Below are 70,480 nucleotides of genomic sequence, written 5' to 3' on the forward strand. Positions count from 1 at the left end.
TCCTTCATTGTCGGAGTCGGACGAGGAGCAATCCGAGTCCCACTCCTTGCCTAGATGCGCCTCGCCCTTTGCCTTCTTGTAATGCTTCTTCTTTTCCCTCTTGTTCCCCTTTTCCTGGTCACTATCATTATCAGGACAGTTAGCAATAAAATGACCAAGCTTACCGCATTTGAAGCATGATCGCTTCCCCTTGGTCTTAGTCTTGCTCGGCTGTCCATTGCGACCCTTTAGCACCGTCTTGAATCTCTTGATAATGAGGGCCATTTCTTCTTCATTAAGACCGGCCGCCTCAATTTGCGCCACCTTGCTGGGTAGCGCCTCCTTGTTCCCTGTGGCTTTGAGAGCAAAAGGTTGCGGCTCGTTGATCGGTCCATTCAAGGCGTCGTCCACATACCTTGCCTCCTTGATCATCATTCGCCCGCTGACGAATTTTCCTAGTACTTCTTCGGGCGACATTTTGGTGTACCTGGGATTCTCACGAATATTATTCACCAAATGAGGATCAAGAACGGTAAAGGACCTGAGCATTAGTCGGACGACGTCGTGGTCCGTCCATCGCGTGCTTCCGTAGCTCCTTATTTTGTTGACAAGGGTCTTGAGCCGGTTGTATGTTTGAGTTGGCTCCTCGCCCCTTATCATCGCGAACCGTCCAAGCTCGCCCTCCACCAACTCCATTTTGGTGAGCAAGGTAGCGTCATTTCCCTCATGAGAGATCTTGAGGGTATCCCAGATTTGCTTGGCGTTATCCAAGCCACTCACTTTATTATATTCATCCCTGCACAATGAGGCTAGAAGAACAGTAGTAGCTTGTGCATTCTTATGGATTTGCTCATTAATGAATATAGGACTATCCGAACTATTAAAGTGCATTCCACTATCTACAATCTCCCATATGCTAGGATGGAGAGAGAATAGGTGACTACGCATTTTGTGGCTCCAAAATCCGTAGTCCTCCCCATCAAAGTGTGGGGGCTTGCCGAGTGGAATGGAAAGCAAATGTGAATTTGAACTATGCGGAATACGAGAGTAGTCAAAAGAAAAGTTAGAATTAACCGGTTTCCTTTGTTTGTCGTAGTCGTCGTCCTTTTGGGAAGAAGAGGACTCATCGCTGTCGTAGTAGACGATCTCCTTGATGCGTCTTGTCTTCTTCTTCTTCCCATCTCTTCGCTTGTGGCCCGAGCCCGAGTCATTGGACTTGTCATCCCTTGGCTCGTTGACGAAGGACTCCTTCTCCTTGTCGTTGATCACAATTCCCTTCCCCTTAGGATCCATCTCTTCGGGCGGTTAGTCCCTTTCTTGAAGAGAACGGCTTTGATACCAATTGAGAGCACCTAGAGGGGGGGGTGAATAGGTGATCCTGTAAAAACTTAAACTTATAGCCACAAAACTTGATTAGGTGTTAGCACAGTTTATGCCAAGTGGCTAGATAGGAGTCAAAACACAATAACCACAAGAATCCAATCACAGAGATGACACAGTGGTTATCCCGTGGTTCGGCCAAGTACAAAACTTGCCTACTCCACGTTGTGGCGTCCCAACGGACGAGAGTTGCACTCAACTCCTCTCAAGTGATCCAATGATCAACTTGAATACCACGGTGTTCTTGCTTTTCTTTTCTCAATCCCGTTTGCGAGGAATCTCCACAACTTGGAGCCTCTCGCCCTTACAAAAGATGTTCACAGAGAATCACAGAGCAAAGGAGGGATTAGCAACTCACACACGACACAAAGATCACAGCGAATACGCACACACAAGACCCAGACTTGAGCTCAAAAGACTAGCACACTAGAACGGAGCTCAAATCACTAGAATGTCGAACAAGTGCGCGAGATTGATGTGTGAGTGATCAAGAGTGCTCAAGGAATGCTTGGTGTACTCCTCCATGCGCCAAGGGGTCCCTTTTATAGCCCCAAGGCAGCTAGGAGCCGTTGGGAACAAATCTGGAAGGCCATCTTTGCCTTCTGTCTCGTGGCGCACCGGACAGTCCGGTGCACACCGGACACTGTCCGGTGCCCGATTTGTTTCCATAGAAAGCGAAGCCGACCGTTGCCGACCGTTGCAGATCTGGCGCACCGGACAGTCCGGTGCACACCGGACAGTCCGGTGCTCCCTTCCGACCGTTGGCTCGGCCACGTGTCGCGCGCCGATCGCGCGGCCGACCGTTGGCCCGGCCGACCGTTGGCTCACCGGACAGTCCGGTGCACACCGGACAGTCCGGTGAATTTTAGCCGAAGTCGCCGGAGAAAAACCCGAGAACGGCTGGTTTGCGCTGCGCTGATCTGGCGCACCGGACACTGTCCGGTGCACACCGGACAGTCCGGTGCCCCAGCCCGAAGCAGCCTTTGGCTGTACACAGCCACTCTCCACTTCTTTTCTTTTCTTCTTTCTCCTGTTTCTAACACTTAGACAAGATGTTAGTACACAAAACTAATGTACTAAGGCTTAGAAACATACCTTTACTTGTGATTTACACTTTGTTCATCCATGAGCATATTTTCACATTTAGGCCCTTGTGTTTGCACTCAATCACCAAAATACTTAGAAATGGCCCAAGGGCACATTTCCCTTTCAGAGCTTCTTCGCCTTTTGCTTAGGTGGCATTTAAGCTCTGCATCCCCATAGGAACGACTTTGGAGCTTTTTTACCTTTGTTGTTACACTCGATGGTGTAATCACCGATTTATTACAACGTATCGAAGGTTGCACCTTATCAAATTGTTTCTGAGGCAAGAACATGAAGCGAAAGAAATGAAAATTACAATATATGTATATCAAGTTCTTAGTCCATCCCTTCTGTAGGTTCAGTAAATGTGCCTAAACTCTGTAACAGTATTGTTGACTATTCGAGCTTTGTACTCTTTCCTTGCATCGCGTTGCTGCTGGACTTGACTGTCCTTCAGGCTGCTGGTTGTGGGATGAAGTTGGAGCCAGCGCAGGTGATTGTGGTAAGGCCCAGGCGGCTGGAGAGTGAGTTACCGAAGCCACTGAAATTGTAGGTTGTGAAAGTGGTTGTTGGTTGCCCACATACTCTGGAATGTATGGGGAATAACACGAATCAGTATGAAGAACTTGCTTCGGTTGACTCTGTCGTGCTTCGGCCTCAGCTATCTCCTTCTGTTTCTGTATGGTGACTTGGCAGTTTCTTGTTGTGTGCCACTTATCCTCTCCACAGAATAAGCAAAATAGTCTTCTTGGTTGAGAGTTGAACCTTCCTCCGAAGCTACGTCGCCCTCTGCCTCTTGGGGCTGCTTGTTTAAAGGAGCTCTGTTGCGCCCCTGTTGATTGGGAACTGTGCTGGTACCCTTGGTTGTGGTTGCCCCTGTCCTCACTTTGACTGGGATTGTGTATTGTTCTAACATGCCTTGGGTGGAGCCTTCCTCGAAGCCCCTGATCATCTCAAGCTTCGTCCTTTCTTTGCCGAAAATCATTGTCGGCTCTAATGTACTCATCCATCTTCTGGAGAAGCTTCTCTAGGGTTTAGGGGGCTTTCTGGCGAAATATTATGATGTTGGGGCTGGACGAAGTCCCTTGATCATGGCTTCAATGACAATCTCATTTGGCACTGTTGGTGCCTGAGCTCTGAGACGCAGAAACCTTCAGACATATGCCTGCAGATACTTCTTGTGGTCCTGTGTGCACTGTAATAGGGCTTGAGCGGTCATTGGCTTCGTCTGAAACCCCTGAAAGCTAGTGACCAACATATTCTTCAACTTCTACCATGATGTAATTGTTCCTAGCCTAAGAGAAGAATACCAAGTTTGAGCAACACTTCTGACTGCCATGACGAAGGATTTTGCCGTGACAGTGGTGTTGCCACTATATGATGATATGGTTGTTTCGTAGCTCATGAGAAACTACTTCGGGTCCAAGTGACAGTCATACATGGGAAGCTGGGGTGGCCTATACGAAGGTGACCATGGGGTAGCCTGCAACTCTGTAGCTAGAGGGAAGCATCATCAAAGGCAATGCTATCATGATGAAAGTCGTCATACCATATGTCATCATGGCTATGGCTTTCTTGACGAATGTCTCTCTGTTGTGGCTTATGTCCTTGTTCATTGTCTTGTGTGATGTGTCGCATTTCTTCAGCTGCTTCGTCAATCTTTTTCTGGAGCTCAGCCAGCCAAAGCATCTTCTCCCTTCTTCTCTCCACTTGTTGATGAATAGCTTCTAAATACTCGATTTCTTGATCCAACTCTTCGTCCTGTGGTGTTGGGCTAACAACTTTCCTCTTCTGGCTTCGAGCCTCCCTTAGGAGCCCATCTTGACTGGTGTCCAGAGGAGCAAGGGTAGCCCGTAGTGTCGTTGTCTTCTTCGGCGGCATGACAAAGGCGATCGTTTGAGTTCTCTTGACGAAGGTGGTCGTTTGAGTTCATCAGAGGTGGACACCAATGTTAGTCACTTGTTTTTTATTACTGAATCATAAAACTAGGGATGTTCCTAAAACATCCGAATTGTATCATAAATCTAATATTTTAGCATAGATATATATAAAATTTAAAGCTAATTTTTAGCAATGTTATTAAGAATATTATGAAGTATTTAAATAAATTTTTATATAATTTTTTATATATATTATTTTCTTCCTACAACAAAAAAGGTGAAAAAACATCCGAATCCGTATTCGAATAGACATTCGAAGTTTATATCAATTATTTAAAAATATATAGAATGAATTTAATGTTTATTTTTTGTGAAGATTAATGAATTCAATGCTAAAAACAAGAATATAAATTTACATAGCAAATTCTATATGTTATTCGTTCATAATCGAAGAAAGAAGACCAAAAATTTGACATCCGAATAAATATCCGGATCCATCCCTACATAAAACAAGTCAATACAATTGTTAAACGTTAAAAACATTCGTCCTTCGAATCATTATCTCCTTTCGAGTATAATGGATCTTGGACAAAGATCATAAAGAACAAGTCTTCATCATTTATAAATATAAAAATATAGTTACAAATGTAACATTATGCTGATTATTTATTTCATATCAAATGTCAAACAACATCAAGATACATCTCATATATTAACAAAGAGATACATGATGTACATTACATTTGTATATTCGGCTTGCTTGAAAGCGAAAGCGTGAATGCAATCTCAATTCAGTGTGAACAGTATTGTTCATCTATTTATAAGCAATCGTACAATTCGTACGATATTACATTCATACCCTCAAAGATTACATACAAGATTTACAAATGTCACAGGGACAATATTATCATTTGCACTCAGCAGCTTGAACAACACATTCTCCCTACATCGACTTACTGTGACAACGTAACAAAGCTTGCTTCGTCGTGCTTTCATTGATCTATGTCGAAGTTTTTCTAGTAACGAAGCTCCTGTAATACTTAATAACATACTGAAAATAAATGGTTAACCGTGTTTTTAAGACCTTCAGAAGAAGGAGGCCCCCAAGACCACTGAACCTGATGTACACAACAATTATGAAGACATCTCATGCTACTGCATCTGCCATAAGCCCATAACTGTTACCTTTTCTGCACAAGCTCTCTGATATTTCCCGAGTGCAGATCAGCTGATATTCGCAAGCCAAGTCGTTACCTTCAACTTCTCTGAGTTCACCCCAAAACTACAAACACTAGATATATCTCAGTATTCCTGTGCTAATGGCCCAACAATGTCCCTGACCAGCCAATGGTACATGGTGAACCATGTCAAGGGCACGTATAAAAGATGGGGCCGGAGCAGTGAACAAATCCAATCTACACTGAAACGAACACATGATATCCAAATGATAGATCACAATGGGATAAGAGACCGAACATACTGCCGGGATGCACTGTTTCGCCCAAGGCCCAAACCTAGGCCCAACAGTGTCCTATCAGTCCTCTTACTGTGATCACAACACTGAGGCGAACCCACTTGGCTATGAGGTTTTGGGCTTGCCTGTGAATCAGCGCAACTATGTTCCGTGCCATTACCATGATGTAAATGATTGTCACCATTCTGCGAAACCGCTCTTGTCATCTGTATCATTCCCATCTCCTCATCAGTGTGCAATGTCTGGTCTAGCCGTTCAGTGTCCTCATTGTATCCATTTAACAAGAAGTCAGAGCAGTTCTTGCGAATCCCATGATCATACGGGTTCCTGAATCTGCCACCTGGGCCTCTGAGATATGCATATCTCATGGAATTTGCCATCTCATTTGTTGTAATGTTCCTTGCTATCTGCAAGTTAAATGTAAGAAAGGCATGACTGCATGAGCACAGTACAAAGAGTAGGTAGATGCAGGTATGCCTTTTATGTATAATGAATTGATGGAATGAATAGCTATAGAATGAAAGGCAACATCCTACACAGAAATCTCACAGAATGCAAACTGGGTAACCTTCATTACTTCATAATGAATTCGAAATAATATAGCAGTTTTTTTTCTTGATATCATAGAGTTCGAAACCACGACCAGTACTCCCTCCATTCCAAATTACAAGACGTATTAGCTTTTCTAGATACCTAACTTTTGATGTGCATTTAGATATACACCGTGTAGATACATATTAAAAGCAATGTATCTAGAAAATCCAAAATGTCTTATAATTTGGAGCGTGAAAGTAGATGTTAGTGTATACTATCAGAAGCCATACACTTATGAATCATGAAAAGGCTGAAAATGGCATAAATGATACAACAAACCCAATAATGCTTCAAAGATTTCAATGGTAAACACAAATGGCTGCAGTGCCAGTTTCCTTACAGGTTCATGGTGCCTAATCAAAGTTGATGTTCCAGTTAACAATCAAACAATATTTACAGTTTTACAAACAATATAAAATAACTCCATAAAAGCTAACTAAGTTTCTCTGGTAAAAGAATTATGAACTAAAAAAACTTTACCTGTGATGCTTGAGAAACTGTAAGAACTGCAACTCCAAAGAAAAGGAAACAATCCAATGCGAGAAATGAAACAACCCCAGGATGCTGAAACGCAGAATAATGAATCCAAGCACCAAAAGATGATGGAGAATCTGGATCCCTTACAAGTCCTGCAACAAAAACAACAATGAAGCAACAAGAACTTCCATTGTAATAATTAGGATAAAGGACTCAAGGCATTACTTATAATGGCAGCAGAGCCAGTAATGATCATTGCAAAAACTTCTAAGGTGAGGAACATGAAGAATTCCCATTTGTTCTTCTGCAGTTACAGTTCAAAAATAGATCGGATGAAAGAACACACTGGCATCGAAGAAACAATGATTTAAAAAACATAATTCTCTTTCTAATGTTACAGAGAGTAACACAGAGATAACCATGATTTTTATGTCAACTTTTATCAAATTTCATCGTTGATTATATGTTGATGTCAAGCTTTCAGGCATTGTTGCTTGAGTATCTTAAGTTTTTAACTCAAATACAATAGAGAAGGCAGGTACATTAAACCACAACTATGAAAGTATGAAATCACATTGGAAACATGTACCGATGTACCTTTCCTATGCAATTAGATACCCAAGGGCAATGGTGATCAAACTGCTCCACGCAACGATCACATGTAGAACAATGTTTCGAACGAACAGGTCTGACTATCTGTAATGAAGATGATAGGAAATCTGATCTATGAAAATAACAATCAAAGAAAGAGAATTAAATTGCTCAATCGAGTGACTTACTTTGCAGGTTATACAAAGTTGTGACCAGTTGCCAAAAAGAAGCGCAGGATTTTCTAACTCCATCTTCAGCAGTGGTTCCTGAAGGAACAAGTGCTCATATTTAGACAGCAAAATTTGGGATTATGTTTTGACTTTTGAAGTCTGGAAATGCATCAAGGTAAAAGAACCAAAGTTCAAACAGAAGATAAAATTACATGCAGGAAACTACATTGATCAATGGTACTTATATTTTAAACTTACATCGTCCCTTTGATTTTGCGAGCCCCTTGTATTTATGCTGATGTAACCCGGATCTTTCCTGCATAAAAAAGAGTCGATGTCATGATGGTCTTAAATGATAAACACTGCTTATATATTAAGTACTTCCTCCAATCGGAAATATAAATTCCATCTAGGTTTGTCCTAAGTAAAAAAGAAATGAGCAGAAATATCTACAGAAAATGTACTACATTAAATGAAAATAAGTATATTTTATCCAAGTATTTTTTTAATTAATCAAGAATTATCAATGTACATAAGATTTTAATATTGGTTGTCAAAGTTAAAATTAGTTGACTTACGACAAACCTAGATCAACTTACATTTCTAATGGAGGAAGTAGTAACTGGTGATGAATGCCCTCAGGTCTGGTTTGACCTTTTTAAAACCATCAACAAAATGCATTTTTTTTACAATTACCTGCTACATTTATAGAACATGACCAACCCAGCAGTTGCAAGAAAAACTCCTGACCATGCGAACATCCCAAATGGTGCTGTCATAGTCATGACATATTGTCCTGAGGGGACCAGCAATAGCATGTTACAGAAGATCAAGAAATTAAAAAAAAAACATATCCGGTGCACATGAGCCTTTGGTGCACATAGGTTGTACATGAACTAACAAAGTTCACAAAAAATCTAAAAAAATGCATACATATTCTTTCCATCCTACTCCAATTATATACAAAATTTCAAGATTTAAATTCGTTATACTTTAGATGTAATAAAAAAGAGAACATTTTAGCCAATTTTCTAATTTAAACTTGTCAGAAATTTTACTTTTATTACTCTTTATGTAATACGAATTTGAACTTGAAATTTTGTATATAATTGGAGTAGGGTGGAAAGAATACATATGATTTCTTTGAGAATTTTTTGTGAACTTTGTTAGTTCATGTGCAACCTAAATGCACCAAAGGCTCATGTGTATCAGATATGTTTCCCCAAAACAAAACATTAAGATGCTACACAAATTTACCTAATATAACAGAGTGTACGTATGTAATAAGCATGCCAATAATGGTGCACCAAAGAAAAGGTGCAAGGCCTAATTTTGACAATTTCCCAAATCTGGTGTTCGCACCACATCCTCTGTCATGTACCCTTCTAGCGTTGTCCTGAAAATATTAGTAATACAAATAAGCAAATGGAAGGACGTTTCAGCTCATGGTCAATATGATCACTCTTATCCAGCTTAAGTAAACCGTTTACAAGAGCAATCACAAGCCATTAACTGATCATTAAGAAGTTCATATGGAATCATGAAACCTATATCAGATAGCATTTAAGCATTAGAAAGATGTCAGGTCAAACTAAACCAAATCATTTTTTCTCCTCGGTTACCTCTGTTTCAGTATTTTTACATCTAGTTCTAATTCAGAGGAAAAATACACTAAACAGATTAGACAGAATGCTATCATACTCCTAATTGGTTAACAATAATTTACAGGGCAACAGACATACAAAACACAAAACGATTCAATCAATTAATCATTAACAGGAATATGTATGTACATTAGCATTAGCAATCCATGTGCCACAATAAAATCTTAAAAATAGAGCATCCTTTACAACAATCATTAGCAGCTAGCAGTCTAGTGTTATATTACCAATTTATTTCATTACTTTCTTGTTCTTTTAGTACATTTGTCTCATGTCAGGTTTCATTTAAAGCCTACCCCAACTTGCTTAAGACTAAATGTTTTGTGGTTATAACATGTCTGCATGCAAAACTATAGTAAGAAACTTGCTGCCATAATCCTATCAGATGGTAATTCTAGGATTGGGACTCTTGACTCTAAAGATGCTGGAAAAACAGGACTTCAAGTAGATCACAAAATATAAATGTCATGGTAATTTTACTTACGAGGAAAAACGCAATTTGCCGATGATTCTTATCGGCAGCAAGCTGTGCTGGAGTTAAGCCAGTTTTGTCTTTCACCATCAAATCATCCTTTTTGCCAACCTGAACTAGCACAGTGCATGCCTCAAGGTTCCCCCGAATAGCAGCCCAGTGTAAAGGAGTACAACCTAAGAGTAGCATGCGCAGTTAAAAGAAATATCATCCAAATAAGCTGATATAATTACCAAAGGAATTATTATAAATAATATAGGCATGGAATAAATTTACACATGCCTTCTTTGTCTTGCCGTCCCCTATAAGCATCCAAAAACAAAAGAAGCCGTATGGAGTCCGCAAATCCCTTATAAGCAGCCCTAGAAAGAAATATGCAAAAAACAGAGAGAAATAAGCAGAAAAATGTTAAAATTCAGAAGGGCAGTATGTTACAAAGTGCACAAGCAGAAATTACAAAGAGGCAAATGAGAAATATACAACACAAGCACAAACCAGTGTAAAGGGCTCCTCCCATCATTATCAGGGATATCTGGATCAGCATTCCATTTCGCAACAATGCGGTAAATGAATGCAGTCTGACCATACTGTGCTGCAACATGTGTGGCCTGAACACAGAAATATATTTACTTAAAGAGCTGTGAAAAATTCTCTGCATAACAACTTCACTGGTTCTTTTTTCCCTAACATGGAACAATCACATGACAAAAGTATGTTTTAGTCTACTATTAACCTCTGACCTGGTAAAGTGGATATAATTGGTCAGCTGGCAGATACACATCCAAAAATGCTTTAGTTGGCTACCAGTTGAATGAACAATAGGCAGCTAAAAGTGGAGACAGGCACAACAAGGACCGGAGAGGCAAAGAAACAGCAGGGAAGAGAATACAGACCTGATACCCATATAAATCAGCAGCATCCATCTTAGCTCCTTCTTTCAGAAGTAGTTCGGCAACTTGAATATGACCACGTACAGCACTCCAGTGAAGTGCTGTTTGTCCAGTGTGATCCACAGCATTTGTGTCTGCTCCATGCTATTCAAATACAAGCACAAAATCATCACCAAAGAGAACCAAGGAAATTCAATCAACAACAGTCATCAACCAAAAGTAGCTAATATGCCTTTCAACAGCAACCACCCGATCAGAATAACAAAGCTATGTCTACTGTGACATCAAGATACAATACAAGATACACCCCATCATCACAACATGTGTATTGCGTGAGGTCATGCATTCATGCAATAAAAGCCATATCATGAGCAGTACTTATCTTGGTCTAGACAATATCCTAAGCATACCACATACACATTTTGGTCTAAACTGAAAAGGTTGAAGGCATAAATACAAGTAACTAGTTGACACTTGACACAGCAAAGCCATGTACATTCTTCCTGAACTGTCCTGTTGCAACTGTCAGCAAGTAAATTTTCCCAAATTTGATCCAGATGTACTAACAACCTACATCCGTCCAGATCCCTCCTCATAAACCAGCTCCGAAATCCCAAACCCACCACCACGGCAAAGCATTCAGCACGCAGCTGCACGCTTGTTCACAAACAATGATGCCTGAGCCATAGAAACTGACCGGAATAATGACATCCCAAGGTGCGTAGCTCCTTCACGCAATTACGCAAGCAGCCCACGGTTCTGATACACAAAATTCCAGCTCAGGAAGTGCATTGCATCACAGCCTACTGGAACGTACCCCAAATCCCCCAATAGCAACGCAAAACGAACGTCTACAAATAGAAGGCCAAATTGCGAGGCGTTGGAGGGGGCACGGGAGCGGGGGGAGAGGGCAACCTCGAGGATGTACTGCGCGGCGGCGACGCGGTTGTTGAGCGCGGCCCACTGGAGCGCGTAATAGCCCCCGCCGTCGGGCTCGGTGACCGGGCGGCCCTCCCCCTCCACCAGCCGCTGCAGCTTCTCCAGATCTCCGTACGCCGCTGCGGTGTACACGTCGTTCTTCAGCGACTCGTTCTCCGCCGGCGCCCCTGCGCCCTCCGCGGCGGAAGGGGCCGTGGACGCGGCCGCGACGAGGGAGGTCGAGGAGGTGGTGGTGTCCTCGAGCACCTCGATCTCCGACGCCATGGGTTCGGTGGGATCGGCGCGGGGTCCGGGGAAGCGGCTAGGGGTGAGGGAGGAAGGGGTCGTCGGAGTGTTTGACTGTGCGTTGGTCGTTCGTTGATTTTGCCAAGCGCTAGTCCCCGCCTCCCCGGTGACTCGTGAGGAGCGTGGCCGGGGGGCAGAGGCGGAGAATGAGAGGGAAGGTTGGGGCGAAATGGTATGTCGGATTTTGCATGCCAGAACCCCGGACTTTTCTTCTTTCAAAATTTGGCATGTCAGATCTTAGGGACATTTGGAAGCAAGAAACGATTTTGATTCTTCATGGCGATACCTGTTCAAATATCAGGTTTTTGTCCTGCATCTGCTTCAGGAATGGATCAAACTAGGTTGTCGGCGGAAATAGTGGTAGTGGCAAGGTATCCATGGTTTTCGGTGGAAGTAGAGTATCCACTTAGGGGGTGTTTGTTTGGGATTATAATCCACCTAGATTATATAATCCAACAATTTTTGAACTAACTCTTAGTTCAAAAATTGTTAGATTATATAATCTGGATAGATTATAATCTCAAACAAACACCCCCTTAATCGTCTCTTGTATTATTTCTTTAGCTTGCGGAGGCCAGGTTGTAAAAACCAATTAATTGCTTTAGCAAAGAGTCTGGCTCGACTTTTTACCTTGAAATCTGGAAACTTCCATCTAGATCGTCGTGGCAACTCTACTTCCCCACTCTTTCCGCTTTGAAGCGTTTCTCTTAAAGACAAATGGGTTATCTTTCTGTCTTCGTATCCAGAAGCTAGAGATAGGTTCGGTAGTAGGGCATGGTTAAGTCCGTGTCAGAATGAAGTCAGGGTTTTCGGGTGCCTTGTTGGAATCTTACTCGTAAAAACTAGTGCCTTGTTGGAATCTTGCTCGTCAAACTAGTAATATATCATATTTAAACGTATGCGAGGATTGCTTTCTTCTTTCGTTCTCAAACTAATCGAATCAATGGCCAGGATAGGAATGTTCCCTGAGAAGAGGGCAGGGCAGAGAAGAAGGCCGAATAGAAATACCTCCGATCTCGATTCCTTTCATGTTTTGGTAAGGTTGGATCTGTTTGACCACTCATATTCGACTCGGACTAGTGCGAGGTTGTTTTTTTTAAGGTTTTCAGTTGAGTCAAGTTTTGGGTCAAAAACTATACCTTTAAGATTATCCGGCTGTTAAAACTGATGTAGTTGTAATTTATAGAGACAATAGAAACACTAGAAACCGTTTAGAATTTAAACCAAGTGAACATTGGATATAGCTTGTATCTCCACTGTATTAGTCACGTCAAAGTTTTTTCTTTTCGATAGGCCGGGTTGATCGAGTTGGATGGCCCATGCTCAAATATATCAGTGGTATCATTAGAAACTATTCCAAACACTTTTACAGTGAAATGATTCTGTCAAAAATATCTTATGAGACACAGGGAACACCGTTGAAGAGAAGTAAGACACAAAGGAGAAATTTTTTGCTGAAGAAAAGATACAAAGGAGGAAACTGTTGTTAAAGAGAAGATACAAAGGAGAAAATCTTTTATAAAAGTCTACATCACCAAGAGTCCAAGACACTATCGCAACTCAACAGTTAGTTGAGAGGCAGAGGGTATTTATACCCTTTCTTCCTCCTCCCAATGGCTAGCTCCACCGTTATCTCTCAACAACCAACATACAAGGGGCCTGTTTGGTTCAGCTTTTTTTTGACCAGCTTTTCTAAAAATCTGGCTGTGAGGAGAATTTGGCTGTGAGGAGAATCTGAGTATTATTACGATTACATGTAGAGGAAGATAAAGTTGTTCATAGGGCTCAGGATATAGAAAGTGACATATTCCTACTATTACAACGACTCAACAGATTATGTGTTTATGTTGATTTTGGATGGTTTTTGCCCCAACGAATTTTATAGAAGCTGGCTGAAAAGCTGAGAGTTTGGCAGTCCGCAGCAGCTTTTGGTGGCCAGAAGCTGCCAGAAGCCGAAACAAACACGCCCAAGGTCTTCTCTAGCCATTGAAGGCTTTAAACATCTCCTTGTTCATCCCTACTGATTCTTTGATATTGGACTCCCGAAGCTACAGGAGAGCTTGCCTATCAGAGCTCCAATTCATAGAGCACTTGATTCGCATCCAAGTCAATGCATTGCATTGTTATTCTTGAGCAAGAGCTCCAAGACGACTAGACTTTGCTCGTTGAACCACTACAACCATGTGTATGCTCCAAAAAAATCTTTACTACATATTAAGGCTGTAAGGGGTAGGCTGCCTCCCCTGGTTCTGCCTTCGGTGAATCTGCACCGTCCGCTCGCTTCGGTAAATCTAGACCGTCCATCCGCGCACGCCCACGTTCGTTCCCCACCTCCCCCACCCCCACCCCGCGTGAGCCGCCGCCGCCCCGCCTCCCACCTCCAGTCCGCCGCTCTCCCGCGGATCGTGCTCCGCCCCGTCCACCTGCCGCTTCTGGTAAACGCCTCCGGCCTCCCCGGCACAAACCCTAGCCCTCAATCACGCCGAGCTCGACGGAACCAGCCCAATCCGAGCCCATTTCTGCTCGGGTCCCGGCCGATCCGATGGCTCCTCATCAGCACAACCCGGGGCCGGGGCAACGTCCCCCAGTGGATGCTAGCCTGATCGGGTCCCCACGGTCGATGGGTTCGCCTTGGTCCGCCAATGGCAGACGCGACGAGTACGTGAGGATCCCTGAGGAGGTGGAGGTGGCGTCCAAGGGGGAGGGAGATGCTGCGGCGGCCATCAAGGCGGCCGTGGCAGCGGAGTGCCCGAGGGTGCTGCGGTGCCGCGCGATCCGGTGGTGGGCCAAGGTCGCCGTGCTTGGGATCTTCCTTGCAGGGGCCGGAGCTGCTGCCGTGGTCTTCCTCGGCCCGCTCGTTATTAAGAAGGTGTGTGTTCTCGCCTCGCCCCTCCTGCTCCCCCTCCGGCGGCGCCTCCTTTGAGGGGATTGCTTGCATCACGAATCGTGCGGAAATTCCTCGCGAACGCGAGATCCTTCCAATCTCTTGTAAATTCTGCTCCTGCTGTGTCCGTCGAATCGTCGGTTGTGATGCCGTTTCGATTTGTGCAGGAATGCAGGATAAATGGTGGGCGTGCGGAGTCGCACGCACGATCTACACTACACCACGCGGCGAGGACGGATGGAAGAGGATAAAGCGGACGTGCAGCAACGGAAACCACCTCGGAGAGAGCGATTCAGTCCACAGAGAGGAGGGAGAATACTACAACGGGTTTCTCCACCGCGGCGCCGGAGTCGACGCCCACGCCGACGAGGACGCACAGTTCATCGCGAGCACGCGGTGGCGGAGTCGACGCCCACGCCAACGAGGCCGCACAGTTCATCGTGAGCGCGGGGAGGTGTTCCCGTTGAGAATTTGTTGCGACTGAAGAGGGAGGAAAAGGAGAACCTCGCCGCCTATCCACTCGAACCGGCGTGCCGCTTCCCCAACACGCGACACTTCCTCCTCTATCAGCGCGACAACATCAGCTTCACATTCGGTACAGCCGTACAATCCAACTCCACTTCCACTGCTATGGTCTAGGTAGTCTCTCTTACTGTCCTGTGCTTGAAGCCGAGGAATCAAATATTGGGTAAGGACGAGTTTCACCAAAATGTAGATTTTGTTGTCCAATGGCTGAAGAAAAACAATATCCTCGCTATTTTCATGTGTCTATGCGTAGAAGAAAAATGCACAATTCAGTTAGCATTAAACCACTTAGCTTGCTTGTTCAACGATTTGTTGAAGATTTGTCCCATTTCTTTTCTGGATCGTCTTTGGTTCATCTATTGGCATCTCTGATTCAATTAATTCAGTGCACTCATCACTCAGTGAGTCATAGGCAGAGCATCCTGGTGAGTTCTATAGTTCTATTCAGTTCTAGCATTTGAGAATTTAGCCTCTTGCTCCTAGGCCTTCACAATACTAGGTCTGTTCTGCTCCTACCCCCAATTTTCAGACTTTTAGTGCTATAGAACAATGAAGATATTCAATTAGTATTCACTATGAATTTTAGTGCTACAGGCTTTTAGTGTTTGAGACGTGCTGCCAGGCCTCGTAATCACTATGAATTTCAGAGTTTCATACTTTTTATAGGTTGTCAAAGTTACATTTTCTCTAAAACAAAATACAGTCTGCCAACAAATTCATGCCCTGTCACCTATTTAGAGCCACAGAACCATGAAGTGATCAGAGTTTCAGACTTTTTAGTAACTTGATTTTTTTGTTCAGTTAGTTGCAGTCTGTTTCAAACTTTTAGGGTTCAGTTAGCTGCAGTCTATTTGAAATTTTCATAGTTTTTAGTTACTGAAAATCCAATTGTGGCACATCCTTTATGTTGATTGTCTAGAATTCAGTTAGCTGCACAGTTGATATTAATAAAGTTCAGTTAGCTGCAGTCTGTTTCAGACTTTTAGTGTTCAGTTAGCTGCACAGTTGATATTAATAAATTTCAGTTAGCTGTAGTTTGTTTCATACTTTTAGTGTTCAGTTAGCTGCACAATTGACGGTGTTTTCCCATTGTTGTATCTTTATTTTTTTCCTAAATACATAACCATTTCTTTACAATCTAGCAAGTAAGGCATGACAGATGTTGCTGTTCCAAGTCAACAATAGAACTGAAACTAATTGGATTATATACCCATCAAGCAACAAACTAGATAAGCAACAATGGTCCAAATAGACAACATGTAATTTTCTAGATATCAAATACAGTCAGGATCCAGATGACTCCAAAAAAATGTTACAAATGTACCAAATGTGTCAACAAAATAAGTATCATTCCAAGATTCTAACATTGGAAGGCATTACCAACTAGAAATACTATGAACCCAAATTGATAAATACATAGCAAATAAGATTAATAGATTATCCAGAAATCCATATCAATAACTCCAAGCACTATGTGCTATAACAGGAAATGTACAAATTGACATTCCAAACTCAATGTTACAATCAACAAGGATGGATTATCAAATGTGACATAGTCAAGAAGCACAGAAAAAAAGAAATGCAAAAACCAAATGGTGAAGTATTGTATTGGGTACATGACACACATGGACTTAACCAATAAAGCAAAACAAAGAAATGAGAATAGCACAAAGCAAATAAAGATAAGTTTGGCATTGAGCACAACTGGCATCAGAAACTCGAATCTGCATCATCCAATTGATGTCTTGAATGGGAATCCAAGTATGATCATAATTTGTTAAGCTCAATATTGCCAGATCAAAATCAAAAGAGTATAAAGGCAGAGAACGAGGGTAAACAACACTCAATCCAACAATGTGGCAGCCCAGTGATTCAGACACCAGGCTCGAAGGAAATGGTACCTGGTTTGGCTGTGCAACATCAGAGAAGATAACATCAACCATGCCAACCAACATCTGGTACCTTGCCGGATGCCTGACATCCTCAATAATGGGGATCACATTGGTCCTCTTCTTTGCCATGTTGACAAGGTCTCTTCCACTCCTGTGAGAGAACTCAACAATGTGGCAGCTGTTTCGCTCACATTTCTGAATAAATGTCCAGTGGTTTCTGTGAGCGCTGAACGCCGAAATGTTCAGACAACAAACACGAGTTGTCCATCGATCATTTATGGAGCACGCATTTGACGACTGGAGATCATGAGGACATCTGGATTCAGTCTTATACCAGTTACAAGGGCAAACGAAAGCCTGAACGGTCGGTGAAAGCATGATTTCTTTTTAATCCTGACGATCCAAGCAGCAACTTTGATTGCAGGCACAACTCTGGGTCTGGGGCCAAGACTGGGGACGCTCAAAAATGCCAAATTCACAGAGTGGCAGACAAATGCAGCTCGCTTTCCGGGCGTTGGCTCAGAGCCCACGGTATGCAACTTCTTCGAGGCCTCTTTGCCGCACTGCACACACTGGCTGGCTGCATCAGGTATGGCCACTCCACCGCTGCTAGACTGCCTGCCACTTTGCTCCGGCCGCAGTCTCCTTCCTCCTTTTCAGATGATCACTGATCAGTCCATCGGGGACGGGCTGGGCCTGGGCGTCGCCACCACCGCTCCGTGCGTGTGGTGTTTGGGCTCCTGGTCCATTTCAGTCGCTCAGTGGGTACTCTGGGCCAGTGACAAAAGAAAGGCTACAACAGTACAACGCCAAAGCTGGTGACTGATAAGGTTCCCAGTGTATCGGGTGCACCTCTAAGATCTGGTCAAATGATTGTTGTTGTACAACAGCAAACACCAGATTACGTGGCTTTTTTTCTTATTTTTGTTGATTAAACTACATGGCTTCTTATTTTTGTTGCTAAAGAAAAGTAAAAGAGAAGGTTACTTTGCACAGGGACATGTTCCAAGTTTTTCTATGTCTTGGGTAAGCAAGTGATTTGGAAATGTTTATACATGACAGGTGTTGCATGTCTGTAATAGCAAACTCTGGTTATTGTTCTATTGTTTTCTGTCAGAAATTTTGTTTTCAAATTGAACTTCGTTAAGTGGAAGTATAATTTACTCATCTCGAGGGAATGAAACATGTTTGGTTGATTGTCGTTATAGCTAGCCACTTAGCCTCTCTGATAATATTCTTAGATGTACTTCTATATATGTTGCAGGACATTGAGAGTGATGATGAGGACCTTGATGATGAGGTTGATGATGGAGCTGAGGATGAGGACCTTTGCTTATATTATACCGAATCCTTCTACAAGGAATGGGAATTCATGTAGGCAAACTTGCTCTATACACTGCTCTTGGAGGATTTGATCCATCGGTTGTAAGCGTTCATCATCCTTTACTTTATTGCCTTCAGAATTGTACTGATTTGAAAATATGAATGTTTGCAGGGCCAACATCAGTGGTCCTTGCAGGTTTATTAGCAACACTCAAGATGGTTCGTGGTACCCTGACAGAGCAGACTTATTTGTTCCTTAGTGCTGGGGAGGTTAGTTAAAACATCTTTCCTGCTGAAAAAGAAGTGTGTTCAGTGTCCATGCATTGATTTGAAGATGTTTCTGTTCAACGGAAATAATTATGTCTGTATTTTCTTTTAGAGATTTCAAAATTAATTTTGTATGCATTGATCAGATAAAATGCTTCTGTAATTTGGCTCAGTCGTATCTGATGTACTTATGTATAAACAGTGACACAAGGCATACAGAAATACAGTACCTAACCCTAGGCACTGGTCTCAAAAGTGGAAGTTCTTGCAGGTTTGTGTCTTTCAACTCATCAATTTAATTTAATTATGGGCGCTTTATATTTGCTGGAAGCAGTTAGTAACTTAGTAGACATTACATATTGTGTTTGCATTCTCTTCTCGGAGAGTCATTGAGGGTGTGGGGGTGTGGGAGTAATCCAAATTCACTAAAGAACAGTTGACGCGCCTTCAAGGACGCACAACGATATTTTTCGTGCTTTTGTTCGTGCTTTTGCATGCTATCTGTGTTATGGTTACTGGTATTTTTTCATTGTGTTAAAGACTTCGACAGATACATGTTTACGTGCTTTTGTTCCTTCCACAGCGTGGTCCGGCCCGAGGAGATTCCGAAGGTCTTGGAAATCAGCGGCAAGAGCAGCCTCATCGACAACTTCTTCTTCTCCTACCACGTGTAATAATCACGGTACACCTGTTTACGTGCTTTTGCATATCTTTACTACTATTAAGGCTGTAAGGGGTAGGCTGCCTCCCCTGGTTCTGCCTTCGGTAAATCTGCACCGTCCGCTCGCTTCCGTAAATCTACACCGTCTGCCCGCTCACGCCCACGTTTGTCCCCCCGCCTCCCCCTCCCCCACCCCGCGTGAGCCGCCGCCGCCCCGCCTCCCCCTCCACGGGTCGAGATCGATCCTCCTCCCAAATCAAATCTCCAAACCCCGGGCCACTGCTCCGCTCCTCCTCCTTGCCGCCGTGCGGTTGAGCGCCGACGAGCAAGCCCGACGCACCCTATGGCTATGGAGGTCCGTCGCAGGGTTCCGCCGCCGCACGGGAGCTCCCTACGGCGCCAGCAGGCGACCGACGGCGAGGGGCAGCAGGTGCGTGTGCAGGCGGGGGACGCGCTGCCGATCCGGCACACGAACCTCATCTTCTCGGCGCTGGGGACGCGCTGCCGCTGCCGATCCGGCACACGAACCTCATCTTCTCGGTGATGTTCGCCGCGTCGCTGGTGTACCTGATGCGGCGGTGGCGGGAGAAGATCCGCGCCTCCACGCCGCTCCACGTGGTCTCCCTCGCCGAGATCTTCGCCATCTGCGGCGTCGTGGCATGTCTCATCTACCTCCTCAGCTTCTTCGGGATCGCCTTCGTGCAGTCCGTCGTCTCCAACAGTGACGACGAGGAGGACTTCATCATCGACTCCCGCCACGGACAGGCTAGCTGGCTAGGCGGCCGAGTCCGTTCGGTGCTGCCGTGCGGGAGCGCTTGCTGTCTCCGATTCCGTCCCGTTTGCTTTCGTGGACTGGTTCGGAAATCGGAAGGCGTTGCGATGAGATGCTGCGGAGGCGGCGAGAAGCTCACTCCTCGGCGATGAGCAGAATCACAACAGTATCTTAATCTCCCTTGCCTCCTCGTTCCCTGTCTCCCCGGCAAGCCTTCGGTCGCATCGGGGTGGCGAGCTTGCGCTGTCAGCGGCGAACCCCTCCCCTGCCCCTGCAGTGCTTCCGCCTGCTGGCTGGACTCAGGTGAGCAGTGTGGATTTTCGGGTTCGTGCGATGCGGTCGTGGGATTGACGGATGAATTTTCCCATTTATTTATTCAATTTTGAACTGCCAATTAAAGTTCTACTCTTGATTTTTTGTTCTTCAGTTCGGCCCTTAACAAGAGAACGAAGACCATGCCGATGTGTGGCGTCGATTTCAAGTGGTGCGTCTGCACCCTCTCGTCTCGTTGTTTCTTCCCTAACTCGCCCCCCTTTTAATTTGAAGATCCATTCTTCTATAATGACTCAAAGGTTGACTGATTGAGAGGCTGGGTTTGAGATTCATTGCAGGTATGACGGGTTCTTCCTCTCCATGCTGGCCACTAGCGTGTATCCTACTCCACCCGATAATCCCTTACCAACTTCATCTATACACGTGGAACTCAAATTACATTTTTTTCTAAGTGTATGTTGATATGTTCTTCTAATTATTAGTCGGCTAATAAGTTATTAGCTAGGTTAAAATTATATTATTTGTGCTCAAGTTTTTAAGCTTTCATTATACAACCTATCGTTACTGAAGAGAGCGTTATGCTATTAGTATTTTACTGTATCTAAAATTATTGTACCACCACTCACAGAGAAGGCCAATATTCATGGCCTCCAGATTTTTAATACCAAGGCCAGCAGCTCACAAGTCACAAGATGGTATTTCTTTTTGTCCACCCCTCCTCGCCAAAAAAAATCTCCTCCTTTTTGCCTCTGAACTTTTAATGGTTGTTTTTGGGAGAAGATACATAGACATAAAGTGATCTGTGTTGAGCGTAAGGTGGGAATTTTTGGCCATTTTAGGGCTAATTTGGGAACTCCATTTCTTTTAAGGAAATTTTCTATTTTCCCGAGAAAAATGAACTAATTTTCTTTGGAAAAATAAAAAAATCTTAAGAAAATGGGGTTTCTAAACTAGCCCCTAAACATTTTTTGCAAAGTAGAATTGTGTAAGATACTATCTTCAAGCGTGTGAACCAGGCATTGAGAATTGAGTTCAACACGAACTCGGAAAAAGGGCCAAACTGGATCTAATTGTGGTTTCTTTACAGGGAAGTTCGGATGATGAACATGAATTTGAAAGATCTGATAATATCATGCAAGAACTTTTTATGTTTAGTCAACTAAACATGAAATTTTCTTATTTTCAACAAAGGCATATTTTATTGTGTGTCACCACTGGTTAGTGGTTACTGAAACATGAATGTTTGTTTTCTGTTGTACCTTGTAGGTGAGTCGCGTTGTGCTATTAGGATTTTATTGTATCTAAAATTATATTGTCTGAAACATGACGTCTGTCAGGCGCGCAAAGACATTATTTGAAGTTTTCACTTTTCTTGGGCTGATTACTATCACAGGACAGGCAGATGGTTGACAAAGCCATCCAGGTATGTTAAAACCTAGCTGACAATTACTGAACTCTGCAACAGGTTGCTCGTAGTTTCATTGATATGTTGCCTATGTGTTATATAGGCAAACTCTGGCGATAGTGATGATGAAAAGGTATGCATGTTGAATCAAGTGACAGGATGTGTAGGCTCATATTCTTGTGGCATGCAACTTCCATCTGACCTGATATCAAACTGCCCCACAACGGTTCATCCAATGAAGGTAAAATACATACATGTCATGATATCGAGACTAGAGAAAAAGATGTGGTCACATGCTATTTTCATCTCTTATGTTCCTGCTCCAGTTTTGTGCTTCGCCTTAGCAACTCACAAGGACTGTCACGTATTAAATGGTTATTATCATGTTGCTTGAGGCAATTTCTTCCGTGCTATTGATGCTTATACATTGGTCTTCTCTGTGTTGTGTCTTACCTGGAGGTAGGCATCTTATATTTGTAGTGAACGGGCATAAGCCAAGCTAGGAACAAACAAAAAGGTGAATAGATTTTTGTAGTGCTAGCAAATGAAAAATGTTACGCTTCTAGAAAATTATAGCAGATCCTCTTCTAAGGGATTGTTATGAGTTGCATGCATGATTGCATCCACATGTTCTGTCAGAGACCTACGAAATGAACAAATCTCCATTTTTCTTATCTGGTCATGCATAATTCCTTAGTTTCGCAATGCTAATTGTCAACAAAGCCATCTTTTGTTTGTGAGTTGAACAAAATAATGAACATGGTTTAATGTTTCCCCCTCGTTCACTATATTTCTATGTGGTGTTTATTCTTGATTAAATTGGTGTGGTGAATCTACAGGGCTGAACCATCATTGTCGGAGAAAGATCAGAAGGAAAGGGTTCAAATGAGCAAATTCGTCCGAGGGCTTGTGCTCTCGACAATATTTGATGATGATAACTTGTAAAGGGGGTCATCAAACTTGATAACAGCATCACAGTAGTTAAGGAACACGAAGAGAATCATCAGACTTGTGCTGCTGCTGTTGTCGTGATCACACAAGAGGTCCATCTAAGTTCGTATACATACGGATGGAATATTTATGCATGTATGTATTTATGTTTATCTCCCTGCATTTACCCTTAGTGCAACAGGGTGGTAGGGGACTGTTGTAGTATTCCAAATTTCTGTATCCAATAAATGAGGACACTGTCCTTGGGGTGCAATTGTGTATATGTTATAATAATAGGGAGCTACTCGCCATGATTTAGGATATTTTATTTAACTGTTGTAATAATATGCAGTGTTTTGTATGATGACATCACCCCATTTTTTTTATATATAAATGTTCATTTTAGTCCTTTAATGATTTTGATGTCCTCTCTTATCCGTGGTAAATGCCCGTGCGTTGCTACAGAATGAACATATTCTGATAAGATGCACTGAAATTCAAAGATACTAATTGCCATTTTATGCTCTTGTTAACATCTTTTAAAAATTAATTCATTCAGTTGGTCTTCTAGGTTGATAAGCATGCACTTGGTGGGGTACAAATATCTTGTTAATTCATTCAGTTGCCACTGTTTATAACTGTAGAAGGATATAAGTTTTTTATATGAATTCACAACTCATGTTTGAATCGTGGCACTCAGTTCATGTTGACAAATTGTTATAACACAAACCCTGGCCTGCTTATACTAACAAACTTGACCACTTTGGATCTCATCTCACTCGGTCGCGGTTATAGCGACCTGATCTGTGCCACACATTCTTGATGAAGATATGGAGATCCAATAAGGAGGCTCATGTGTCTGCTTCCTGCGGATTCATGAGTTTGAGTTGAACCAAAGTCAGTTTGACGAGAGGACAAAGAGTGGCCTACACTCCGATTTCTACTTGGTAATTTTTTTGTTTGAAGGAAAACAGGAGGGTTCTATCTTCTGTCGTGCCTTGTTAAAAGATGTAAATGAAACATGGTACAAAACTTCAAGAAACAAAAAACAAAGAAAATGAGAAAGATTGTGGGTAAGCTTCTAACCATGGATCAATTTGGGGTTGATATTTTCCTTTTGCCCTTAGAATATCAATCACAGTTTTTGAGCTCAAATTTGGCTTGCGGAGTAACTAAGCTGGTGGTTTTTATGCATATGTGCTAATGAATATATAATATATACTGTTTCTAAAGTGATACAATATGACGAATTAAGATCACACTTTTTTATGCATTATGTCATATGTGAATTACTAAACCTTTAATTTTTCTTGAATCTCAAATTTATCAACACTTGGCTTACCGCAGCTGGCGACACGGGTAAGTGCTGCTGCTGAGTTCAATTCTTTTGTTCTTTCTATTTCACTGTTTTACTGGGAGAATTTTCTTACCCTGGTAAACAGCACTCATGTCGTGCCTTGTGTACTACGCAATTCACAGATCCAGAAAAGGGTGCGCAAGAAAGACACGACTCAATTTAATAAATCCAAGATATGCTCCATTGTTGCTTTTAAAATCAGCTTTCGAGAGTGAGATTCTCATCGACTGTTGTCACGTTTGTGTTTCTATGTTATCCATTTTGAAGGATCAGAAAAGGAGTATGCTAATAGTTCCTACAACACACATGATATTGTGATAGGATCAGCTTGGTTGGACTACCTGAACTGCTAAACCTGATCAGCTTGGATGTTTGAGCTCCTAATCCACAATCTTGATCCTTTTCGCTATTCATATATATACTAGATCAGTAGTTTATATTTTCTGCTCATATAATATGAGGAAATTGCTTTCTTTTTACTTTATTCTGCTTACATTATAGAACAGGGAAATGTGGAGTGTTGTTTACAAGTTCACCTTTGTCGTAATTTGACTGCTTATGTACGACAACAAATAGTCATGTTCCAAAATCATGCATTTCTGGTCATGATATGTGTTTTTCCAAATCTATCTGACTCCATTCAAGATTTTTTGAGTGCTTTGGTGTTTATTGTTTCATACTCTTTTTATCTAGCTCATTATGAGACTTCCCTTTGTGGGTTGTCATGATAAATGTTTTTCTTTATATCTGAGCTCATTCAAGATTTTTTTAGTGCTTTAGTGTTTTCTATTTTCTTAACAAGATGTGTGATTTTACCTATCTATTTAGTCATTTGTACAACGGGCGTAGTCTGATTTGTTCTGCATTAGTACATTGTTCCCAAGCACACAATAAGGTGTACTTAGACAAATCTAGCAAGCAAGGTATCACCATTTACCAATTAGACTCAAAATAGTAAACAAAGAGAATAAAAATTGGGGATTTAGGACTGTGCGGGAGTCATCTTTTGAGGGACACGGAGAGAAGATTTACTGGACAAATATGAGTAAATTGGGGAAAATTAGGTGTTTCTCAGTCTATATTTTTTATTGCGCCTAATATTTAGTTATATACCTTCAACACGTTTCATCAGGATTGGAATTAGATATATTGCGGCGATGTGTGATAGATCATCGGCGAGGCAAGATACTCGGTGGAGGACATTTCAGGAGCTGTTTATGTTAGTTGGTCCAACAACATCGCTCGGACCAGAGAAAAAATGTATGTGTTTTTATGGACGCCCTTTCAGGTTTATGCATGCCTAATTCATATGAGAATGTTGGGGCATTACACTTGTGATGTAAACAATCTGTGACTTTTGTTTGGTTTTCAGGTAATCAACCAATTATAGTATGTGGTCCTGGAGTTCATAGTTTTGCTACTTTTCTGGCGCGACGATGTGGCAGAGGCGATGACAGGGCCTAGAACGGATTGGTCGTCCTGCCCTGTGTCGGAAGTTATGTGAATTTTCTGCCTCCTAGCGCTAGACAGATGATTTTCTTCATTTTGCCAACTCCTTGCCATTGCTTTCTACTGTTGTTTGTTTATTTTAGTGCAGCAACGGAGCCTATGAAGAAGCCCTATTTTCTGCTGCTGTTTGCCAACTCCAAGCAGATCGCCCACTAAAGAAGCCCACCCTCCTCGCTATAGAAGGTATGTGTTTAGCATATATGAAATGTTGTTCTGTTGTCTGTGTCTGCACCGCATAGCAAGTTCAGAAGGTTTAATTTTCATTTTTAGTGTTGGTATGGACTATTGGCATGAGGTACATGGGACAGAGAATTAGCAACTCATCAACACAAGTTGTCATCCTTTTGGCTCCCCTCTTAAGCAGCAAGATAGCAGTAGCTCGTTTATCTGATGAAGCTGTGATGCTCTAGCCCACTCTAAATTCCTTTTTTCTTTTATCTACTTCTCCAGAACCGTGAAATTTTGTTTCATTGCCATAGTGGAAATTGCAGCTGCAATGCGTGAGGGATGGCTGTCGGGTGTGTTTCCCTGCCTATATATGCCTTGAGATATTTCCATGAGGAGGCAATCAATCCCTGACATCATGCCTCATCATTGGGTAAGAATAGTACTTGTTTTCTTATATTTATCTTTCATACTCTAGAACTGTTGAGCTCAGGTATGAGTACTCCTTTTTTGGACAGGAGAGAGGATACTACTCTACAACTTTCACATTTAGGAAGCATAAAAGAAAACAAGCAGAGATCGATTATATGCGTATCTAATCATTATGTAGTTGATAATAACCTGCCTTTGAGTGATGATTTGTGATGTAATAACCTCCCATTTTTATAAATAACAACCAATAAGTGTTTACTTCCCTTCCATTTTTTAGATATGTGTGGTGCACACATATTAATAATATATAGATATAGTTGCAGACCCTTTTGTCCAGTTGAGCATCAAAAACTGTAATGCTTGGCCTCGATTTAACCTAGCTTCTTGAATTTGAGGGCAATGATCCAACCATTTTAACTTCATTTATTTGAATATATTATCCTTTTGTTGATTTCTTTAATGCAAGTTAGTTCTAAGTTTTATTCTTTAAATTTAGTGAAGAATTGGAGCGAAGAGGTTTCACTAATATGCTTGTCTCTCTGTTTCACAGATCTTACTAGCCAATTTCAACTATTCTACTATGTGTTTGCTTTTAATATAACAGTGAAAATTGACAGGAGAACAAAGGATCAAGTTTGAACAAGTTAGACATTAAAAATACTATTTTCTTTAATAAGCACATAAGGTAAGGCTAAAAATGATGCCCATAAATTGATTCTATCCACATATTTGAGAAGCCTGTCTTGCCTGCATACCTTGTAGGTTCTATATGTCAACATATAGAATGCTCTGTTTCAATGGTTTAACTTGCATGGCTTTATAAGACTTGTAAATGACATGTTCCAATAGTTGTGTTTTATGCATCTTTCCTCTTAATTTAAAGTATTCAACATTTGGTTCAGGATTGCTGTGATTTTAATAGTGGAATTTGTTGTATGTAATGACAGGCTCTTTGTATTGTGGAGGAGGCTAATATGATGTATGAAGCGCCTACTACCTGGACATATGCTGCTTCTGCCACAATGATGTATTTGCATTCTACCAAATCAAATTGTAACCTACTTAATCTATAGTGTTAACTCTTTTATATGTATTAGCTTTTTTGTGCTGCTTTCAAACTAATTTCTATGCTACAACAAAAGGTTACCACATCCATCATTTATTCATCATTTAGAAATGAGGGGCATTACAAGGTCGGGTCCCTGTTGCCCGCTGTGGAGTCGATTCCCGCGTGCTGCTTCTACTACCCCGGGTATGCTACGATGTTGCCGCCCTCTGGCTGATGTAGCGTGAACAAGGTGACTGTGATTGTTGTTTTGATGCCCGTAACAAGCTAATTCTGATTTTGGCTCTATCATTGTACTGACCGCTCACCTTATAAACTGAGAGTTATGAGTATGGTTTCAGGTCAGGTTATGTACCTATGTTCCACTCTTTCATCATATCATATTTTCTTTAGATAGAAAGGTTTACGTGCAATGGAATCCATATTTCCATATTGCAAAGTACTTAGTTTATTTTGGGTGCTATTGGTAGTTTTTATTTGTTTTTCTTTTTCTTTCCTTCTTTGGCTATTTTTTGTGTTATTTTTCTGCTATATTAATAAATGTGTACTCGCTTGTGCCATTTGTTTGAGAAATTACAATGGAACTACAAGTATATATCTCTGCCAATTTTGTCTCCTTTGCTTTTCATCTATGCATACAAGGTTCGCTAGATGTATGGGAGAAGATTAAATCACAAGGAATACTAAAATAGTGACAATTGATGGTTTTCATTACATAGGACATGTGAAATACTATTATAAGAACATCTGCGTATAAATAATTATCTTTTAGATTTTTTGTCTTGTTAGCATGACCTCTCTCAAACATTGTCTCTGCAGAGGACTACAATGTTGATTATAAATTATGTGTTGTTTTTCTTACTGTAATCATTGTAGGCTAACATTTTAACGAATAATTTATGTTCCGTTGCAACGCACGGGCACTCACCTAGTTACCTCAAAATTCTAGTAAAACCCCTCAAACTAGAAACTTGTTCGTTTGTCCTGAAAACAAAAGAGGATAGGGTTCGATGTCCAAGCTTTGGGTGGCTTTCTCAACAATTTTGACTTATACAAACTTAGGTGGTGAGCTAAATCATATGATAAAAGGCAATTCTATGTATGCCACTATAATTTTGTCTAGTACCTTATTTGTCATTATAAATCTCATATAGAATGTATTTTATCATCCTACCATGTCATCGCCAGTGTCATGTCATAGAAGGGATTATGACATGCAATTTTCTTATCCTCTTAGTCTATCTCCAGCAGTTTACTCATTCACATCCTCATATCCAAACTATACTATGCGAACAATGTAATCTACAGTGTAAAACATTTTTTTGGGTGACCATACGAGTGAACTGTTGAAACGGTTTTACGCCACTTGCGATGGAATGGAAGGGTAAGAAATTGTATATGAATGGTATAGAAGAGATTAGAACATTTATGCTGACAAATAAGGCACTAGATAAAATTGCAAGGATATGCAAAAAATCTCTATGATAAATATCTTATTCTTATCTTGTGCTCTGTTTTGTATATTATCTTAAGCTCTATTTCGTGTTTGTTGTTCATTTGGATGTAATCCCGATCTACTTGCACGAGAGCACCACCCAAAATACTCTTTTACACTGTTTGCAGAATAAAAAAGTTTATTCAAATCCTCTTCTAGGCCTTCTAATCCTTTTCAGGCTAAACTACAAGTCAAATATTTAGCCAAGTCAAATAAACAAGTATGCCTGCTGGGTGCAGCCGCGGTCCGATGACTAATCAATGTGTTAGATTCAGCTGATTCATACAATACAAATTGAACAAGAATATCTCAATGTGTGGTTATATGATGTGCCAAATGACTAGCTCAGCTAGAGGTTTCAGAAGGTTCTACATAAGGCCATGTTCGGTTCTGCCCCAATCCATATGGATTGAGGGGGATTCAAAGTCAAAATCCCCTCCAATCCGTATCAATCCCCTCCAATACATATGGATTGAAAATAACCGAACAAGCCCTAACAGAAAAACTGCAAGTTAAAATACAGTAAAAACAGGGGAAAGAGTTTCCACCTTGTCCCCAGGAAATTACTCCGAGTGACATGGCATGTCAAGCACTTCAGTACTGCCCTTAAACACATTATAGAATCTAGACCCTTGCAGCATCCTCATGTGCTACTTCTAGCCCTGCGCTCTGGCTAGCAAGCCAGACAATGATACGGGGTTGTTCCTCATTTGTTCTTGAGCTTGCTTCATCTCCTCAGGATCTTCATCACAAGAGTAAATTCAGTTAGGCATATATAGAAACGAAATCAGTATTAGCATTTCAAAAGCTGAAGAAAAACTACGTAATTGAAGTGCAACTGTAATTTCAGCATTTAACGATAACTAAAACATCCCACAATCAATAAATGAAAAGGGTTATCTGCGTAGAACCATTTTATAAGCTCTAGGAGGAACATAAGATCAATAATGACAAAATACATCACGAGGCCTACAACTGATATGATCATAGGGAAAAAAACAGCTCTCCAAGGTTTCTCTCAAGTGAATCTGGGAGGTTCTAACATTGTTAACTTACTGTATTGAAATTTTAAGATGAAACGTTGAAGTATATAGGTTACAGGTAAAAATGAACTAAATATAAATAATGTGTTTAGCAAGTATAAGACAAACAACACAAACATGAGAAGTTTTAGATAATGAAAATCATCACGGCCCATGTCATTAGTAATATAATTACAGAAAGGACAGATTATAACCAAGAAATCCAGAAGCACAACAGTTTAAACTAATAAACTTGATGCCCTGCTTACTCTATAAAATTGCATAAAGCTCAAACAACACTGTTATTAGAAAGCTGATGTTTGCTAATTGCAAGCTTTTAGTGCAACATACTAACTGAAAGCTTGTATCCATCTGATGTAAAAGAGGTCAAATATAGTAATATACCTATGTTCTCCATCATCTTGGGCATCACAAAGACCATTAAGACCATAAAACCAACCATCAACCCCATGGGGCTCTTCAAAAGTGACATGACGGAGAAAGGCTCCCTAACCTTGAAAGATTGAAAAATGAAACATTTAAAGAGGTTGTTTTCATAATACTTGACAAAAGTAGGAAGTGAAGAACACAGTAGTAACAACAATGAAGCCTTTTAGCCCAAAGCAAAAGCAAGTTGGGATAGGCCAGATCAAACCCAACATGAGTCAGCAGTGAGAAGTGAGGACTCCGAGGAAACAAGTATACAAAAAAATATTTAGCAATACCTACCTCATAGTACTGCTCTTCTTTCAGAGGTTCCAGGACAAGCTCATTTAGAACTCTTCTAGTTTCAGTCAATGCTGCTTGAATATAACCAGGATTCCTTGCACTGATATCTACGCGAACCTATCATTTACAAGAAATATGGAGTAAATTACCTGTATTCATTTCCCTTCACCATACTAACAAAATCAAGGAATAAATACTTACTGGGGAAAAGAAGTAACCAATTGAGGAGACCTCAATCAGATGAGTTCCAGCTGGCACGTTGTGGCTAAAGTATATCAGGTCAAGGAGCCAACAATAAAGCAAATATAGTGATCTCCTAACACTGATCTATAATTGTATACAATGAAAGATATACCCAAGAGCGGGCAAGAATTAATGGTATGCGCATGATGAGAGCTACAGTTTCTTTGCTTAGTACATACCCATCCCTCGGCATCAATTTTACCAACAACAAACAGATAAATGTATGATAGTACGAGCTATATCATTTTAATAGATGAAGTTTCCAGGAAAAATCAGAATAAAATTGAACTTATGGCAATGCATCTTTTGTAGGATACAATGCAAAGTAGCCGTCTGGCCTGGCAAATGTAACCCTCTGGCCGCCATTAAGTATCACTTTTGTGTTTGATGTCTTTGTTGCAAGACCAAAGCCCTTCACGCTCGTGCCTATATCCATAACACAAAGATCACATCAGACAGACAGCATGGGTTAGTAGCTTTTAGGTTCCAAGCATGCTTCAAGGTGCAATAAACATCTAAATGAACAAATCCTACACTGAAAAATCCCATAACTAGTATCCATAAGCTAAAAGTACTCTCAGGGAAGAAGACACATACACACATTCATTCATTGTTTAATTTGTATCAATTTTGGCTTACTTCCGACAAACCTTATCAGAAGCATTGGTCAAAACATCATAGTAAGATAGCAATGCATCCACACATCAAGAAAACTAGTTTAGTAGTGGAGAGAGAGAGAGAGAGATGCCGAACAAAAAACATATCAGAGCCCCTCCAATTGCAGGCACCTTATCAAAAATCACGCTGACATGTCATCATTCTATCATAGAAGCAAGATCTTATTGCAAATCCATTAGGTTTCTACAATGATATTAGCATAAATCAACATGTCAGCTTCAGAATTTGTACATCTGTATACTTCCCTTTTTGAACAGAACTTAGCTGATAATTCATTTCAGTTGCAGTAAGCACCAGACAACAGGAACAGAACACAGGCATACACACGCTTGCACAATTCAGGGCCGTACTTTAAGTTTGCAAGCTATAAATTTAGCTAAAACTTCACAAAATCATTTACCACGGAAGATCCCAAAACCAACGAGCAACAGGGCATCGTCAATTTGCATCAGTTCAACAGTCAGTGGATGGTCGCATACTACTAATTTCCTACCAATCGAAATTGCTTCAGTTCGCAGCTTTAGACACATGAATTGTTTGACATCTACACAAAATACAGGCACATCCAGCAATAGAAGAAGAAAAAAAAGATCGACCCCAGCACAATATAAGGCGCAACTAATTTATAACTTAATTACACTTACACAATCCCTAAACGCCGCAAACCTAGCACCTGCAAGAACCTAAATACGAATACGGCCGAATTCAGTGGGAGCCGAATCACTTACCATCGATCTTGACGCGGCCAGCGATCGTGTAGCCCTCTCCAGATCTAGAGCCACCAAGCACATGAGCCAAATCGGGAGAGCCGTCAGCAAAGCATCCGGCCGATCAGATCACGGAACGAGGGGAGGTTTAGGACAGGTACACCTACCCGGCTTGATGCGCTGCCGCGGAGCCGAGGCAGGCCGACGCGACGGCCACGAGGAGAAACAGGAGAAGTTGCCCGTGGCAGGAAGAAGCGGCCATCGTCGCCATGGTCGTCGTTGCTCGTCGGCTCGTCGCGGCCTTTTTTTTTTCTTTTGTGATAGCTGAATGAATAGCTGATGGATGGCTGCGCTTCTGTTCGATCTGTTTCTCAGAGTGGGCTTCGGTCAAGGAGACGGCGGGCTCATTATATTTGGGCCCAAACTCAATGTGTACTATTTGGGTCTGTTGGGCTAGGCTAGTGATCCGGCCCGGCAAACCGTGGGATCTGTGTAGCTTTTCATTTTTTTTATGTTTAAAATGTTCGAAAATTTTATAAATGATAAAAGAAACAGAAATAGGTGTCTATCGCCTTTGGTGGGGTGGCAGGTATACCCATGACCATTTTGCAGGTTTTATGACCCCCAGCCAGACTACTCAGCGTTCAGAGAAGGCAGGTACAGTCGTTCACAGTTTTACAACAGAAAAACATGACTCATGCTGTCTTACCACCAGTGGAATAGAAATGACGATGGCAATCCTGTTCCAGCAGACCACCGTAATGTTTCATAACCAATATACTTTCGTTTTTTTTTTGGTCTAGGTATTGTTTTCAAATGTCCAATTCCATCTCATTGCCGAGCTATTTATGAGCTAATGTGGACGCATGCTGGTGATATGAATTCTCCCACTGAGAAACGGACAAGTGTGCATGCAGTAGGTCGGCTAGACCAGTCTCTAGTCTAAACCGAGACCCGGCCGGCCCAATCCCATGGAGCCAGGCTATCCCGGAATCGGTAGCGTGATGATCGCATTCGCATGAATGAATCCTACTACAGGTATTTGACGTGCACGTACTATTTATCATTCCGTTGAATACAATGTCCTGCTCCGACAACCTTTTTAGAATTTAGATTGCTATAAAATCTTTCGCGCGTCAGCTACTAAAATATCCAAACAAAAGCCTGAAAAGTTGTTCTTGGCCGTACCGTCTCGTTGAATCGTCCACAGCACGGTCACAATCTACTCATTCTTGCTTTACTTTATGATCTAGATATTTCAGTGGATGATCGGATAATGGCAACTAGAATACTCACTTCTTTGAAGTTATACGACGTTTTAGAGCTCGAAACATTCACCAATAGCTTCCGACCTTTTTTTTGTATTTGGAAAAGTAATACTGATAAATAACATAGAGGGCAAATTAACCCCCCACACGTGACACTTGACACAAGTTGATCTTATTTAATTCCTTCTTGTACCACAAGTAAGTAGGTCGTCCAAATTAAAATATTTATCCTAGTACTTTGGTCCTTTTAAAAATACACGTAGAAGCATGAAGCCTTCCCCGAGAATCCAAGTGCCACGGCCCACAGGCCACAGGCATAGTCGTAGACCAGATTATACGCCCAATCAGAGCCGTGCTAGATCACCATGCGTCCACACCAAACCGTGGTTTGGCAATAAACAACCCCTGGTAATATTCGCTGAGGATAATTAATTGATTTAACAGCCTACAGGTGCCAGAGATCTAGGGTTGGGCATTCGGTTTTTTTTTTAAATTTCGGTTCGGTTTTTCGGTTTTAAAAAACTTTGGTTTTCTAGACATTAGAAACCAGTCAGTTTTCTAGAAAATAAAAAACCAAGAAGTTTGGTTTCGGTTTTTTACTTCGGTTTTTCGGTAAAAACCGAATACCAAACTTATACTAAGACAACATATACAACAAGTTTACATGATAGATTACACATAATTTTAAAAAGTAAAAATTATACAGGTACAAATATTTAGAGATACATCATACATCACATATAAATAAGTGAACAACAATTTAATTGCTTCACACATTTAGTTCACATAATCGAAAGTCAAATTTTAGAATTGATAAAGTTTGGTATTTGGTTTTTTATTACGGTTCGGTATACGGTGAAAACCGATTACGATACCGAAAACCGAACTTCTGAGATACAAAAACCGAAACCGAACCGAATTACCGAAAAACCGAAATTTCGGTTCGGTTCGGTTTATGGTAAAAAAGTGCCCACCCCTATAGAGATCCGCCAAGGAGCTAGCTATCGGCCCCGACAAGAGCTTCCATTGCCGTGACTCGGGTCCAACGGTGAAAACGAAATGAACCGCGCTCGGTTTGCTTTTCTATCCAGCTTAAAAAATTGGCTTCATTCGGCAACAGGTTTGCTATCGGTTCGTCGAGCCAATGAGTTTGGTCACAAGTATAAACTCACCCTCTAAATTATAATATAAAATCTTAAAATTAATTTAAGCAACATACTTTAAATTAGTAAAATAAATATGTTACTAATTTTCTATAATATAGAAAATATATTAGTTTCGTAAATAACATAAACTAATCGCCTACTAAGTACTAACTCTATATGTTAATTAGATTTTTCTAACAAAATATTGTTTAGTCGAGTCACGAGCCAACTCATGAAAGGCACCAAGCTCGCTCGCTCTTTTCTCGAGCCATAAAAACAAGTTCGACCTAGAATTGTTCTAGACTTCGAGCCGCTGCGAGCACCAGGCGGCTCATCGAGCTTAGCTCTTTTTTTTCCAGTCCTACTCGGATCTGATGACACAAATCACATGAATGGAATGGAAGGGGAAATAACCGGGGTGACCTCGCCGGCAGAGCATCGCGTCATCAGCGAGGTGGACGGACAGCGCCGCCGCTTGGCGCACGGTAAGGCCGCCGTCGCCGCGGGGCAGCTGGATGGAGACCCGCCGCCGCCAGCCTGTGATGTGAGCATTCGAGAAGGCCAAGTGGGCGCAATATCTATATCTATATTTATCTGACGGACGACATGGGCACGGCGACCGATATGGTACGTGGATTTTAGTATCTTTTTTGACAGTTGGAAAACATGTTTCGTAGTATGTAGATTGACGCTGAAAAAAAAGGCAATCTGTCAAGTAAAACGGAGGTTGAAAAAATGGACTTCATCTAGAATAGCACGTACTACCTCTTCAACCAAACGAAAGAACACCGTGGCCTTGTCAAACAGCCTTGACAACTGAACGCATGACGCGCATACGAAACAGTCACGTTGCATGTATTGCATCAGTTGCTCGTGATTGACCGATCGGTATTCGGTATGAGAGGGAAACCTGGGAAGCGGTTATACATCAGTGGGCGGTGCAGGACTGCAGAACGAGAACGAGCAGTCAATCAGAACCGCCTTTCCTGTCTCCTGTCCGTGGCATGGCATCACGGTCAAATCCAATTGCCTTGGCAGGCGGGGAAGGTAAAAAAAGAAGCCGCGGTCGTCACACCACCTGGCCGCTGGACCCCGGAAACTCTCCGAATCAGCTCAGCAGCACGGTGGAAGCAGCTTGCAGGATCATTCGGTCAGATGACTCGGATTCATCGAATCGAAGTTCCCTCTTCGGAAGATACCCAGGTCACGTTTATTTATGCAGGAGTTAAACCTCCTTCGCCAAGAACGCCTTTTTCCTACGGAGCAGGGCATAGACTCTCTAGACAAAAAATTAAATGAACGAATGGTTATCTGGCATACTCCAGTAGACCAGTACCACTACAAGAAATCTCTTCTCCTGGACAAGGTCATCCGGAATTAATATATCACAAATACATTATATGTACGTGTGTGCACTGTGGAGTGCCGCTAACAGCTGGGGCTGGCCTTTCAGCCGAGGAACAGAAGTGATCACCAGACGGACGAATCTCCTGCGAATTCTTTTTGGTGCGTTTTGAATTTTCCTGTGGATTTGACATTTGATGAGTGAATGAACTTTTGTTTTCTCACTGACAGCCAGGCGTAAGTACTTCTGGTCCTGTTCCAATGTTACCGTCAGCTGTGACACGATAGGGACACCATACCATTTTTCTTCATCTGGACGTTATGCGTAATGCTTCAGCGCTGTCGGAACCAGATCCAACGGCCGAGACCGCACGAAATCCGCGCACACCCCCACTGCCGCTGCCACAGGGGCAGGGCAATAGGCCAATAGGTAGCCACAACCAATTTCCAGTTCCATTCCCTTTCCGTTTCTGTTCCTCAGACTCTCTTTTCCCGTCGCCGCCTCTCGCCCCCGTACTCCTCGCCACCACCACCACCACCACTTCCCTCCCCTCCCGGCCTCCCCCCACCCCACCCGCACCCGCCCGCGCGCCCCTCATTCATTCGCCTCGATCTCGCCGGCGATGTACGGCAACGACAACTGGATCAACAGCTACCTCGACGCCATCCTCGATGCCGGCAAGGGCGCCGGCCCCGCCAGGGGCCGGGGAGGCGGCGGTGGCGGCGGCGGGGACCGGCCCTCGCTGCTCCTGCGCGAGCGCGGCCACTTCTCCCCGGCGCGCTACTTCGTCGAGGAGGTCATCACCGGCTACGACGAGACCGACCTCTACAAGACCTGGCTCCGGGTACGTACGTAACGTGCTCCTGCTCCGCTCGACGGCGAGCGAGCGAGCGAGCGCGCGCCCCGAATCTCTGCCCGCTTACCTTCTTCCTCGCTGGTGATCCGCGGGATGTGCTGATCGATCTGTGTGTGTATGTGTGTGTGCGGCCGCGCGCGCACGCGGTGGGCGCGCGCAGGCGAACGCGATGCGGAGTCCGCAGGAGAAGAACACGCGCCTGGAGAACATGACCTGGAGGATCTGGAACCTCGCCAGGAAGAAGAAGGAGGTGCGCCTTTTTGCTCTTGGTTCGTTCCTTCCCTCTCCTCGTGCTGCTTCTTATGTTCCCAGAGCGTGTGCCCATCTCGGTTACCCTTTGATAATTTTTTTTCAATCCGCAAGTTGGGCTCCGGAAAGAGGAGACGTGGGTTGGATTAGCGTATAGCTCGAACTAGGATTGATCTTGGCGTAGGTGCATTTTAGAGAGCATCAGGATATGTTCCGTAAAATGTTCCAGTGGAGGGTTCGTCGAGCTGTGGTGCTTCTCGACAAGCTTGCGAAGGTACTGAGCAGAAGTTCCACACTCATTTGGACCAGGCATCACGCCTAGGATGTTTCTGCCTTATCTGATCGCTACTTTCAATGGGATAAGACATTGGAACAAAATGCCAAGCTTCTCAAGCTCTATATGTTGGACTGGGTATGTAAGTTAGCTATTATTAACATCTGCCCTCAGTTCTGTCACCCTATCCCTGTGGTTACTTTGTCAATTCATCAAATACTGCTTGAATGTGAAAAAAAATATTTAGCACTTACCTTACAGATGTATGGAAATACGGTAATGATTAGTGTGTGTTGACTAACCCCAGTACAGGACGCACTACACTGCAAACCACTAGGCATCCATTCATGTTAGTCTATGTTTGTTTTCAGCAGCAGCAAATCGAGCAGGTAAAGCAAGAATAGTGAAATTTAGCATGGATGTGTTAGATCATCTACCAAGATTGATGGATCAAAGCGTGTTTCACTGCTATCAGTGTAACCAAAATCTGCAATAAATATGCCATTCCTTTGGAAAATAGATAATAACTGCATACTCATGTCAGTGAATAGAGTCCATGTGCATGTTGTTCTCCATTGTATTCTGGAGAAGGGCATTTTCCCCCCTCTCTAATAGATAACTATGAAGTGTGCTGGCCATCATGTTTGGTAGGAGTCTCAGGTTCACTCAGGCTGTATCTGTGCGCTGCAACCTCAAAAACTAAGGAGACTTATCTATCAAGACAGTATTTCTCTCTTTTACACCCAAATTCTAATATTCCATTTTCACTGATCAATTTCAACAATTTTTTACTTTTGCACCTTTAGTCCATTCACCATTTAATGCAGACTAAGCGACAGAGGTGTGCCTCATGTGGTTGAAAAAGACTGAAGATTTTAATCTGTTTAGTAGACTAAGAACATCTCACATGATGCTTTAGCAAGACAGTTATCTGTTACAAACACACGATGCTTCAGCAGCCTTTGGAGCTTGGGGGTTTGGGTCTTTGGGAATCCACTGTCAACTGAGGCACCATGTCACTGGAGCTCCTAGCACCTGATGCTTGCTCTTGCCTTATTCTGTTTGCCATCGTATTTACCTATTACAAAAGAGTATTCAAGATGGTTGCAAGGGTAAAATGGTGATCCCAAACAACGAGTGTTCTTTTAGTTGCTGTGATTGTATTAGATTGTAACAAGACCATATTGTGGTATTTGTCTAAAGTGTCCAGCTGTAGATGCTACATAGCCACCCCCTGACATAAAAATTGAAAAAAAGCCTTTGGCTTAGAGGTGTTAATGGTGACCCGATACTCGCTAACCCATGGGGAATTCCTCTATTAGGGTTAGGGTATGGGAAGATTTTAATCCCCATGGGTACATATCTGGGAGAAATTCTTCCTTCATTGGGTATGTTGGGTATGGGTATGGGAAAGCAGAACTCAAACCCGATTACCCATGGGTAATATTCACCTAGTAAAATTAGGTGTGCCTCCTAATAGGCAATAAGTCCAACAACTAATTCTACCTCTCCCAAGCCTTTTAAGCATCCATCCACCCAACGTCCCAACCCAGGCGAGTCGCCCAGCCCATTAGTCCACATGTCACTTTGTTTTTGTTATTTTACATGGTTGAACAATGTTTTTTTTGTTACATGTCAGATTTATTTGTGATGTATAACAGTTGGGTGTCGTGTGGCTGTTAATGTCATATAAAATATAATATGATCATGCTTTTCTTATTGGGGATGGGGACTCAATGGGGACCCGATACCCGAATGGGTATAGGATGAATCTTATACCCATGATGGGTATGGGTATGGGGATGGGGATATGTATAGTTTCATTAGGATGGGTATGAGGTGTCTAAACCCGGTGGGGAATTCCCCATTGACATCTCTACTTTGGCTGGTGGGAAAAGATTGCCCAGTATTACGCTAAGAATAAGGTCTCAGTCAAACTGACAGAAAATTCCCGAATCCTGGCTTCATGCTATAGGGTCGCACCGTAACCTCATCCAACCATGGCCTTCTGGGATGACGACCACTGCAAGTATCCCCTGGTAGGAGGGCCCAAATCAACCACTAGTGTCACAGGTTGGTGTCTGACCAATATTTATTGGGTTGCCAGCGAGGGGATTTTTTTGTTCCATGAGGATTTGAGCCCTGGCCAGGGTCTCCCCTAAACGTTGACCTTACCACTACACTACATGAGTGTTGACCTTTTATCAATGTGCAATTCTCTTGGTGACCTGCAGTATGGATATCAAGGGCCTAGTTGTGTCTGGGCTCATGGGCTGCTTGTGATAAATAGATACAAGATAAATGATATTGTTTCAATGCTTCTATCTGCTGACTTGATGACAACTTTCTTAAGCACTATGCAAGCAAGTGGAACCAGGGGCAGGGAGACCTCAGTTGTGTTTGGCAACATGGATGATTGTTCAATGTACATGGCCTTTTATGTTCACAGACCTTTTGTCTATTTAGGCATATATGTATGAATATAAAAAAAGAGATCCAACCTAGGAGGAACTAGGCGGTTTTCATTAATTAAGAAGAGAAAATAGAGAAGATAGGCACCCAAATTCAAGCCAAGAGGGGACTTTGAACCTGGGTGGTTAGGTGCACAACCACACCTCCCACCCAACCAGTTGAGCTAGGCTGACTTCGTATATGTGTGAAGATATTATTAATAACAATATAGAATGTGTAGAATTTCATGTGGACGCGAAAATGTGGGATTTGAGTGGAAGTGAATAGATCAAGAGATGTAGGATTCTTTTTTGTCGGAAGATGATGGATCTAATTTTTTATTGTTTAAAGAGGTGGCATACTGGCATGTATATCCTCTAAGACCACAAAATTAGTTTCATGCAAGCAAGCTTTTTTTTTCTACAAGTACACTATCATTGGTCATTTGTTTGACTTATTAAAGTGTGTTTTTTCTAACATACTGCTCTACTCGCTTCACTTCAGTTGAAGTTGTTTTTTTGTGTAAAGGTTGTATGCTGTATGCATAAACTATGCTATGAAAAGTTACTTATGAGTGGGACCTATAACATTCATTGTTTGATGTGTTGTTATTTTTTTAAAAGTTTGATGTGTTGTTACTTTTTTTAAAAGTTTGATGTGTTGTTACTTGTTAGTGTGTGGCATGTTCATATGCCTAGTAATCTTTTTCTCTAAGTAGTCATAAAAAGGAATCTATTGCTCAGTTCAACGAAACTCATTGAATTATTTTAACATGCATGCTAAATAAAAAAAACTCGACCTGCGGCTGCAGGGATAAGACAGCCCCCGGGCATTGTGTTAAGAAGAAGGCCTTCTCAGTTCTCACACATGCCGAGAAAATCTCTAAACCCCTGCTCCACCCATACACAGCGTCAACGCAGCCCATGTGAGAATGACCGCGACTGGGGCCAAGCCTTAGACCTGTACTTTGGCGGGGACAGCCGAGGGGATTTTGTTTAACCACAACCTGAAATTCGCTCCTAGGGCCTAGGGGGAGTCGAACCCAATACCTGAGGAGTGCTACCCAGACCATTTAACCAACTCAGTAAGAGACCCTTTTGCAACATGCATGCTAAATAAATTTCGCCTATTGGGTTTACAGTCCCTATTTTTACTTGTGCTTCAAATGTTCCCACAACTCTCACTAGTTCACAACCCACAAGATATATTGACATTATAATGTATTTACTTGTGCATTTAATGTGTTGATTTCTAATATGATAATGTTGTTACCAAAAAGTAGATTTTGTTGTTAGGTTTATTTTCGCATTTCTACTTTATCTTGTTATGTGATTATTACATGTTCAGTTGCATTTGAACTTGTAGCTCTTCCATTTAATAAAGTTTTTTACTTTTTTTTGTTATGTAAATTTCAATATTCAGTTTGAGAAAGAGGAAGCCAATCGCTTGTCCAAACGCCGTCTAGAGGCTGAGAAGCCACAAAATGATGCTACTGCAGACATGTCTGAAGATCTTTTTGAAGGTGTGAAGGGAGAAGACGTTGGTGATCCATCTGTTGCCTACGGTGACAGCACAGCTGGGAACACACCTAGGATCAGTTCATTTGACAAGCTATACATAGTGTTAATCAGGTACATAATAGTTTATTTAACAACTACGGTATATATTTTTAGTACTTCTATGTACATGCTACAGTTTGAGTAAGTTGCATGTAACTAATTCATCATGTGACAGTATGATAATTCATATCTGTTGGCTGTGGCAAAATGATTTACATTAAACTGAAAGGTCATAAGGAAATTAACTTCCACAGATTCAGCCTGAACACTGCATACTGTTCATAGTCTTCTTAGAATCAATGGTTTCACAAGTCTGTATGATCCAATTTAAATATGATATAATCGTTTGGCTTGCTAGTATTTGTGTTGAAATATATGTGTCGTTGAATTTGTGTTATGATGTATTATACTGTAGTCTTCATGGCCTGATACGTGGAGAGAATATGGAGCTTGGCCGTGATTCAGATACTGGTGGCCAGGTAATGGTATCGTTGAACGTAGCAGCTATTATGCCATTTGATGTTTCGAAGATATTCACTAAAACGATACTAGTGTCATACAAGGACATGATTTCACTTTCATCCACTGTGTGCTGTTTCATAGGTCAAATATGTTGTGGAACTTGCTAAAGCATTAAGTTCATGTCCTGGAGTTTACCGGGTTGATCTATTGACAAGACAAATCATAGCCCCAAATTTTGATCGTGGCTATGGTGAACCAGACGAGATGCTGGCTTTGACAAGTTTCAAGAACTTTAAATGCGAACGAGGAGAGAACAGTGGTGCACATATCATCAGAATACCATTTGGCCCCAAAGAAAAGCATCTAGCTAAAGAAAATATCTGGCCTTTCATTCAAGAATTTGTTGATGGTGCACTAGGTCATATTGTGCGGATGTCAAAAACTTTAGGCGAAGAAACTGGCAGTGTGTGTCCAGTGTGGCCTGCTGTGATTCATGGTCATTATGCCAGTGCAGGAGTTGCTGCTGCTCTACTATCTGGAGCACTTAATGTCCCGATGGTGTTTACCGGGCATTTTCTTGGGAAAGATAAGCTTGAAGGGCTTCTCAAGCAAGGGAGACAGACAAGAGAACAAATAAACGTGACATACAAAATAATGCGCCGAATTGAGGCAGAGGAGTTGTCTCTTGATGCGTCTGAAATAGTTATCGCTAGCACAAGGCAAGAAATAGAAGAACAATGGAACTTGTATGATGGTTTTGAAGTCATGCTTGCGAGGAAGCTCCGTGCGTTAGTCAAGCGTGGTGCTAACTGTTATGGTCGTTATATGCCTCGTATGGTTGTAAGTAAACTATTCTTCTGATTCCATAAACAACCAGTTAATAGTTGCATTTTTTGTCAAGTATATATATTTTATAGGTGGGCAATTAGCATTTGCATTCTTGCTGTTACTATCTATAGTATAGAGGCTTTATATGCTCTAGTTCTCTGTTACTTGCTCTGCAGATAATTCCTCCAGGAGTTGAATTCGGCCAATTGATTCATGATTTTGATATCTATGGAGATGAAGATAACCCATCTCCAGCCTCTGAGGATCCATCTATTTGGTTTGAGGTTGTGAAATTATTTTACAATGTGTACATGCAAGATTTTACTTTATATTTGACTTGATACAGCAACTTGTTTATTCCTGTTAATCCTGTGTGTGTTTTAAAGTTCATGTGTTGATGGTATGTATGTGATGACAGATAATGCGGTTCTTCACAAATCCTAGGAAACCTATGATTCTGGCTATTGCCCGTCCATATGCTGAGAAGAATATCGCAACACTTGTGAAGGCATTTGGTGAATGCCATCCGTTGAGGGAACTTGCTAACCTTGTAAGATAACACTGAACCTAAAATTTTAGTGTTTTGGGTATATCATGTTCCAGTATCATAATTATATTGAATCTGCTAGTAATATGGAATTTTGATACTTTTTTCCTTGGTACCTTCTGATTTTGCATTCCAGACATTGATAATGGGTAACCGTGAGGCTATTTCCAAGATGAACAAAATCAGTGCAGCTGTTTTGACATCAGTGCTTACATTGATTGATGAATACGATTTATATGGTCAAGTGGCATACCCAAAGCATCACAAGCACTCTGAAGTTCCTGATATTTATCGTTTAGCAGCAAGAACAAAGGTATAATCTTTCTATCCAAAAAAGAAAATGGTGGCACCACCATTCTTGTGAATGCCAAAAATTGAAGCACTTATATTTAATATCTATCTGCTTTGATTTTTCTTCCAACACACATTCATGGTATATCCAAGTGAAATCCAGTAGCCATTTTCTCATTCTAAATATTCACCGGTGCAACTTTTCTTTCATATGTATGTCAGGGCGCTTTTATAAATGTTGCTTACTTTGAACAATTTGGTGTTACCTTGATAGAGGTTAGAACGATTGAAATCAGAAATTCATTTGTGTATTTCACCATTTTCATGCTCTTACTACCTATCTGTTCTTTTTGTGAGCAGGCTGCCATGCACGGGCTGCCTGTTATTGCAACAAAAAATGGGGCTCCTGTTGAAATTCATCAGGTTCATGAATCACATCGTACCATTTATTGAATTAATAGCGTATTGACTTACAGCTGTAATAGATTGGATCCTTCCTTGTGGATGTTGATGTAGGTTCTGGAAAATGGTCTCCTTGTTGATCCCCATGATCAGCATGCAATCGCAGATGCCCTCTATAAGATGCTGTCTGAAAAGCAATTTTGGTCAAGATGTCGAGAGAATGGATTAAAAAATATACACCAGTTTTCTTGGCCTGAACATTGCAAGAATTACTTGTCAAGGATATTAACTCTAGGTCCAAGACATCCTGCTTTCGCATGCAAAGAAGACCATAAAGTGCCTGTGAAGTGCAGGAAGCATATATTCGTTATTGCTGTAGACTCCGTTAACAAGGAAGATTTAATTCAGATTATCAGAAATTCTGTTGAGGCTACACGCTCTGGAACTATGTCAGATTTGACAGGTTTTGTGCTGTCGACTTCACTGACAATAGCAGAGTTACAGTCTGTAATAGTACGCACAGGCATGCTCCCTACTGACTTTGATGCCTTTATATGCAATAGTGGGAGTGACATATATTATCCATCACAGTCTAGTGATGTGCCAAGCAATTCCCGTGTTACATTTGCATCGGACCATAACTACCGATCACATATTGAGTATCGTTGGGGTGGAGAAGGTTTAAGGAAGTACTTAGTTAAGTGGGCCTCTTCAGTAGTAGAAAGAAGGGGGAGAACCGAAAAGCAAGTCATCTTTGAAGATTCGGAACACTCTTCAACATATTGTCTTGCATTTAAAGTGATTAATCCAAGTCATGTAAGCTTCTTACTAGTCTTCTAACATTTGGTTGAAATTTTGCTCACTCATTATTTGACCACCTTATTACAGTTCAGTGTGCAAACTTTTATTTTTGACTTTGTTTATATGTTGTAGTTGCCTCCTTTGAAGGAGCTGCAAAAATTGATGAGAATCCAGTCACTGCGTTGTCATGCACTGTATAACCATGGCGCCACCAGGTTATCTGTAATTCCAATTCATGCATCGCGATCTCAGGCTCTAAGGTCTGGTGCTTGGTTTTCTCCATTCATCTATTAATTAACTCTTCCTTTTTAAAGAAAAACCATTTATCTTTTCTGTTGCAAATTAGTTGTAGTATCATAAGGTGTGGACCATTTTTTAAAAGAAATCTATTTTCAATATGTAGATTTTTGTTTTCCTTAATTTATGAGAAAATTAGTTCAACACCATTATAACAAGGTATCAATTGAATATTTCATCTACTGTCACTGTTGAAGTGTATAAGTGAATTGACTATTTTCTCCCATCAACTTAAACTTCTGGGTTGAACTGGTTAGTACGTCCACTCTAACATGGTTAGTGCGTTCACTCTAACAGTCATGACCACATTTCAAGTACACATTGGATTCTATTCATCAACTTTGTGTCCATGCCTCCATGGTGATGGCACTGAGCAATATTTCCCTTCGTCGTTGTATGATTTATTTCAGACATTAACAGTTCCAACACAAGACTAGACGTAGTGGGACTGTGGGAGTGAGAAACTTGATATTTACACTGATTAGAACCCCTTTCTTGTTTGCCTCTTCTCTTCTCTCTGTTTCTTTTGCTCCTTGTTGTACAGTTAGCATGTGTGTTGGGTTCAATGTTATTCTTTGGTTGCTCTTTATTACTTGTAACTGCCGGCAGTTCTTCTGGTTCCAGAAAAGGCAGTGGGAGTGAGAAGCTGTTTACCCGTCACCAGAAAACTTAAACATAGTGAAGCTGGTTGTAGCTCTCTTCTTATTGGTCTCCTAAACTGCTCTGGACTTGGGTGTGTTAGAATACTGTTAGGGCTTGTTTGGGAGTAAAGGTAATGGAGTGGATTGGAGGGCATATAATCCTCCACTATTCAATTTTAGATAGCAAGGGATTATAGTCCTATCAATACCCTTCATTCCACTTGCTCCCAAACAAGCCCTTAGGGTTTCGTCCCTGTATGATTACTTGTATACCCTCAGTGTAATGGGCTTGGCCCAATTACTCAGCCTGTATATATGCAGGCCCAACCAGTTAGGGTTAGGGTTTTTTCTCCAACTTGGTACCAGAGCTAGGTTTTCCCTTTTTTTCTCCCTACCCACCAACAGGGAAACTATAACTTTGTCAAAACGGTTCAGGATCAGGTGTAAATAGGTGTTAATGCAGACTGCGAACCAGTTTTGAGTTCAGATGGGGTATTTGTATCCTTGCTAAAACCAGTTTGACTACAAACCACATAATTATATTTTTTAAATACACAAATCTTCTGGCTACAGTGTGTTTAAGTCGATAATGTATGGGGTGCTTTTTTCCTCAAAAAAGAAGAGAGTTTTTTTATATTTCAAATGTTTTGTGGAGCCCTAAACCCTAACAGTGTAAGAAGTTTTGTGATCGATAATACTGCCACTCTTACTAAAAATCTACAGGGGGTCTGTACTTCTGATTATGGTCTTTGAGAAACATTTTATGTATTTATTTCCATATGCACCTTGCCGCAAACAAGTGTGCCAACCTACTAAGAAAATTTTCTATTATAGGTATTTGTCTATTTGCTGGGGCATAGAGTTGCCAGATGCTGTGGTCATTGTTGGTGAAACTGGTGATTCTGATTACGAGGAACTGTTTGGAGGTCTTCACAAGACAGTCATCCTTAAGGGTGGATTCAACACTCCTGCCAATAGGATCCATACGGTTAGAAGGTACCCTTTACAGGATGTTGTTGCTCTTGATAGCTCAAATATCATTGCAATTGAGGGATTTAGCACTGGTGACATCAGGTCTGCTATGCAACAAAAGCTTGGTATACCCACACGATGACACCAAGTGCGATCTATTTTGTTATTAATAGAAAGAAACAAAGAAAAAAATGGCCAATACAAATATACGATACAAACACTTCGTTTCCATTCTATTGGAAATGCCCGATTTTGCCTGCCAGTCGTTTAATGTATGTGTGCCAGTGTGTGGTCCCTGCATGGGTTATGAATGACATTCCCTTGGATCCCTGCACTGGAAATTTTTGGAGCGAAGAGCATGTCAATGGATACATCCAGCTGTACAGAAGAAACAAATTTGTTCAAATGTTGATAGTGAAAACATTTTATGGAAGCATTTTCAGCAACAAAGCTTCCAATATACAAAGCTCACACTTTCACATCACTTCAAAGTGGAGCTTATGATTACAGAGCAACCCTCTAAACCTTTTTTTTCCCTTTCTAAGAGGGGTGTCTTATATTTGTGTAAATACTGTGTAGCACCAATGCACCATCTTGTTTTCTTGTTTCCTGAATTAATATGCGTAAGCGTTTACTCTCTTTCTATATGTTTTTCCAACAGCCTGTCTTGTGGTTACATCATGAATACCTTTATTCATCTGCTGCTGTATTGGTTATGAAATTATAGTAGCAAGCGTGGTGCTCCCAACTATGACTTCATCATGCGTGTATAGCTTTACATTATCTGCGTAAACATCATTAGTTGATATGACTTGCACTCAAAGCGCCTTCTAAGTTTGGTGTAGTAGCTGCAACAATTACACGACGCCCATCTGCTCTGCTCCTACCGCTCGCCCCTGGATGATCGTGTTTTTACTTTGGAGTAATTATGATTATACCCTTATTTGGTATTGTAATTGCGATTTTACCTTTCGTTTTTCAACTTTTTTGTTTTTCAACTTTGTGATTTTACCCTTTTTTTGAAATGAAGCTATTGTTTGCCTCTCCTTTTAACACCGTTCTAAAATTTTCAATATTATTTTTAGAGTTTATTGTGATTATACCCTTTTTTTCTTACCTTGTAATTATGATTTTATCCCTAATTTTTTTATTTTTAATCATTAATTCTGATTTTCACTAACACTATTGAAGGGGAGGGACAAACAAACAACGACTTCGTTTTTTAAAATATAGGGGTAAAATAATAAAGTTGAAAAACGATCGATAAAATCAAGGTCAGACAAGCGTATAATCGTAATTGCCCCTTTTATTTTTACCATTTCTTTAACCAGATCTGGTCTTCTGTTGCTTGTTCTAGTGAACCCATAGAATCCTTTGCTTTATTTTTCCCCGTGTTCAAGAGTTTGACGCTAACTAATACGGGTTGCCAAAAAAACTGGAGAGCAGTTGGAGCGATTGGTTATCAGTTTGTGGTTGGCCATCTGTATCAGGGATGACTGATACGGTTGCTTTTCTTGAACACATACATGGACTAATAATAATGTCTTCGAAGTCGGATAGTTCAAGGTATTTGTGTTAGAACGGTCGCGATGTCTAAGAGAGGATAAATTAGGTTTTCCAAAATTTATTGCGATAATTAAATTCTGATGGCAAGCTTAGCTTTAACCGAGTGCATAGTATGTATAAAAAAAACTTTTACACTCTAATTCTAATCCTATGATATTATGGTAATTTTAAAAATATAAATTTATAAAGTAAATTGTATAAATGTAATCACTGAAAGTAATGTAAGCATTTAGAAGACATCAACTTTTTTCCAAGGCATGGGAGACTCGACACTCTCCACTAATTTTAGTTGGAGCATATGCGTTGATGTGCAAGGATGTCGGTTTCCCTTGGTCCGTGTAGGGATTAAGTGCTTTTTACGAGTTAGTTTTTCTTCACTTTAGTATGGTAAATCGCTCACACCTGTGCACCCGTCCTAAGTCGGGTCACCCACAGGCCACAACCTTTGAAGGTGATCACCACACTCTAATCATCACTAAATTATCTAGGTAATGTTGATCACAAAGAGAAATAAGTACAAATTCTCACTTGACTCTAGCTAGTAAGACCAATGAGATCAATGGGTGCACAATAACCACTCTTGCCTGCACTAGCAAGGTAGCTAATCTCGTGAAATCCGACTTGCAAGTCTCTTCCTACTCAGCAGTGGATCATTCTCTCTCTCCATATAATATATATAACTTTGTTTATCAAATGAGGGGTAAGGTCAAATGAGGGGTAAGGACTGGCGTGTTAGCTGCTTGGTTGGTTATTTATATAGCCATCAATCGATGAACTAGCTATTACAAGCAACTTACGTTGAATCCGTGATCGTCATACTTAGTGCTGTGAATTGAGCGGGGCCGGGCCAGCCCGGCCCAAGCCTATCGTGCTAAACGGGTTCGGACCAAAAAAGTCCAAAAAATTTTAGGTCATGCCGTGACAGCCCGAAGTGCAAAAACAGTGGTCTAGCTCGGCCCTAAATCACGTCGTGCATTCGTTGGGCCGTGTCGGCCCAAGCCCGGCCTGTATATTTGACCACATAATATCAAAATATTACCACATAAAGTTTATAGCTTACTAAATTAAAGATATTAAACAATTCTAGCATTATTTGATCACATAAACTCCAAATATCACAACAACATAAAGTCGATATCTTACTAAATTAAAGAAATTAAACAAATTGAGCTTAATTGGGCTGTGCCGGCCCAAGCCCGGTCCATCTGTGCGGGCCGTGCTGGCCCGATGGGTCGGAATTTGAGGCCCGGCCCAAGCCCGCTTCGGGTCATGCTAGCTCGGCCCATATTATTTCGTGCCGAACCGTGTTTTAAGCTTCTGTTTTTGGATCGTGCTCGTGATGACCCAAAAAGCCCAACACATATTCCCCACTAGTCATACTGACCGACGAACACCATCTCACACGATCTGATGACAAGTGCAACTATTATATTATCGTGTCAGAACTCAGAACTACTAGCCGTTTGAACACCAACTTGGATGATGTATGGTCTGAAACCCATCGGAACCTCTCGGACCACCGCATATAACTCATTAGACAACCTGCGGATCCTTGTGCGTGCACTGCACTGCACTGTCGGTGCCGCACCGATCACCTCGTCAAGGGCTCAAGAGGCTCATAATCACGCCGGTGACTGGGAGGAAATACAGCCATCCGCCAGAACTCACAAGTCAGAACGACCCCGCTGCCTTGCCGGACCGAGCTCCCAACCCAACCAAACCAGTTGGGCTTGGGCGGCGGGGCCAGCGCCGGACCATGACGCCGCCGCCGCGCTTTATTTCTCGGCGTTCCAACGGGTTGCCCGCACGCCACAGCGGGAAGGAAGGAAGAGGCCTGCAGGTGGGCGGCAGGCAGGGCCTCCAGGTTCTCGGCAGCGGCGGTGAGAATTCGCTGGAGAATTCATTGCGGCGGTTGGGAAGGTGGGTGTAGATGGGTGGCCAGCAAGCACCAAGCCAAAGCGGGTCAACTCAAACTCAAACTCAAGGGCTAGCGACGGCCGCCAGCAGCAACAGCTACACACAACTAACTGTATCCTGCCAATGCCAATGCCAATGCCGCACTAGCAATCTACTCAAGTTTCTGTGGCATTAAAATGGTCCAGTCAGAGAATTAAATATGCCAGTGAACTCTGTCGTTGTGTTCCCCCTTTTTATGTTACCTTTTACTTCTGTTTTATGCTCTGTTTATACAGTGAAATTTGAATTAGAAAAATGTGATAGGAGAGCTGCTAGCATGAGTGCAGCAGTGTCGTGGGTTGTGCTCCTGCCCTACCTGTATTTGTCCACGTCTCCTTCGAAGCAATGAGGCCCCCTCCTTTCCCCTCGTGTGTGTTGTCTTGGCATGTGAGCCTTGGCCTGGCCTGGCCGCCTGGCCTGGCCCCCTGGAGCAACACAGTGGTGGTGCTGGACATTTGTTTTCGGGGTTTCGCTTCATGTCGGGGAGATAAATCCAGAGGCCAGTACGTAAAGCAGCTTAAATACCACTTCAGCCTTGCGTTGCGTTCCTTGCCTTGCCTTGCCTGCTTGCGTGCAGTGCAGTGCAGCTCACAGCCTCACACCATATCGCTCTGCGGTGCTAGCTCCAGGCCTTTATCAAGCCTTCCCTGCCCCCCTTGATAATTCCAGAGAGAGAGAAGGCGCGCAGCTAGGGAGGTGCAGAGAGAGGAGCGGCAAGGCGTGGGCTGTGGGCACACATGGCGAGTGAGGAGGTCGCCACCACAGTGTGTGCCGACGCCGACCAAGAAGCAGCGGCGGCGGCGGCGGCGGCCATGAAGGAGGAAGGAGGAAGGGGCAAGAGGCGGCGGAGGAGGCAGCCGAGGAAGGGAGAGGAGGAAGGCGGGAGGAAGAAGTACGCGCTGGTGAGCTACCACGAGCTGCCCGAGTACATGAAGGAGAACGAGTTCATCCTCAACTACTACCGCTCCGAGTGGCCCGTCCTCAACGCCGTGCTCAGCCTCTTCTCCTGGCACAACGAGACCATCAACGTCTGGACGTACGTACGGCCCGGGCCGTCTCGACGTTTCTTCTTCGTTCCTGTGCGTGCATGGTTTCCTGCCTGCTGAAACCAGTAGTGGTCTGGTACTCTGGTCTTGTGGGTGCAGGCACCTGCTCGGGTTCATGCTCTTCTTCGGTCTCACCCTGGTGCACCTCGGCCAGTACTTCCCCCAGGTGGCTGATCTGATTGGGCATCTCTCCTGGTGAGCTGCTGCTGCTCCTCCTCCTCCTCCTACTCCTCTTCAGATTAATTCAGCTACTGTGCGAATTGCTCGGCGTTTCGAGGCTCCCATCCATCCCCCAGCCATGCCATTATCCAGTGGCGATTGAGATGAGAACACCACGCGTAGCGTTAGGCTCTGGTCCAGAGGCACACGGTTCTTGTGCGTTTGTACTGAACCTTCTTAATTTCTGAGCTAGTAACTTCAGCTGTGTTCTAAAAGTCTCACCAATTCACTTTCGGTTCCGTTCCAAAACACTTTGCTTCAGCTAGGATGAGATTTTGTATTCCATAATTGAGAAGTTACCTTGTTACTTGTAAAAACTGATCTTCTCTGCTTTTTTTTGTTGGGCCCCTTTGTTGCTGTGCAGGCCAATCTCGAAGGTCGCTGAAAATGTCTCCAGCAATATTGGAGATGTCCTATCAGTGAGTAAAACTCCCACCCCGTCTCTCTCTTGCTGCTGGTAGTTCTAGCTAGGAGAATATATATACTGGATTGCAGTAAAAAAAAAAAAGAAGTGCCCTGGTTAGATCCGCATGAGCAGGAAAGGAGATCCTGTCCTGCCTGCTACTCTGAATGCATCAGTTTTGTTTTGTACTGGTTTGGTGCTGTTTGTTTGTTCTGATGTGCATGATATGGTAGGCAAGGGTGGGTGGGTGAGCCTCTGCTGTCATGAGTCCTGACTTAGTGTAGACGAACTTAGACTATCTCCAACATACTTTCTACCTCACTACATATCCGATTCCATATTTGAAACATCACTCTTAAAACAATAATTTACCGTGCAAAACAGTAATTTGCACGACCGTTTACATGGTATGCTGGCATGGCCTTTTAGTAACTTTCACTGCTTTGCAACTAAATTAAGTATTCAATCAGTACAAACCTCAATGGAAAGAATATATATGGTTGGATGTAGTATTCAGGGTGTACCTTGACAGTCACTTAGAGCATGCAGCCTATTATATTGCTTTCAGATGTTAATTCCAACATGCTACTACGTACTGCTAGTAGTAGGGTAGTCATCTCTTTTTAGTTGATTTTTTTGATAGCCTTTACATGCCATCAAATCAATAACGATATTAACTTGGGATTCGAATTCGATGCATGCCATGCCATGCGCCATATCCGTACGTCCAGGGCGCGGCCATGTTCATCCAGACGAACCCGAGCCTGGCCTCGCATGGCACGGCGGTGGCGTCGCAGACGACGCGGTGGCCCTTCTTCGTGTTCCTGGCGGGGGCCATGTTCTGCCTGCTGAGCAGCAGCGCGTGCCACCTGCTGTCGTGCCACTCGCACCGGCTGAACCTGCTGCTGATCCGCCTCGACTACACGGGCATCGCGGTCATGATCGTGGTCTCCTTCTTCCCGCCCATCTACTACATCTTCCAGTGCGAGCCGCGCTGGCGGGCGGCGTACCTGTCGGCGATCACGGCGGCCGGGGCGGGCACGGTGTACGCGCTCATGTCGCCCCGCCTGAGCGCGCCGCGCTACCGCGCCCGCCGCGCGCTGCTGTTCGTCGGCATGGGCCTGTCCGGGGTGGTCCCCGCGGCGCACGCGGCCGCCGCCAACTGGCACGAGCCGCGCCGCAACGTCACGCTGGCGTACGAGGGCGCCATGGCCGCGTCCTACCTGGTCGGCACCGCGTTCTACCTCGCCCGGGTGCCCGAGCGCTGGCGCCCCGGCGCCTTCGACCTCGCCGGCCACAGCCACCAGATCTTCCACGCGCTCGTCATCGCCGGCGCGCTCGCGCACTACGGCGCCGCCATCGTGTTCCTCAGGGCTCGCGACGAGATGGGCTGCCCGGCCAGTTAGGTGCTCAGACAGTACGGGCGCGCCGGCCGGATGCTTGCCCGCGACGACATTATATTTGCGGGTGTCCGTCCAGTGATCGATACGATATGATGATTGGGAAAGAAGAAACTAAACCATATTTTTTTTTGTTTACACCTTTTCCTTACAGCAGCAGCAGCAAGTGTGCGAGATTCATCGTTAATGACAGAGAGTTGATTGGCGTCAGTCACAGATTCCTTGTCAATTTGTACATAGACGAAGCTCATCGAGTAATGATTGATTAATACATTCTTTCGATCGGTTTGAAAATGCAAATCCAAAAGTTCTTTTTTAAAAAAAAAAATCAAAACGGAGGTTTCGCGTCGATCTGTCTGTGTTGCCATCGACGATAACGCGAGCGGATGGGCTACTCCGATCCGTGCAGCATCCGGTTGCTTTCAGGTCAGGCGGAGTAGCCTAGACGCGACGTCGAGACCGGTAGCACAGGTACAGTACAGGTGGAGCGACTCTCACCGGCCGGGCTCGTCTCATAAATGGGCGGCCGACCCGTCCAACAACCCAACGGACCTGGCTCTGACTGACCTCTCATTCCGTGCAGCTCGCAGTTGTCATGCCCGGCTGGCAGTCGGTCCAATCGGCCGGCCATTATACTGCCGGCCGGCGTCGTCGCCGTCGGCATCCGGGACGGCGCTGCCGAGTGCCGATTGCCAACCCATTCATGGCGTGACCGCGAGTCGTTCCTGCCACCTCCGGGACGGTCGGGCCCCCCCGAGTCGTGTGAGCAGTGAGCTGCCCGCGCGCGGCAGGCCAACAGCTCTGCAAGCTTTTCCGGTATCAATGCTGGCCCTGGCCCAGGCCGTGGCCCCCAAATGGCTCTCACTATCTAAATCATTACTTACTCGCTATATAAATTATTAGTCGAAGAATAATTTATGTAGAAATGCTTTATATTTTTTTCATACTCCAACAACAGTTTTATATGTTTTGCGCACTCTAAAAACAACAATTATGCTTCTGTTTGTGTGGAGTCAAATGCCGTCCATACTGGGACCAATCTTCGTTCTCACTTCTCCATCACATATTCACATAGTATTCACAGCGGATCTTTTTTTTTTCAGGTGGCTATACAACATAGTATCCTGCAAAACCCATAGAGGCCAAAGCATTTTGTGTTGTTGTTGACAGCAAAACTTCCTACTGCATTCAAAGACCTGCCTTTATAATAGATAATGAAGTTTTTTTTTTTTTTGCAACTGCGACGAATAATATAGGCCGGGACCTCCTCCATAATCCGGTCATTGCGGACAGTCCTAGGCTCCTAGCAGCTACCACAACGAACATGATGTATTTTTACCAGATTTTACAGTCCTAGTTCTTGTTTGTTATTTCATGAGAGTATCAGGCCACAAAGAACATGGGCCGTGCTGCGCGGAACACATACATGGGCTCACACTGGACCAGGAGGGGAGAAGAAACACGGAAGGGAGGCTCTCACCAGTCACCACTCACCTGACGGCTGACGACGAGTGAGCGAGAGGAACGGGGAGAGGGAAGTTAAACGCGCGGCGATGCCGGAGCTGCCGGAGGTGGAGGCGGCGCGTCGGGCGCTGCAGGCGCACTGCGTGGGGAGGCGCATCGCGCGCTGCGCCGTGGCGGACGACGCCAAGGTGGTCGTTGCCGCCGCCGGCCGCGCGGCCTTCGAGCGGGCCATGGTCGGCCGGACCATCGTCGCCGCGCGCCGGAGGGGCAAGAACCTCTGGCTCCAGCTCGACGCGCCGCCCTTCCCGTCCTTCCAGTTCGGTCAGTCCGCGCCGTACCACTTACTACGTGGCCTAGACTTAACCTTAACCATTATTTGGTACTAGTACTACTATAGCTTCGGTGCTCCGCTAGTGCTTGGCTGCCTACCCAGTGTATTGTTGTTATTCAGAAAATTGGTAGTTAGAAAGGGCACCTTTGTCTTATACTGCTATGCATTTGGTCGAAAATTATAGCTGTTATCTATGTTTAATTATGCTTAGCAATCGCATGGATTCTGCTACTTTGCGCTGGTCTAATACTAAATAGGTGAGGGGTTATAAGAGCATTCTTTGGACTGCAGGGATGGCAGGCGCGATATATATCAAAGGCATTCCTGTGACGAATTATAAGAGGCAGGTGATATTTTACCGTTTTATACGTACGTTGTGATTATGTGAGTTCACCAATCGGTTTCTAGGAAATAATTTCTTCACAAGGCTGCAGATCCGTTGTTAATTCCGAAGAGGAGTGGCCCTCCAAACACTCTAAATTCTTTGCTGAGGTAATTATCCCAAACACAGTGTCGCATCAATTTTGTTTTCTAGCATGGCACTCACGCTCTTGTTGGTTATATGTTACTTTCGCAACTCGGATTGTACACTGATAAAAATGTGATGTCCAGTACAAGTTATTATCAAGTCTAAATCAACATTGATTCCATGTTCTTGCACACTATTTTTTGCTTAGTACAATAACAGTAAAAAAGCAAGAGATATCTTCCAGTAAACTTAGTAAAAAAAATACATCTTTAGATGAGCCAGTTACTAATCATTCAACAAACCACATGGACAGTGGTTGTGAATGCCCCTCACTTGATAACTAGGATATGGAAAGAAACTTGGGGAACATATTATATTATTGATTAATCTCAGTTTCATCTCTGATGGCTGCTTTAATGGTTATTCAGTTCAAAGAGTGAAAGGCACAAATCTCATTTCAGTTTCGTACTAGCCAATTTGTGTATTTTTTTTTTAAAAAAAACAGCTCGTGGGGTGTTGGTTCTGAACCTTGTTATTTCTAACCTTTTGGTTTGATTTATAGCTTGATGATGGTTTGGAGTTCTCTTTCACTGATAAACGGCGCTTTGCAAGAGTTCGTTTGTTTGAAGATGTAGGTATTTTTCATAGGCTGTATTTAAAAAACATCCGATTGCTTTCCTGTTCCTCATACAGATTTTCTCACCCAAGTTATATTTGCAGCCTGAAACCTTACCCCCAATTTCTGAGTTAGGCCCAGATGCTCTGTTTGAACCAATGTCCGTCGATAGTTTCTTGGACTCCCTGGGTAGAAAGAAGATAGGGATAAAAGCTCTTCTACTTGATCAGGTGACCAGCATCCAACCTACAAGCTTTGCCTGTGCAAAAATGTTTTCCCTGCACTGTACATACTTGACTTGTTGCAGTTTTTTTTTATAAAATGAGCAGAGCTTCATATCAGGCATTGGCAATTGGATTGCAGACGAGGTGCTTTACCAGGTATTCATACATTCTTCAGCAGTTGGTTGGTGTGGCTCGCATAAAATGTAGCAAAATTAAATTTGATTTTTTTTGCCAGTCAAGGATCCATCCATTACAGATTGCTTCGAATCTACCTAGGGAGAGTTGTGAAGCACTGCACCAGAGTATCGAAGAGGTGGGTCTAATGGGACATCACTATGTACTGAATTTACTTTCTACCGAAGTATGTATAGCATACCAACCTCCTGATCAAGAATTTTCTAGGTTGTCAAATATGCTGTCGAAGTTGATGCTGACATGGACCGCTTTCCGAAGGAATGGTTATTTCATCACCGTTGGGGCAAGAAGCCTGGCAAAGTCGATGGTAAGACTTTCCTCACTGCCAGTCATGATTTCCCTGAACATACTCGGGCAGGCAAACCGTTCGCTTACAGTGTTTGCTGATATCTGTCTTTGTATAAGACAAACCAATCATGTTAATTCCAATGCTGCGTACACACTCGCATCAGATTTCGATCCCTTCTGAGAATTAATTTTGTTTTTTTGGCCGTTCAGGAAAGAAAATCGAGTTCATAACAGCTGGTGGCAGGGTAAGTAAGTAAACTATCCGCTTCAGTACTAGACCTTGAGCCTCAGATATGGCCAGGCCAGCCAGCCAGGTCAAACTTCTGATGCTGCTTTGTTCACTCAGACCACTGCCTACGTGCCGCAACTGCAAAAACTGGTTGGAACCCAGTCCAGCAAAACGATATCCGTGGCCGAGAACGGTGATGCCAAGGATTCAGGGACCGAGGGAGAAGATGCAGATGCAGATGTTTTGAAGCCAAGAAAGCGAGCCGCGACCTCCAGGGGACAGCGAAACAAAGATACCGCCGGCTCGAGAAAAGCAAGAGGAAATGGCGCCGATGCTGAGGCGGCTGAACCAGCAACAGGTGTCGTCGGAAGCAACAGTGAGCAAGCTTTTGGCCAAGCCAACAGTGACGCTGTCGATAAATCAGATCGGGCTACAAGACGATCGTCGAGGAAAGTGAAAGCCCGCAAGTAAATCTGAACAAGGTAGCCAGGGATCTGTCCATGGAGTTTCATACTGGCCAGCGTATTTGCGCCTCTGAGTAATGTATCTTAGGAACAGAAGATTATATTCATGCTGCATATTCCTGGGGGATTCGCTCCGGACCAACGTTTGCTCTGTTCCCTCGGTGCTATGGATAGTAGCATATCTAGGTTGTGCATAAATGCACTGAGGTTTATGTACTCTTTCCAATCTTCCATGATGCTATGGAAGAGGTGATTAGGTGAAATGATGTTTCCCCTGGCGCGTGCGGTTCCACGCATAGTTGCCGTAAAGTGAAAAAAATACAGATTGCTTAACCTCTGCTGAATAAAGATTTCTAAAGGTAGAACTTGCATGGACGAAACCATGCATGCATGCATGGCAGCAATCAGCTGGTGTACGTTGGGTGACCCAAAAGAATTGAAGAAGGAGCCCTAAATCATGCAGGCAGCAGCAACTGCAGTACAGGCAGCAAAGTAGGGTGGCATGGCAGCAATCAGCTGGTGTACGTTGGGTTGGACGCTCACGGGTGGCAAGGCGCCAAATGACACATGCCCCACGCGCTCACTTTTGCACTATGGTGGCGTAGCATACCACATTAGTTATGTACAACTCTATTTAATATATATAAGATTTTTTAAAAAGTAATTAAAAATATATATAAGATACAGATTCTTCGCGTCTAAATACAACTATATATATATATTGTTTTTTAACTGTATTTATGGTCTATGTAGTCTTTCAACGGTCTCTTGTACTAAAAAACCGAACCACGTGCCCTTAGCCAGGGCTACAGAATGCAGAGGCAACGGTGCCGGGTCGTTGCTGTCGACAAAACAATTCTTTAGGGGTAGAGATGGCCAAATGGGCCGGCTGGCCCGGTCCAGCCCGGGCTCGATAAAGCTCGGCCTGTTTTGGACCTAGTCCACTAGGCACGGTTAGAAAACCAGTCCAGGTTGTATAAGTTCGTGGGCTCGCTCCCCTGTCTGAGCCCGGCCCAAACCCTAAAACCCTAAACGGGCCTGTAAGCACGGTTAAGTGCAAAAAAAGGGTTTGACAGGCAGAGATAAACGGGCTGTACCGGGCTAGCCCACCGAGCTAGTCCACCGTGCTTAGTTTTATGTCTAGGCCCGACCTGCTTATTCGTGCCGGACCGACCCAGATCCGTATAAAAGTGGGTCAGACCGGGCTCGTACCGGGCTAAAAAATTGTGGTTCAGGTTAGGCTTTCGTGCCTCGTGCTTTCTATATATATATATATATATATATAGGCCTTGTTCGTTTATGCCAGATTGGTGGGTCGGAACGATTTATGACTGGATTGCTTCTCTAATTTATATAAACTTTGATTAGCTAGAACGATTCAGGTGTAATCCCATAGAAACGAACAAGGCACTGGGGAGTTTCGCGGCCACACTCACGCGAGGCGAGATAGAGATGACCACCGTATATTTATCGATTCATGCATGTGAGTGTGAGAGATCGCTCGGGCCGAGAGGGTCCCCGGCCGGCCGGCAGCCAACACATCTCTGCGTGGCTGCCGCAGTGCAGTGTCGTCTCGTACTCTCGTCTCACACGCACACGTACTGACGAGTGACACCAAACCAAACATAGATACAGGTATCAGGTCGTGGACAACTGGACAAGCAGCATAGACTAAACCAAAACACATAAGCGAAACCAATTGTCGAAGGCATGCATATGCATTGCATGCAACAACATGACGTCTCTACTAGCTAGCTACTCCACCATGCAGACAACAAATTAAGGCCATGTTTGGTTTATTTAGTCTAGAGACTAAAGTTTAGGTAGGGGACTAAAGTTTAGTCCCTAACATGTTTGGTTCTAAAGGCTAAAAACAGTAAAGATATACTAAATGACACATAAGAAGACTAAAATGACATTTAACATTCTCCTGCTATTAATACAATTGAACTAAATGAGGAATAAATGTGGAATTAATATAGTTTAGTCCCTTTTAACACATATATGAATGACTAAAGACTAAATTATTTTAGTCTATATTTTAGTCATAGTGTTTGGTAAAAAAAAAGACTAAATGAGACTAAAAACTAGCGACTAATCTTTAGTCTCTCTAACCAAACACCTACTAAATGACCACTTGCAGAGAGACGATGCATGCATAGCATAAGGCATAGCTACGTACATGTCCATGGACAGATGCATGGGCTGCTGCTATTATGCCGCTAGGCGCTAGCTAACCGATCGAGGTCAGTCAGACGGTGCAGGTGTAGCCCGGCGGCGGCGTCTTGCCGCAGGTGAGGAGGAGCTGGAGCGCCAGGGGCAGGTACAGGTTGACGTTGAGGAGCCTGAGCTTGATGGTGTGCACAGGCACACGGCCGCCTCCAGCTCCACCAGCCCCTCCAGCACCGGGCAGCACTGGTTCACCACGCGGTCGCCGAGGCCGACGTGCACCAGCCCGCCCAGCAGGTCCACGCACGCGCCCAGCTTCAGCGAGTCCGCACTCCGCCGGGCACGTCGACGACGACGGCGGTGGGGGCGGGCTCGACGCCCCCGCCTCCGCCGGGTGGGTAGGTCACGGGCGGACCGGTGATCGGCGGGTAGGTCACCGGCCGGTGGTACGACGACCGGCGGGCGCGTGACCGGTGGGCCTACGACCGGCGGGTAGGAGGGGCTCTTAGGCGGTGGGTGTCCCGGCGCCGGGTACGCCGTGTTAAAAATAAACCCGGCGTGTGTGTGCATGCCTGGTGGCCGTGGCGTTGTGTGCGTTTGATGCGGTCAGTAGCTTGACGCGTCCGTTGCGTGTGCAGCTACATGCATGCATGGGTGAGATGAGTGGCCACTGCTCTGTGTTAGTTGCGTAGAGTTCGGTTGTGGCTAAGCACGAACTGAACAGGTTGGCCGCGTCGTGCGCGTAGCTTGCGCGTAGTGCGAATGGTGGGAGGCCATGCCGGCTTGAGCGCTGTAGTCTGCTGCTATAAAACAAACTGTACTCCTCCGTTCACGGTAAAAAAAGGCAATAGAAAAAACGGTGTGCGTGCACCGGACGTTCGTGCGTCATTTGCTTGTGTGCTTGTCTTCGCATTTCCACCTTTGTGTTCTTCAAGTTCTTGAGTGTTTGAGCGCTAGTGAGTTCCAACACGCCGGGCCCTTGGGTGGCTTCGGGTTCTCGGGTTTCGGCGACGGGTGGGAGGGCTTGGTCTTGGGCGGGCGCGGCTGGGACGGCTTGGGCGCTTTGGGCTTGTCGCAGTCGCAGGCTACCACGTTGTCTGCAGGCAGCGAGAGGATGGGCGTCACGGCGGTGGACAGCACCAGCAGTAGGGTGAGGAGGAACGTCCGGCGGAGCTTCATGCCGCTCGCCTTCATGCCTTTTGGCTGCTGCTGTTAGCGCCGACCGGAGTTGGAGGTGCGACGGCGAACTACGGCAACTGAGTTTGTGCTCTGACGCAAATACACTGAAACACGGTTTTTCTGCCGCGGCGTCCAGAACGCGCACTAGCTCATTTTCCTTTATTTCTCTAGTGTTTACAAATAACTGCGATCCGGTTTCCCCGCCACGTCTGCGTGGCGAGAATCTCGCTAGACCACGCCGTGACCGCAGCACGGTTTAGGCCTTGACACCAGGCGTTCTCCTTTCTACAGCTAACTAAACTTGGAATTTAAAACTTGAGTGTGCAGCTAGTCCTTATTACATAATAGAACATGGACTGCTAGTGATTAGAGTCAACATATCACCCCCTTAATCACTGCACTTCGATTACCCCAAGCTTCTGTCACAACTCAGCAAACCTGACGCGCCCAAGAGCCTTGGTCAGAATGTCTGCCAATTGTTCTACAGTGCTCACATGATCAACGTCGACCTCTCCTCTATCAACACAATCACGTATGAAATGGTACCTTGTGTCGATATGTTTGCTTCTATCATGATATGATGAACCGGATTTTTGCTCAATGCAATTGCTGACTTGTTATCAACCAATAGATTTACTTTCGGTGTTGGTATGCCCAGTAGTCCACCTAGAAGCCTACTAAGCCATATTCCTTGACAGGCAGCATTGGCACTTGCAATGTACTCAGCTTCACAAGATGATAAAGCTACCACCCGCTGTTTCTGAGATGCCCAAGGCACTAGACTAGTTCCCAGGAGAAAACTGAGCCACTTGTGTTTTTCCTGTCATCCACATCTCCAGCTAGGTCATTGTCACTGTAGCCGGTCAGTTTTGTTTCAGAAGTGTTCAACCTCCTGTAAATGCACCCATAGTTCACAGTCCCAGACAGATACCTGAGAATTTGTTTCACTGCTGCCCAGTGACTTGCTTTAGGATCCTCCATGAACCTGCTTACTATCCCAACCGAGAAAGTAATGTCTGGTCTAGTATTTACCAGATATCTTAGACTTCCAATAACACTCCTATACTTTGTCTTGTCAACTGAGGGTGTTCTGTCATTCTTGCTAAGCTTCAACCTATTTTCCATGGGTACATGACAAGAATTACAACCTTTCATGCCTGTTTGTTCTAGAATTTTTCAAAGTATAAGCACTCTAGCACAGTGATAACATTCCTTCCTTTTGTGTCACTTGGATGCCTAGATAATAAATTAGTAGCCCAAGGTCACTCATACTAAAACTCTTCTTCATCTCTCTTTTAAATGCCTCAATGTGTGTGAAGCTTGGTCCTGTTATGATCAGATCATCAACATAAACACCTACTAGGAGATTTATATCAGCCTACGCCCTTCTGTAAACAACATGTTCAAGAGGATTCCTTTCAAATCCTAGCTTGATCAGTTCACTATCTAATCTGGCATTCCATGCCCTAGGAGCCTGGCGCAGACCATCATATAATGCTTTTTCCAGTCTAAGCACCTTGTCACTACCTCCCTTAACAGCAAAACCAGGTGGCTGGTGAACATAAACCTCCTCTTCCAGTTCACCATTTAAGAAAGCCGACTTCACATCCATGTGATGTACATTCCAACCTCTCTGAGCAGCAAGAGCAATCAACAACCTCACCGTTTCTATTCTTGTTGAAAGGGAAATAGGCTTACACCTTTTCCTAATTGATTTTGGTGGTTGAATTACCCAACACAAATAATTGGACTAACTAGTTTGCTCTAGATTATAAGTTTTACAGGTGCCAAAGGTTCACAACAAACCAATAAAAAGTCTAAGAAAGGATTCAAATAAAGAGAGCAAAAGACAACCAAAGTGTGCCCTGGTCTGGCGCACCGGACTGTCCGGTGCACCACCGGACAATGTCCAGTGCACCAGGGAACTCAACTCCGAACTGCTCAACTTCGGGAATTCTGGGAGCCACTCCGCTATAATTCACCGGACTGTCCGGTGTAGCACCAGACTGTCCGGTGTGCCAGCGAAGTAACGGCTACTACAGCGCCAACGGTTGTCTGCAACAGCAGTTAATGCGCTACAGTGCGCGCAGAAGTCAGAGCAGAGCCAGAAGGCGCACCGGACAGTGAACAGTGACTGTCCGGTGACCCAGATGTCAGAAGCTCCAACGGTCAGAATCCAACGGCCGGGTGACGTGGCTGGCGCACCGGACAGTGTCCGGTGGCGCACCGGACTGTCCGGTGCGCCATGCGACAGAAGCCCTCACCAACGGTTCTTTTGGTGGTTGGGGCTATAAATACCCCCAACCACCACACTTCAATGCATCCAAGTTTTCAGCCTTCACACCTCATACAAGAGCTATAGCATTCAATACAAGACACAAACAAGAGATTAAATCCTCTCCCAAGTCCAAAGACAATTCCAATCAAATAGTGACTAGTGAGAGAGAGATACTTGTGTTCATTTGAGCTCTTGCGCTTGGATTGCTTTTTCTTCTTCAATCTTTCTTGATTCTAACTCAATTGTAACCAAGGCAAGAGACACCAATTATGTGGTGATCCTTGTGGGGACTTAGTGTCCCGTTTGATTGAGAAGAGAAGCTCACTCGGTCTAAGTGACCGTTTGAGAGAGGGAAAGGGTTGAAAGAGACCCGGTCTTCGTGACCACCTCAACGGGGAGTAGGTTTGCAAGAACCGAACCTCGGTAAAATAAATCACCGTGTCATCCGCCTTATTTGCTTGTGATTTGTTTTCACCCTCTCTTTCGGACTCGAATTTAATTCTAACGCTAACCCCGGCTTGTAGTTGTGCTTAAAGTTTGTAAATTTCAGATTCGCCCTATTCACCCCCTCTAGACGACTTTCAATTGGTATCAGAACTCGGTACTTCATTAGAGCCTAACCGCTCGAAATGATGTTGGGAGCATCCACTAAGAGGGAGATCGGGACCGGTGACAAGTCCGCAAGCTCGGGGAGAACGCACTCAAGGGAGTCCGCCCAAAAGTACAAGGAGGAATCCTCTTCCTCCATCAAGTCCCAACGGAAGGGTGACAAGAAGAAGAAGATGAAGAAGGTGGTCTACTATGAGACCGACTCTTCGTCACCCTCTACCTCCGGCTCAGAATCGGCATCCGCAACTTTTAAACGCCATGAGCGCAAGAAGTATAGTAAGATGCCCCTTCGCTATCCTCGTATTTTAAAATGCAATCCATTACTTTCCGTTCCATTAGGCAAACCACCTATGCTTGAAGGTGAAGATTATTCTATGTGGAGTGATAAAATGAGGCATCACCTAACCTCACTCCACAAAAGCATATGGGATATTGTTGAGTATGGAGCATAGGTACCAAAGAAGGGAGACAAGGATTACGACTCGGAGGAGGTCGAACAAATTCAACACTTCAACTCCCAAGCCACTACTATACTCCTCGCCTCTCTATGTCGAGAGGAGTATAATAAGGTACAAGGGTTGAAGAGCACAAAGGAAATTTGGGACGTGCTCAAAACCGCGCACGAAGGAGACGAGGTGACCAACATCACCAAGCGGGAGACGATCGAGGGGGAGCTCGGTCGCTTCATGCTTCACCAAGGGGAGGATCCACAAGCGATGTACAACCGGCTCAAGACCTTGGTGTACCAAGTGCGCAACCTCGGGAGCACCAAATGCGATGACCATGAAATGGTTAAGGTTATTCTTAGATCACTCATTTTCCTTAACCCTACGCAAGTTCAATTAATTCGTGGTGATCCTAGATACACACTAATGTCTCCCAAGGAAGTGATAGGAAAATTTGTGAGCTTTGAATTAATGATCAAAGGCTCCAAGAAAATCATTGAGCAAGGCGGCACCTCAACACCCAAGGTGCAACCCGTCGCATTCAAGGCGACGGAAGAAAAGAAGGATTCTACACCAAGTAGGATCCCCATCGACGCCTCCAAGCTCGACAATGAGGAGATGACACTCATCATCAAGAGCTTCCACCAAATCCTCAAGCAAAGGAGGGGGAAGGACTACAAGCCCCGCTCGAAGAAAGTTTGCTACAAGTGTGGTAAGCCCGGTCATTTTATTGCAAAATGTCCATTATCAAGTGATAGTGACAGGGGCGACGACAAGAAGGGAAAGAGAAGAGAAAAGAAGAGGTACTACAAGAAGAAGGGCGGCGATGCTCACGTTTGCCGGGAGTGGGACTCCGACGAGAGCTCCACCGACTCCTCCGACGAAGATGCCGCAAACATCGCCGTCACCAAAGGCCTTCTCTTCCCCAACGTCGGCCACAAGTGCCTCATGGCAAAGGACGACAAAAGGAAGAAGGTAAAATCATAATCCTCCACTAAGTATGCAACTTCTAGTGATGAGGATAATTCTAGTGATGATGAGGATAATTTGCTCACCTTATTTGCCAACCTAAACATGCAACAAAAGGAGAAATTAAATGAATTAATTAGTGCTATTCATGATAAGGATGAACTCTTAGATAGTCAAGAGGACTTCCTAATTAAAGAAAACAAAAAGCATGTTAAGGTTAAAAATGCTTATGCTCTAGAGGTGGAAAAATGTGAAAAATTAACTAGTGAGCTAAGCACTTGCCATGATGTTATTTCCAACCTTAGAAATGAGAATGCTAAATTAATTGCTAAGGTTGAGAATTTGAATGTTTGTGATGATTCTCTTGTTAGTCTTAGAAATGATAATGCTAGTTTGATTACTAAGGTTGACAAGTTAAATGCATCACTGTCTAGCCTTAAAAATGAGAATGAAAAATTGATTGCTAAGGCTAAAGATTTAAATATTTGTAATGTTTCCATTTCCAATCTTAGAGATGAAAATGTCATATTACATGCCAAGATTGTTGAATTGAATTCTTGCAAACCCTCTACATCTACCGTTGAGCATGTTACTATTTGCACTAGATATAGAGACATTAATGTTGATGCTATTCATGATCACCTAGCTTTAATTAAGAAACAAAATGATCACATAGCTCAACTTAGTGCTAAGATTGATGAGCATGAGTTAGAAAATGAAAATTTTAAATTTGCTCGTAGTATGCTCTATAGTGGGAGACGCCCTGGCATTAAGGATGGCATTGGCTTCCAACAGGGAGGCAATGTCAAACTCAATGCACCTCCTAAAAGATTATCTAACTTTGTTAAGGGCAAGGCTCCCATGCCTCACGATAACGAGGGTTACATTTTGTACCCTGCCGGTTATCCCGAGCACAAAATTAGGAGAATTCACTCTAGGAAGTCTCACTCTGGCCCTAATCATGCTTTTATGTATAAGAGTGAGGCATCTAGTTCTAGGTAATCTACTCATGCTAAATTTCCTAAGAAGAAAACTCCTATTGCATCAAATGAACCTAATATTTCATTTAAAACTTTTGATGCATCTTATGTTTTAACTAACAAATCAGGCAAAGTAGTTGCCAAATATGTTGGGGGCAAACACAAGGGTTCCAAGACTTATGTTTGGGTACCCAAGGTGCTTGTTTCTAATGTCAAAGGACCCAAGACCGTTTGGGTACCTAAGAACAAGGCCTAAAATTGTTTTGTAGGTTTATGCATCCGGGGGCTCAAGTTGGATCATCGATAGCGGGTGCACAAACCACATGACAGGGGAGAAGAAGATGTTCTCCTCCTATGAGAAAAACCAAGATCCTCAACGAGCTATCACATTCGGGGATGGAAATCAAGGTTTGGTCAAAGGATTGGGTAAAATTGCTATATCTCCTGACCATTCTATTTCCAATGTTTTTCTTGTAGATTCTTTAGATTATAACTTGCTTTCAGTTTCACAATTATGTAAAATGGGCTACAACTGTCTTTTTACTGATATAGGTGTTACTGTCTTTAGAAGAAGTGATGATTCAGTAGCATTTAAGGGAGTGTTAGAGGGTCAGCTATACTTGGTAGATTTTGATAGAGCTGAACTGGACACTTGCTTAATTGCTAAGACTAACATGGGTTGGCTCTGGCACCGCCGACTAGCCCATGTTGGGATGAAGAATCTTCATAAGCTTCTGAAGGGAGAGCACATTTTGGGACTAACAAATGTTTATTTTGAGAAAGACAGGGTTTGTAGCGCATGTCAAGCAGGGAAGCAAGTTGGTGTTCATCATCCACACAAGAACATCATGACGACCGACAGGCCGCTTGAGCTACTCCACATGGATCTATTCGGCCCGATCGCTTACATAAGCATCGGCAGGAGTAAGTATTGTCTTGTAATTGTGGATGATTATTCTCGCTTCACTTGGGTGTTCTTTTTGCAGGAAAAATCTCGAACCCAAGAGACCTTAAAGGGATTCTTGAGACGGGCTCAAAATGAGTTCGGCTTAAGGATCAAAAAGATTAGAAGCGACAACGGGACGGAGTTCAAGAACTCACAAATAGAAGGCTTTCTTGAGGAGGAAGGCATCAAGCATGAGTTCTCTTCTACCTACACACCACAACAAAATAGTGTAGTGGAGAGGAAGAATAGAACCCTATTGGACATGACAAGGACCATGCTTGATGAGTACAAGACCTCGGATCGGTTTTGGGCCGAGGCGGTCAACACCGCTTGCTATGCCATCAACCGGTTATATCTACACCGAATCCTCAAGAAGACATCGTATGAACTCCTAACCGGTAAAAAGCCCAATGTTTCATATTTTAGAGTCTTTGGTAGCAAATGCTTTATTCTTGTTAAAAGAGGTAGAAAATCTAAATTTGCTCCTAAGGCTGTAGAAGGCTTTTTACTAGGATATGATGCAAACACAAGGGCATATAGAGTCTTTAACAAGTCCTCTGGATTAGTTGAAGTTTCTTGTAACATTGTGTTTGATGAGACTAACGGCTCTCAAGTAGAGCAAGTTGATCTTGATGAGCTAGATGATGAAATGGCTCCATGCGTCGCACTAAGGAACATGTCCATTGGGGATGTGTGTCCTAAGGAATCCGAAGAGCCTCCACATACACAAGATCAACCATCTTCCTCCATGCAAGCATCTCCACCAACCCAAGATGAGGATCAAGCTCAAGAGGATGAAAATGAAGATCAAGAAGATGAGCCACCTCAAGAGGAGGGCAATGATCAAGGGGGAGATGCTAATGATCAAGACAAGGAAGATGATGAGGGTCCAAGACCGCCACACCCAAGAGTCCACCAAGCAATACAACGAGATCACCCCGTGAACTCCATCCTCGGCGATATTCATAAGGGGGTAACTACTCGATCTTGTGTTGCTCATTTTTGTGAACATTACTCTTTTGTTTCCTCTATTGAGCCGCACAAAGTAGAGGAAGCACTTTAAGATTCGGATTGGGTGCTGGCGATGCAAGAGGAGCTCAACAACTTCACAAGGAATGAGGTATGGCATTTAGTTCCATGTCCTAACCAAAATGTTGTAGGAACCAAGTGGGTCTTCCGCAACAAGCAAGATGAGCATGGTGTGGTGACAAGGAACAAAGCCAGACTTGTGGCCAAGGGATACTCCCAAGTCGAAGGTTTGGATTTCGGTGAAATCTATGCACCCGTAGCTAGGCTTGAGTCAATTCACATTTTACTTGCCTATGCTACTTACCATGGCTTTAAGCTTTACCAAATGGACGTGAAAAGTGCCTTCCTCAATGGACCAATCAAGGAAGAGGTCTATGTTGAGCAACCTCCCGGCTTTGAAGATAGTGAGTACCCTAACCATGTTTATAAACTCTCTAAGGCGCTTTATGGGCTCAAGCAAGCCCCAAGAGCATGGTATGAATGCCTAAGTGATTTCCTTATCGCTAATGGATTCAAAGTCGGAAAGGCCGATCCTACTCTCTTTACCAAAACACTTGCAAATGATTTGGTTGTATGCCAAATATATGTTGATGATATCATATTTGGGTCTACTAACGAATCTACATGTGAGGAGTTTAGTAGGATCATGACACAGAAATTCACCTTAGGGCCGTAAAACGAATCTTGAGATATTTAGTTTATACTCCTAAGTTTGGCCTTTGGTACCCCAGGGGTTCCACATTTGATTTAATTGGTTATTCCGATGCCGATTGGGCAGGGTGTAAAATTAATAGAAAGAGCACATCGGGGACTTGCCAGTTCTTGGGAAGATCTCTGGTGTCTTGGGCTTCAAAGAAGCAAAATTCTGTGGCTCTTTCTACCGCCGAAGCCGAGTATATTGCCGCAGGCCATTGTTGCACGCAATTGCTTTGGATGAGGCAAACCCTCAGGGACTATGGTTACAAATTAACCAAAGTTCCTCTTCTATGTGATAATGAGAGTGCAATCCGCATGGGGGATAATCCCGTTGAGCATAGCCGCACTAAACACATAGCCATTCGGTATCACTTTTTGAGGGATCACCAACAAAAAGGAGATATCGAGATTGCATATGTTAACACCAAAGAACAATTAGCCGGTATCTTTACCAAGCCATTAGATGAGCAAACTTTTACCAAACTTAGGCATGAGCTAAATATTCTTGATTCTAGGAACTTTGATTGATATTTTGCACACATAGCTTGCTTATATACCTTTGATCATATCTCTTTCATGTGCTATGACTAATATGATTTCGAGTGCATTTCATGCTAAGTCATAGATTGAAAGGGAAATGGAGTCTTCGGCGAAGACAAGGCTTCCACTCCACTCCATCGAATTATTCATCCTTCGTCGTCGCTCCACACCGCTCTCTACTTTGGTATAATCTTCACTCATATATTATTTACCATAGGGGGAGAAAGTAGAAAGAAAAGGGCTTATATTTCACTCACAAATATCCGTTTTTGGCGCTTCATGCCAAAGGGGGAGAAAATATTAGCCCAAAGCAAAAGGATCGCACCACCACCAATTTCACAAATTTAGTCTTTCAACTTGTATTTAAAGAAGTGTTTTTCAAATTGGTATCTTATTTTGATACAATTTCAAAATTGGTATGACCCCTCTTCAAAATTAATATCTAAAACCCTCTTGAACACTAAGAGGAGGATTTCATTAAGGGGGAGTTTTGTTTAAGTCAAAGGAAAAGCATTTGAAACAGGGGAGAGAATTTCAAATCTTAAAAATGCTTCTCAAAATCTTATTCATATACCTTTGACTATTTGCAAAAGATTTTTAAAAAGAATTTTCAAAACATTGCAAAACAAAACAAGTGGTGCAAGCGTGGTCCAAAATTTTGTTAAGAAGAAAGCCATCCATGCATATCTAGTAAAAATAATTATTGGTTTCATTCCTAGCAACCTCTGCACTTACACTATGCAAACTAGTTCAATTTTGCACTTATACATTTGCTTTGGTTTGTGTTTGCATCAATCACCAAAAAGGGGGACATTGAAAGGGAAATAGGCTTACACCTTTTCCTAATTGATTTTGGTGGTTGAATTACCCAACACAAATAATTGGACTAACTAGTTTGCTCTAGATTATAAGTTTTACAGGTGCCAAATGTTCACAATAAACCAATAAAAAGTCCAAGAAAGGATTTGTCAGGGACCATAATTAGGGGTACCCCCAAGACTCCTAATCTCAGCTGGTAACCCCCATCAGCACAAAGCTGCAAAGGCCTGATGGGCGTAATTCACGTCAAGGCTCCGTCCACTCAAGGGACACGATCTCGCCTCGCCCGAGCCCAGTCTCGGGCAAAGACAGCCGACCTAGGAGGATTCACGTTCGCCCGAGGGTCCCCTCA

General features: G+C 43.3%; 5 protein-coding genes, 1 non-coding gene and 1 pseudogene across 9 annotated transcripts; 3 read left to right on the top strand and 4 right to left on the bottom strand.

Moving 5' to 3' along the window:
• Positions 1-5,003: 5,003 nt before the first annotated feature.
• Positions 5,004-12,050, bottom strand: LOC103629705 (protein S-acyltransferase 24). Its single transcript, XM_008650817.4, has 13 exons — positions 11,567-12,050; positions 10,655-10,795; positions 10,257-10,369; positions 10,044-10,123; positions 9,774-9,937; positions 8,886-9,024; positions 8,325-8,424; positions 7,887-7,944; positions 7,647-7,724; positions 7,465-7,563; positions 7,093-7,171; positions 6,871-7,019; positions 5,004-6,203 (listed from the first exon to the last, which is right to left on the bottom strand). Exons 1-13 carry the CDS (start codon positions 11,852-11,854, stop codon positions 5,775-5,777), a joined length of 1,917 nt encoding a protein of 638 aa, XP_008649039.1. The 5' UTR covers positions 11,855-12,050; the 3' UTR covers positions 5,004-5,774.
• Positions 12,051-16,990: 4,940 nt separating this feature from the next.
• Positions 16,991-17,064, bottom strand: LOC111589627 (small nucleolar RNA snoR60). Its single transcript, XR_004850983.1, has one exon. It is a non-coding gene; the product is annotated as a small nucleolar RNA snoR60 (small nucleolar RNA).
• Positions 17,065-29,060: 11,996 nt separating this feature from the next.
• LOC100278128 (uncharacterized) lies at positions 29,061-32,575 on the bottom strand. The gene is made up of 7 exons (NM_001151506.2): positions 32,378-32,575; positions 32,232-32,275; positions 31,143-31,251; positions 30,784-30,847; positions 30,583-30,699; positions 30,259-30,367; positions 29,061-29,573 (listed from the first exon to the last, which is right to left on the bottom strand). The coding sequence occupies exons 1-7, from the start codon at positions 32,479-32,481 to the stop codon at positions 29,488-29,490; spliced, it is 633 nt and encodes a 210-aa protein (NP_001144978.1). The 5' UTR covers positions 32,482-32,575; the 3' UTR covers positions 29,061-29,487.
• A 3,856-nt stretch (positions 32,576-36,431) lies between these two features.
• On the top strand, positions 36,432-47,295 carry LOC100384650 (uncharacterized). 4 transcript variants are annotated; one of them, XM_008649980.4, is made up of 13 exons: positions 36,432-36,812; positions 36,985-37,074; positions 41,221-41,429; positions 41,773-41,836; positions 41,961-42,659; positions 42,824-42,931; positions 43,066-43,197; positions 43,331-43,507; positions 43,708-43,761; positions 43,846-43,908; positions 44,002-44,703; positions 44,821-44,948; positions 46,461-47,295. In XM_008649980.4, exons 1-13 carry the CDS (start codon positions 36,591-36,593, stop codon positions 46,738-46,740), a joined length of 2,928 nt encoding a protein of 975 aa, XP_008648202.1. In that variant the 5' UTR covers positions 36,432-36,590; the 3' UTR covers positions 46,741-47,295. The 4 variants fall into 4 exon arrangements, with proteins under 4 accessions (XP_008648202.1, XP_008648203.1, XP_020394720.1 ...); XM_008649981.4 differs by lacking the exon at positions 43,708-43,761 and having other exon boundaries at positions 36,464-36,812; XM_020539131.1 differs by lacking the exon at positions 36,432-36,812 and having other exon boundaries at positions 37,001-37,093.
• A 3,111-nt stretch (positions 47,296-50,406) lies between these two features.
• Positions 50,407-53,482, top strand: LOC103629707 (heptahelical transmembrane protein 1). The gene is given in 4 exon segments (NM_001346971.1): positions 50,407-51,156; positions 51,266-51,361; positions 51,750-51,804; positions 52,520-53,482. Coding segments are annotated over 4 exon segments (1,125 nt in total). The 5' UTR covers positions 50,407-50,857; the 3' UTR covers positions 53,195-53,482.
• A 1,207-nt stretch (positions 53,483-54,689) lies between these two features.
• Positions 54,690-57,799, top strand: LOC100273102 (uncharacterized). Its single transcript, NM_001147551.1, has 10 exons — positions 54,690-54,973; positions 55,275-55,326; positions 55,418-55,475; positions 56,015-56,083; positions 56,173-56,298; positions 56,398-56,448; positions 56,528-56,605; positions 56,695-56,794; positions 56,986-57,020; positions 57,122-57,799. Exons 1-10 carry the CDS (start codon positions 54,742-54,744, stop codon positions 57,473-57,475), a joined length of 1,155 nt encoding a protein of 384 aa, NP_001141023.1. The 5' UTR covers positions 54,690-54,741; the 3' UTR covers positions 57,476-57,799.
• Positions 57,800-59,473: 1,674 nt separating this feature from the next.
• Positions 59,474-60,831, bottom strand: LOC103629708 (36.4 kDa proline-rich protein-like; annotated as a pseudogene).
• Positions 60,832-70,480: the final 9,649 nt, after the last annotated feature.

Source organism: Zea mays, chromosome 6 (genome assembly GCF_902167145.1).
Source record: "Zea mays cultivar B73 chromosome 6, Zm-B73-REFERENCE-NAM-5.0, whole genome shotgun sequence".
NCBI classification, from domain to species: domain Eukaryota; kingdom Viridiplantae; phylum Streptophyta; class Magnoliopsida; order Poales; family Poaceae; genus Zea; species Zea mays.

Coding starts and splice junctions, on each gene's coding strand:
- LOC103629705 (XM_008650817.4), bottom strand. CDS start 11,854: ATGGCGTCGGAGATCGAGGTGCTCGAGGACACCACCACCTCCTCGACC. Junction 10,370..10,654: donor CTGATTTATATGGGTATCAG/GTCTGTATTCTC, acceptor TTCTGTGTTCAG/GCCACACATGTTGCAGCACA. Junction 7,172..7,464: donor TATCTAATTGCATAGGAAAG/GTACATCGGTAC, acceptor CTGTAACTGCAG/AAGAACAAATGGGAATTCTT.
- LOC100278128 (NM_001151506.2), bottom strand. CDS start 32,481: ATGGCGACGATGGCCGCTTCTTCCTGCCACGGGCAACTTCTCCTGTTT. Junction 30,368..30,582: donor AAGAAGAGCAGTACTATGAG/GTAGGTATTGCT, acceptor CAATCTTTCAAG/GTTAGGGAGCCTTTCTCCGT. Junction 29,574..30,258: donor CAAGATGATGGAGAACATAG/GTATATTACTAT, acceptor CTTGTGATGAAG/ATCCTGAGGAGATGAAGCAA.
- LOC100384650 (XM_008649980.4), top strand. CDS start 36,591: ATGTACGGCAACGACAACTGGATCAACAGCTACCTCGACGCCATCCTC. Junction 41,430..41,772: donor CTATACATAGTGTTAATCAG/GTACATAATAGT, acceptor ATTATACTGTAG/TCTTCATGGCCTGATACGTG. Junction 44,949..46,460: donor TCGCGATCTCAGGCTCTAAG/GTCTGGTGCTTG, acceptor TTTCTATTATAG/GTATTTGTCTATTTGCTGGG.
- LOC100273102 (NM_001147551.1), top strand. CDS start 54,742: ATGCCGGAGCTGCCGGAGGTGGAGGCGGCGCGTCGGGCGCTGCAGGCG. Junction 55,327..55,417: donor CCTGTGACGAATTATAAGAG/GCAGGTGATATT, acceptor ACAAGGCTGCAG/ATCCGTTGTTAATTCCGAAG. Junction 57,021..57,121: donor TCATAACAGCTGGTGGCAGG/GTAAGTAAGTAA, acceptor TTGTTCACTCAG/ACCACTGCCTACGTGCCGCA.